The 71,360-nt window shown below is 36.3% G+C and overlaps 3 protein-coding genes across 3 annotated transcripts; 2 read left to right on the forward strand and 1 right to left on the reverse strand.

Annotated features, from left to right (window-relative positions):
• Positions 1-8,491: 8,491 nt before the first annotated feature.
• Positions 8,492-10,003, forward strand: LOC149159291 (flavonol synthase/flavanone 3-hydroxylase-like). Its single transcript, XM_089436449.1, has 3 exons — positions 8,492-9,085; positions 9,182-9,512; positions 9,602-10,003. Exons 1-3 carry the CDS (start codon positions 8,580-8,582, stop codon positions 9,875-9,877), a joined length of 1,113 nt encoding a protein of 370 aa, XP_089292575.1. The 5' UTR covers positions 8,492-8,579; the 3' UTR covers positions 9,878-10,003.
• A 6,688-nt stretch (positions 10,004-16,691) lies between these two features.
• LOC149159292 (respiratory burst oxidase homolog protein C-like) lies at positions 16,692-18,145 on the forward strand. The gene is made up of 7 exons (XM_089434254.1): positions 16,692-16,772; positions 16,971-17,044; positions 17,147-17,306; positions 17,393-17,530; positions 17,617-17,745; positions 17,845-17,923; positions 18,036-18,145. The coding sequence occupies exons 1-7, from the start codon at positions 16,692-16,694 to the stop codon at positions 18,143-18,145; spliced, it is 771 nt and encodes a 256-aa protein (XP_089290380.1).
• Positions 18,146-24,535: 6,390 nt separating this feature from the next.
• LOC149159293 (respiratory burst oxidase homolog protein C-like) lies at positions 24,536-41,643 on the reverse strand. The gene is made up of 8 exons (XM_089434255.1): positions 41,431-41,643; positions 26,016-26,089; positions 25,757-25,912; positions 25,530-25,671; positions 25,315-25,443; positions 25,138-25,216; positions 24,894-25,025; positions 24,536-24,597 (listed from the first exon to the last, which is right to left on the reverse strand). The coding sequence occupies exons 1-8, from the start codon at positions 41,641-41,643 to the stop codon at positions 24,536-24,538; spliced, it is 987 nt and encodes a 328-aa protein (XP_089290381.1).
• Positions 41,644-71,360: the final 29,717 nt, after the last annotated feature.

Genomic DNA, 71,360 nt, shown 5'->3' on the forward strand with positions numbered 1-71,360 from the left:
GGGAGATAAGTTGAAAATATGAGTTGACAAAATCGTTTTTCTTTTTTCCCTCTAAAATTTAATGATGTAATCTAATCTTATTTTATTATTTCCACTATTATTTTATAATTTCCTTAGGAGACCCATTGTAAACCTTAAAATTCCCCTAATGCTCCTCCTTGAGATATGGCACATACCTCAACAAATCCAAGAATCTCCCTGTTGGAATCTCCAATTCATATGCTACATCTCCTACCATTCGAATAAGTCAATAAGGTCCGTAGAATCACAACTTCAATTTTTCTACTCCTTTATGCTTCAATGTATAATGTGTGTATGGTTTTAGCCAAAGGTATACTACATCTACCACTTCGAAACTTCTTTTTAACCTTTGTCGACTTGCATACAAATTTGTCGATTATGAGTTGTCTATAGGTTACCCTTGAGTGCCTGAAGAATATCCTAACATCCTTTGATCTAATCCTTGGATAATGGTTCCCTGTTATCTCCAAATGTTGTATTCGTAAAAGATAATTTCTCATACCCATATAAGACTCAGAAGGGTGACATTCCTATGGACATATGATAAGTAGTTTTATAGAAATATTCTCCTAAATACAACCACTTGCCCCATGATCTTTTTTCCCTGTGACATAGTTCCACAAGTAATCTTCAACCCATTTATTCACAAGTAATCTTCCACCCATTTATTCACTACTTTTACCTTTCCATTGGTTTACGAGTGATAACTTGTACTAGGAGTGATATTCATGCCTACTAACCTGAATAACTCCTTCTGGTATGCTCCTATGAACCTGCTATCATGATTGCTGACAATGGTTTTTGGGAAACCGTTTAGTCAAAAATACTCCTTGGAAGAATATTTTTCCTATCTGAGATGTCGAGCTTTTGGAGGAAATCTCGAAGAAGTGGGAATATTTAGTTAGGTGATCTAGCACCACAAAGATATAATCTTTGCCTTAGGATGAGGGTAGCCCTGTAATGAAATCCATTGAAGCACTCTCCCATTTTTGTTCTGGGATGGGTAGTGGTTGTAAAAAACCTACCACGTGCGTGTGTTCAACCTTATTTCATTGACAGGTACTGCATTCTTGGACATATTTGATAATGTCCCTCTTGTGACCCTTCCATGTGAACCAACCCCTAATGGTCCTGTAAGTCTTTAGAAATCCTAGATGTCCTGCTAGAGGAGAGTCATGGGTTGCTTGTATGATCTTCATCTTCAGTTGGGACTCTGGTACTAGATAGATTTAGTCCTTATAATATATAATATCATTGACAACTCTATATCAGTTTTCTGGTGACTATCCATCAAGGATCTCATAAGTTGACCGGTTCTTCGAATATTCCACCAAAAGATGGGACTTCCAGTCTTCCATAATGTCTATGAGGGAGAAGGTAGTTGGTCTCCTAGATAAGGCATTTGCTACTACATTATTTTTTCCTTTGACATATTCAATCTCGAAGTCATAGGCCTAGGTCTTTCTAACCCATTTTTACGACCTCTCATTCAATCCCTTCCAATCTAGGAAGTACTGGAGACTATTATGATCAATTTTGACCTTTAACCTATTGTCCACTATATATGAATGAAACTTGGCCAATGCATGCATAATTTCCAACATTTCTTTATCATAAATGGAATAATCACGGTCATAATCCTTGAGCTTCCTACTCTCAAAATCAATCAGATGATGATTCTGTGTTAAAGTAGCCCAAATTTCTTCCCTAGAGGCATCACACTCCAACACGAATGGTTGAGAGAAATCCCCTTAATTTTGTTACAATTTTGGGAGTGGCCCAATTGAGAATCGATTCAATGTTCTCTTGGTGCACTTTGACATCTTGGCCTCCAATTATGTGATCCAGATATAACATCTTTGTCATGACAAACTCACATTTGGAGACTTTGTCATAAAATTTTTGTGCCCCTAGTGTTCCCAAAACCTCATCCAAATGTTGTAGATGCTCCTCCCATGTTCGAATGTAAATCAAGATTCCGTCGAAGAAGACAACACAAATATGCGTAGTTACTTGTTGAACACATGGTTCATACAAGACTGAAATGTGGTAGGGGCGTTGGTCAATCCAAAGGGAATCACTAGGAACTCAGAGTGTCTGTAGTGGCATCTAAAAGTTTTCTTTGGAATTTCCTCTTCCTGAACTCTGATTTGGTGATAACATGATCGGAGGTCAATCTTTGAGAAGTACTTGGACCCTTTCAGTCATTCATCAACTCGTTGATCCTAGGGATAGGGTATCGATTTTTGATGGTCTTCTTGTTTAGCTCCTGATAGTCTACGAACATCCTTAGGGATCCATCCTTCTTCTTGACCAACACTACGGGGGAAGAAAAAGGGCTTGAGCTTGGTCAAGTGTGTCCTAATGCCAACAACTCTTGGATTCGTTTCTCTATCTCATCCTTATATTCTTTGGGATGTTAGTAAGGGGTAGTGATGAAAACTTGTACCCCTTCCTCTAGTTCAATCATGTGCTCAAATCCCCTGTCTGGTGGTCATCTTGGTGGTATATCTCCAAAAACCTTCTAGTGACTTTGCAACAATGCCATGATGTCAAAGGGATACCCTTTATGGTGTTTTGTTGGTTTCTTCTCCATGATTCAACACTCCACAACTCATATGATATCCCCATGTCGAATATCTGTATCCATCCTATTGGACATCACAACTTTGGGTGGGTAAGAATGCATTCCTCTTAGCATTACCTTCTTACCATCTGGATCTGTAAATGCAAATTCCAAGTTCTGATAATGGACTGTATGAGTCCCAATTGAATATAGCAATTGGACTCTTAATACTACATGGGAGTTTGGAAAATCCACAACCAAGAAGTTATTTGTAACAATGTAGTTTCCCATTGTTAGACTCATGTTGGGAACTATTTTGGTGCATGACATGTAGTTGTGCTCCTTCTTTCCAGGAATTAAAACTATAAATCCTCCAAGTTCCTCATTTAACAATCCTCTTCTAGCCACAAATTCTGCCTTTATGAAGTTGTGCGAGGCCCCACCATCAATCAACACGGTCACATTCTATCCTTATGTGGTGACCCTAACCTAAAGAGTGTGATATCTTGGGACCCTATAAGACAAGCAATAATTCCTTCATGGGTCTCCTCCTGCACTGCTTCCATTCCTTGTGATTCTCCCTGATTTGGCTCTGGATCCTCTCCTTCATCTCTGCTTTGATAAAATACTTCAATATAGTGGGCCTTTCCCTTAGTACACCAATGCCTTGGTGCCCAAGGTTACTGACAAGAGAAGCATAACCTCTTCCTCTTGAGATCTTTCCTAGTTTCATCATCCAACTTGCTCTTCCCTTATGACTCCTTTTGTTGTTTCCTGACTTCCTTTCCCTTTTGAGGAATAGCTAATTTGGGTAAGAACCTTGCCTTTGGTACTGCATCCTACATATCCCTTGCCCTGCTAATTGTGTCTTGCAAGGTTACAAGTTTGTAGGCTTTAACCCATCCATGCATGGGTTCTGACAACCCTTCTATGAATAACATGACCATATGATCCACTGAGAGGTCGGTTACCATCACTTTCAGTATCTGAAATTGAACAATATAAGATTCGACACCTCCTATCTGTCTGAGTTTGGTTAGCTTCAAGAAGTACAGTTCAGGGTCCTTCTTGTGAAATCTCTCTATCAATCTCCATGTAAATTTTGTATAAGAGATGATATTTGCATGTCCCAGAGTGATCATCTTGTGTTGCCACCATTCATGTGCTTCTCCATCAAGATGAAGTGTGCCATATTTAATAGCATCTCTTTCACGCATGGGAATAAGTTGGAAATATGTATCTAGCTTCTGCACCCATGATCTTGCAAAAAACTTTGTTGATCCATCAAAGTAGGAAGAGTTACTTTCCCCACAGCCTTTTGCAGATCCTGGTTTGGCTGAGGGCCCCTATATGTTGTTGTCTTCCTTTACTACTTGCTCCTCATGAAATAATACTCATTTATGGTTAAAGTTTCTTTCACGTTGGGGGGAAATGTATCATATTCCTTCATCCAAGTTGCAACTGTCTTCGAATTGGTGAAGGGAAGTCTTGCTCCTTTGAGGGATCATCAAAGAATGGGGGCATACTTGGTATGTTGAATGGGTTGTTATGAATGTTGGTATGTTCATGTTATTGTCTGTCCCTGCCTAAATGAGAGCCACCTTCCCCATTATTTCCATGAAGGTTAGGTTGCCCAATCTGCAATTTGAGGAGTTGCTTAATTTTTTTTGGGTGTCGTTCTAATGCATTCTCAAGATTTTTAGTTTTATGATTACCCATAGGTTCTTCTAACTCTTCCAACTCTTCTTAATCTTTAGTAATGATCTCTTTATTTTTCCCTCTTTGACTATTGACCCTTCTTCCTTTCAAACCAATAACAATCCATTTTTGCATCCCTTTAGCCTTCCCTGGCATCCCAAAGATGGCCAAGATTGTGGCTCTGATACCACTATGAGATTCCCACATGAGATTCCCACAGAGAAATACAATTGAAATATATTTTTAATCGACAAAATTCAATTGAAATATGTTTCCAAGCTAGGATAAACACTCCATAACATTGGCTACTTCAAAAATTATAAGCCAAATGAACCTTACGATACGAACACTTCATAAATCAGGTACTCCAAAGTATTTTCATTATATGAGGCATATGTAATCAATCGCTTCAAAACCAAATGGGCCATGCAATGAGATAATGCTATACGATTATTTATTTACAGAGACCCACCATAAATTTGACCTTGGTTTGGGTACTTTCAAACATGCAACTGCGTGATATGAATTTCATTAAAGTACATATAATTGAATCGTAAAATAAGGAAATGATCCTTGCATCCACCATGGAGCTCCATGTTTCTTACCAAACACTTGAAATAACCCCAAAAAAAATCACATATTAGCATTGTAATAACTTTCCAATTATAATATTACTTTTAATTATAATATTATTAATAATTTTAGTGTGAAAATATAAAATATTATATATTATAACATTAATATTAATAAAAGTATTACGAACAATATATTGAAATTAACATTAATAGTGATATAAATCGATATATTACTAATAATATTAATGACATTAGTAATATTATATGTATAAATTGATCTTATATTAATGATATCATGTTATTATAATACAATAATGTTATTAATATTATTGTTATTAATAAGAATTAAATAATAACATTAACATTAAAAACATAAAAATAACAACAATAATGTAATTATTTATATTCTTAACAATATTTAAATAATAAAATTAATATTAAAAAAATAATATTATTAACAATAATAATATTTATTAATATAATACATTAATAATGATGTTACTAATATTAATATTAAGGTAAATAATATTAAAAACAAACAAACATCACAATTGTAACAAATACAAAGAATATAGATTTATTTTTGTTGAATGTTACACATCATTGCAACATCACACTACACAACTATCATCACAATGTGGTTGCTTAAATAAAATGATATGAGCATGCAATGAAAAAGGAAATTTTATGTCACATTTTCCTTAAAAAATATCTTTATTACTATGTGACATGTGGTTTTTTTTTAAATTGTGAAAGTAAATGAATTCTTGGATAATGCAAAGAGAAAAGTTAGCACCACACTTTGAAAAATGAACTAATGTGAAAAAAAAATCAATGTCACATATTGTAACAAACATTTTTTTAATGTTAAAATGCAGCAAAAATTTATCCCATGTTGCAATGTGACATTCATTATCACATTGTGACATTACATTGCAATTTATCCAATGATGCATTGTGAAAACCATTATCATAATGTGACATCACAAAACTAACCAATAATTTATCCAACAATGTTGCATTATTGCAATTTAACCAATCTTACAATGGGACAAACATTGTTGCAATGTGCAATACAAAACTAGAAACATGATGTGGTTGTGTAAAAAGTAATTGTACCATACAAAAATGAAAATAAATGATTGGAAATTGTGATGAAAAAGGCTAACATCACATTGTGATAAATGACCTAATGCTAAAAACAAACCAATATGACATCATAATGGTTCAAAAAATCATCTGTCATCGTAATGTGGCAAACAATCTCCAGGTTTGCAATGTCATAAACATTGTTGCAATGTGACATTACATTGGAATTTATCCAAAGTCGCAATGTTACAAAATTTGTTGCATTGCGACAAACATTGTTGCAATGTGACTTAATATCTAGAAAAGATGGGCATAAATTCCCACTATTAGTATGATCAATCATGGTCACAATGGCCAGCCATTATGACATATTTTAGCATAGTCAACACACTTAGCCATAGCCATCGCATTCAACATAGTGAACCATAATCAACCATAACCAATCTACTCAAAATTAGTTAATGATGTTCAACCATGCTTGAAACAACTCAATAATGGTCAAACATGGTCACCATAATCAACCATGGCCACCATGATCATCCATTTGGTTAGAATGATAATCCATGGTCAACCATAATGGTCAATCGTGATCAAACATAATGGTCAATGAAGATGTCTATGTTTAGAATGGTCGAATATGGTCAACCAAGATGAACCATGGTTAACCAAACATCATCACAACGTGACGAACAATATGACAAGCATCATTGCAATGTGATAAGCACCATTGCAATGTTACAAGCAGTGTGACAATCATTGTCACAATGATACATTACAAGCATCATCACAATGCGACAAGCAATATGACAATCATTGTCATATTGATTCACTACATTGCAATTTATTCAATATCACATTGCGACATTGAATAAATTAGGGTTTAATATTCTAGTTTATAATATTAGGTTTAGGGTTTAAGGTATAAGGTTTTTTCTAGTTTATAATACTAGGTTTAGGGTTTATAATTACAGGGTTCATAATATTAATCCTAGGGTTTAATATTATTCTCGTGGATTTCTTAATCCATTGAGTTTATAATATTATTAGTCTCTTGGGTTTATGAATCCCTTGAATTTATAATATTAATAATCCTTTGATTTTATTAATCACTTGGGTTTATAATATTAATCCCTAATATGTATAATAATATATTACGATTTAAAATATTAAACTTTACAATATTAATTTTATGTTTGATGTATTAATCTTAGGGTTTATAATATTAATTCTAGGATTTAAATATTAATCATAGGGCTTATAATCCCTTGGGATTATAATATTAATCATAGGATTTAATATTAATCCCGTAGGTTTACAATATTAATCCCGTATGTTTATACTATTAATAATCCCGTGAATTTATAAATCCCTTAGGTTTATAATGTTAATAATCCCTTGGGTTTGTAATATTAATCCCTTGGATTTATTGATCCCTTGAGTTTATAGTATTAATCCCTTGAGTTTATTAGTACCTTGGGTGTATAATATTAATCACTTTAGTTTATTAATCCCCTGGGTATATAATATTAATCACTTTGGTTTTAAATATTAATGCCTTGTGTTTATAATATTAATAATCCCTCGGTTTCATTAATCTCTTGGGCTTATAATATTAATTTGTTGGGTTTATAATATTAATAATCCCTTGGGCTTATAATATTAATTCTTTAGGCTTATAATCACCATAATCAACCATGACCACCATGATCATCCATTTGGTTAGAATGATTAGAATGAAAAACCATAGTCAACCATGATCAAACATAATGATCAATCAAAATCTCTATATTTAAAATGGTCTAACATGATCAACCAAAATGAAACATGGTTAACCAAACATCATCACAATACCACTACTGTATGACAAGTATCATCAAATACAAAATTACGATACAACAAGTAAATACATCAAAGTAAATGTATTTATGTATATAGTAAGTCTCATACAACTCATATTATACCATAAATAAATAATACGGAAAGTAAATCTATTCGTGTATATAATAAGTCTCATACAACTCATATTATACCATAAATAAATATTTTTCACTTCATCAATTAACCACATTAACCACATATAATCCATAAATAAAACCTTTCGGTCAATCTTGCACAATTATCTATAAAATATTGAGTAGTTGTCCTCATTCTTTAAAATACAATCCCTATTTCCATGAATTAGCGTCGGTCATAGTGTGTGGGCCTAACTCTTTAAATATTATAAAATATTTAGTAGCTGGCCTAAGCATGGGTCACAATGTCTGGGCCTGAGTCTTTAAAATATAAATCACTAATAGCGTCTTCCCTAAGTAGTCAGCGTAGTGACAAATAGGCTATAATTTAATAATGTTTCTACGGTCAAGTATGAGTTGTTTATGGACCAGGGATGGCCACAGCGACACGCAATATGCGTTGAGTATACATTTGGAATAAAAATGGATTGCTTGTCCAAGGAGCCAAGCCATCTGGAAAGTTAATCAACCGGGAATCTTTCATGTCACCTACGCATCAAGCAAGTTTAATAAGACTGTGTGGAGACTTTCAGATCGCGCACGCGCTGCACCTCGTGGGTCAGCCCCACAAATTGGCTGCCATTAAGTACATTCATGATGCTACCCAAACAGACATAGATGCTTGCAAGTAGCAAGGCAATGGCGATGCTGGATAAGCAGGCAATCGCTCGAGTGCAGACATTGGCGGAGAGTGGAATCGAGACGGTTCCGCCGCAGTTCGTGAGGCAAGTGGAGAAGGCACTCGTACAGGAGGACCTGCATGTTCCCATTATCGATTTGCAGGGTTTGAGCCTTCTGCCGCGACATCATGATCAGAATCACACAATCGCTGCCCAAATTTCAGAGGCTGCAGAGAAGTGGGGTTTCTTCCTCATTACAAATCATGGCGTCCCGGACTCTCTTATTGCTCGAGTACAAGCAGCCGGCAAGGCTTTCTTCCAACTTCCGATTGAAGAAAAGGAAGCATACGCAAACGAACCAAAAAATCCCATCGGCTATGGCAGCAAAGTCGGATACTCAGAGGGAGAGGATAAATCGGACTGGGGAGACTATTACTATAACAGTCTATGGCCTCCTGCCAAGAGAGAAATGACGAAATGGCCCATACAAGTCTCTGATTTCACGTAACGGTTATCTACTTTCTGTGTGAATCTATATATTGTATTTGTGTGGAGAAGGGTTAAGCCTAAGATGTCTGAAAACAAATTTTGTTGTTGCAGGGAAGCTATGGATGAATACAGGAGAGAGTTGTCCAAGTTATTCGAGTGGGTGATGACGGTATTGTCGCGTGATCTGGGCTTAGAGACGGAAAATTCTCTGAACGAAAGCGTGGGAGAGGAGAGGAAGGAATTGCATATCAGAATAAATTATTATCCACCGTGTCCTCAACCGGATCTGGTTGTGGGATTGGCACCCCATTCTGACATCGTCGCGCTGACCATTCTCCTCGACGACCAATGCCCAGGGCTTCAAATTCGCAAAGATGGGGAGTGGCTTGATGTCCAATGCGTTCCTGGCGCTCTGGTTGTGAATGTCGGTGATCAGTTGGAGGTAGGTTGAAATCATACTTCTAACAGACTGATACAGACATGCTGAAACGATTAATTGGGTTGATAACAGCTGGTATGTTGATGAAGCAGATATTGAGCAATGGGAAATACAAGAGCATCGAGCACAGGAGCGTGGTGCACAAAGACCGCTCGAGAATGTCATGGGCCATGTTTTGCAGCCCAGCGCCTGATGTGGTGGTGTCACCCAGGACAGAATTGACGGACGAGGAGCATCCTCCATTGTACCTGGGAGTTTCTTTTGGTGAGTATCGGATGAAATTTTTCAAAAAGGGTTTTGAAGGAAAGGACCACGTTCACGGACTGAAGGTGCAGAGCGATTGCCACAGCAAGCAAGCAAGCATTTAATGCCGAGGAACAGCGTAGCCTGTCTTGCGTCCGTTAAACGCTTTCTTGTCTTCGTTTTTTTCACGATACCTTAAGGTTGTATCGTCTTTGTTTGTTCTTTATGAGCGGTAAAGACATTGTGCCTGAGTAGTTTCGCAGAGACACAGTTTCACATCTGGGGGATTTTATATATTTTAAGAGTGCTTATGTTTTGATTAAATCATATATATATATATATTTTGTATTTTTGTGATCAAACCTCTCCATTTCATAATAGACCACATGTTGGGGATTTGATATATTTTAAAAGTGTGTATGTTTTGATTAAATCATAATTATATATATATATATATATATATATATATATATTATTATATTTTGTTTGATATCATCGGGATGCTATGTATCAATTAAACTAAATTTGATCTATGCAATTTTTAAAATTATTTTAATTACCATTAAATTAAATGAGGTCAAAAATGTTTTCCATATGAAACTTTTTCAACCAAGGTTCTTGTGAGGAGGGGACCAATATAAATTAATATATTATTAATAATATATATAAATATAATCAATTAAATAGTTACCCACCATAAACAAAAACATAATTTCTCAACCCTCTCTCATATATATATTATTTTATTAAAATAAGTAATAATATTTTATTTAGGAAAAAAAATACAAAGTTCTAATTATTATTGAACACTTAGAATTATAATACTCATGAATAGAATTATATTACTCATGAAAAACACAACTCAATACCCATGCCTTAAATTATGATACTCATAAAAAACCAACTCAATCCCCATTCCTTGAGATAAGCCACCATACACTATTTAAAAATGAAAACACTGATATTGTAATGACAAATGTAATTCGTTGTTATTGTTGATTATAAATATCATCATATATGCTGCATAGGGCAGTCACAATGGATCTGTGTATGTGCCGTAAACCCATGTCCATCTCACGATTTTTAATGTCTATCACATCATTTGAGTTTGAAGCGTCCGAGGAAAGAAAAAGGAGATGGACATGGTCGGTAAAAGGTATTCCTTAGATTTCCAATCTCATGCACTAAAAAGTATAATCTTAGAAAGAAAAAATCTATTTCATCAACTTAAAAAATCTATTTTTATAAATTATAAATCATAAAGGTTGAAAAGGAAAAATCTCGAATCAATATTTTAGATTATATTTGTTGTTTAATTATAATTTTCCATTTTTGTTTTCATAGTGAAATAATAAAGGTTTATTAATATGTTTAATTTAGAATGGGAGTTTTTAAAATTTAATTTATTTTTGTGAAAAAGATAGGTGAGGATGGAGATTTAACTTTTATATATATTTTAAGCGAAAGTTTATATCCATTTTAAAATAATTTATAATTAAAATAAAATAAATTTATTATTAAATATTGCACTTTTGATACCTAACTAATTGGTTATAAAAAATCCAATCTACCATGTTTTATGATGTATTCATAAATATGATATATTCATAAATAAAATAGTTATAGTTGTAGGTGACATAATCATTGCACCAACAACCTCCAATAAGATCTCTGATAAAGGCATCTTTGGATAACACTTTCTATTATAACCTTAATCAATGGCCATTGGTTATGAGAATGGTTCGATCCTAATTAATAGTATTCCCACCAGAGAGTTCATGCTCCTCTCCTTCCATTTTCCAACCTAAAATGCCAAACAGAGTAGTCTACCTAGGCGGTAGAATGGCCAGTTTTCCATCACCGGCCAGAAAATCGTCCGGCTTCGGCCACTGGAAATTCCTCCGCCCTCCACCACCCTCCTTCTCCGCCACCCTCCCCTCGTAATCCTGACATTCCCTAACAGAAGATCCGATCAGGGTTGGCAATCCTGACATCCCCTGACAGATTGGGTCCAAGCTGGAGAGTTATTGCCATTGGAAATTCGAAATGAGGAATTGCGTGGGCTGCTCTCTCACCTTCCTCCTCGACTCGGCGTGTCACGCCCCTACACCTGCGGTAGTCTTCCAACCGCTTATAGCAAGGTGCGGCACCACTGAACGCTTTCTTTTCACCAATACTCACCTTCATGGACTATGCCTAATTCACTTGTCCTTACTTAGTTTGTTTTTTGCAACCAAGTAAAATGCAATTATCCTTTATACTTAATGAATCCCATACTCATTCATTATCATCATGCAATTAACCAAGAACAACAACAATTGCAAACAAGTATAAAGGGGAGGGGCAAATCCCGAACAAGTCTGCCCGACAATATATTATAACCAGTATTTCTTCAATAATACAATCATCAAATATACTTGGAAAAACTCCAAGTCTATACTTAGAATATTTACAACCGAGGCGTAAACTTCCTTTACAATACTTGTGCCAACCTTACACGGTAGGAGGGTGCTCACCCGAAACACCTAGAACTCCACCTTAAGTTCTGCACAAAACCGCATGCTCATCGACCAACACACAACACACTCTTCCAACCATCAACCAAGACTTACACTTGCGCAATCTCCAAGTCAATGCGCATGAGTTATGTGCATGCCTCAACCCAACTGCGCACTTTTCTCTTGCGTAGATGCTATGAGCGAATGCCAAGTCGAATGATTGATGAACAAATGAGCTTGAAGCTCCTCTTACTTATACCATTCCATGCGTTGATTTACAAGGGGTGTGCAGCCCCTTGGCCGACCCCCAAAAGTCTTCAACGCATGCCCACAAGCTCCCTTAACAAGTCGGCTTGCACACATTCTAATCATCGCATATATATATATATATATATATATATATATATATATATATATATATATATATATATATATATATATATATGCGCACGCTCACACTTAGTTGCATAAGTGTTGTCGCATATACCGTCGCATTGTCCACGGCTTCGTCGCACTTTCGTCACATTTCCACCGCAGCTCCGTCGCAACGTGCGCCCGTGCGCTTGCCCGTGCGCCCGCGTGCCTACCCGCGCGCCCTCGTGCACGACCTCACCCGGCGCCCGTCACACCGATGTTCCGAAGGCCTTACATCCTCCTCCACCTGAAGTCGTTGTCATCCTCGACAACATACCATCTCGGTAGCCATCCACTAAGATCATCATCATCCATGATGTCGACTCCTCCACATAAGGCAAACATCCCTGCAACATGTGTAGAACTCCATCTCCATCATGTCTCACCTTAGTGACTAACTGCCACCAAGATACCCATACCAAGGTATGCACCTCTACGGTATGTTCCCCATCAGATATCATCTTGATCCATGATCATCGACTCCTCTGCCACAATCTCCACTGCAACATCTCGTGTCGACCCCATCATGTGTCATCATGTGAACCTCTGTCATGATACTCCAACAAAATGCCAACACATCTCTGCACACTTCGCGACCCCATGTCTGAACTAGTTGGGTAGCTAATCCAACCATCACGCTCAATCCATGAGAGTGAACATCCTCATGCCATCATCAGTTGTTCCTCAAACATCTGCCACATCCTCGACTCATCAAGAATCTACCACCATAATCCATGCTCAGGTCCATGGAAACTCCATCCATCTGTGACATGTCATGATGCTTGATGCCAAGTCATCCCTGCACCAACAGTGATACATGCTCAAACATGTTTTAAGGACTCACTTCCATGAGCAGCTAACAATGAGCCCCATCTTCTTCATCCATCTAAGAAGATGTAGAGGGAGTAGAGCCTGAAGGCTCTCCCTCACTAATCAACTCAATCCATCTATCAGGATCCTCAATCTCCATCCTTTGTAGATAAGCATCCCGGTCTTCCTTCTGGACATCCGGCCTCACATATACCTCATCATCATCATCATCATCCTCCACCAACTCTAGCCTTCTTGTCAAATCCAAGATGCTATCTGAAAGTGATCTAATGACCAATGACTGCTCGGTAAGCTTTGCCTCAATAGTAGACAATCGCTTATTCACCTTTTCCTTATCCTCCATTTGCATCACTCCCAATTTACAATCAGGTCTTGTCACACCAATGGTTGGAACACCAATGGGTACATCTTCCCTTCCATCATAAATGTAGAGCTTCCTCAAATGTGGAACAACCATAGCCTCAAATTGTTTCATAAACTCCATCCCCAATACAGCTTCATAGTCATCAATCCGCACTATAGTGAAGTCCACCTTCCCGGTCCATTCACCAAGTGTAGTGTCCACCCTCTCAGCTATACCAAGAATCTCAATAGGAGGAGAATTCACTGTCTTCATTTGTGCCTTTGCCGGTACAAACTTCAACCCAATTCTTCTCGCAGTATCTTCGCTCATGAAGTTGTGAGAAGCCCCACTATCCACCATAGTGAGTATATCAACACCTCCAACCTTCATCTGAACATACTCCAATCTGTTCCTCTCAGGATCCCTCCTAGAGACCACCTCCGTAGTAGCAGAAGCACCAAGTATCTGCATCATCCCCACAGAAGCACCTTCATTCTTCGCATCAGATTGTGCAATAGCAGCCACCTTTGGTTTAGAAGGACAATTCTTCACCATATGTGGTCCGGCACATATCCAACACTTCAAGGCTTTCTTCGTCTTCGAACTATCATCCGTTTTCAAAGCATCTTCCTTATTCTTATCTTTCGGTTTATCGAACTTCTTCTTCCTATCATTAGAAGTCTCATCATAATGCTCCACCAACCTGTCAACAGCAACAAAAGCTTCTTCAAGTGTCCTAATCTTTTGCCTCTTCACTTCATTGCATGCCCAAGGCTTCAACCCAATAATGAAGTTGAACACCTTGTCCCTCTCCGCCATGTCAGGAAGTTCCAGAGCTGCACTTGCAAACTCCCGCTGATATGCTTGTAGGCTCCCGATCTGCTTTATGTACTTAATATTCGTCCTTGCTTCCCATGTTTCATCCTGAGGACTGAAATGAGTCTGCAAAGCCTTCTTCATGTCATCCCACGAAGTAATGTCATCAGCACTACCATTGGCAATCTGATCCAACCTCCTTCGCCACCACATCTTAGCATCCTTTGTTAAGAACTGAGCAGCTACCTTGACCTTTGTCTCATCATCAGATAGACCCAACCATTCCAAGTATTGCTCCATGTCCCATAGAAAGTTACCAAGAGTCTTCACATTCCTTGTGCCATCATAAGATTCTGGTTCCTTGACCTTCACATGAGGCACTCCTCCACCTGAGTTATGCCTCACGGCCTTCTTCAACACCGCTATCTCATCCTTGGCTTCGTCAAGAGTTTTCTTCAAGTTCACGATCTCTGCAAGACCCTGATCCCTTGCTTCTTCAACCTCCTTGACCCTTACTTCAAGTTGTGTACACATAAGATCAGTGTACTCATAATGTGTTCGGAGTTCTTCGAGCTCTTCCCTTGTCTTCAAGTTGGCCTCTTGTTCTTTAGCAAACAAGTCCATCTTCTTATCCCAAGAAGTCTCCATGTCTTCCATCTTTTCCAACACTTTTTCAATGAACCCAATAGTAGTATCCTTCATAACGTGACTAGACCTAGCCTGAGATTCGACTGCCATCTCTAACAACTTCTTTCCCCTTTGCAATCTAGGTTCGACCATTCAACAGCTTCACCAAGTCACCTGCAATTAGAACCAACCCTTGTTCCACTTGTGTGAAACGGTTTCCTTCACCTGCAAGTACCTATCACGAGCAACCCTGCTCAACAGCTTCAAACAGAAGTCTTATTCTCACCTGTCAAGTGTATACCGAATTTAATGCTTCAACACCTGAACCTATTCACAAGCTTCAACCTGTCACGAGCAAACCTTCCTCTGATACCAACTGTCACGATAGTGCAGTGGGATCAACACTTCATCATCAACCCAAACGCGAGCAAACCCTGCTCTGATACCAACTGTCACGCCCCTACACCTGCGGTAGTCTTCCAACCGCTTATAGCGAGGTGCAGCACCACCGAATGCTTTCTTTTCACCAATACTCACCTTCGTGGACTGCGCCTAATTCACTTGTCCTTACTTAGTTTGTTTTTCGCAACCAAGTAAAATGAAATTATCCTTTATACTTAATGAAGCCCATACTCATTCATTATCATCATGCAATTAACCAAGAACAACAACAATTGCAAACAAGTATAAAGGGGAGGGGAAACTCCCGAACAAGTCTGCCCAACAATATATTATAACCAGTATTTCTTCAATAATACAATCATCAAGTATACTTGGCAAAAATCCAAGTCTATACTTAGAATATTTACAACCGAGGCGTAAAATGCCTTTACAATACTTGTGCCAACCTTACACGGTAGGAGGGTGCTCACCCGAGACACCTAGAACTCCACCTTAAGTTTTGCACAAAACCGCATGCTCATCGACCAACACACGACACACTCTTCCAACCATCAACCAAGACTTACACCTGCGCAATCTCCAAGTCAATGCGCATGCCTCAACCCAACTGCGCACTTTTCTCTTGCGTAGATGCTATGAGTGAATTCCAAGTCGAATGATTGATGAACAAATGAGCTTGAAGCTCCTCTTACTTATACCATTCCATGCGCTGATTTACAAGGGTTGTGCAACCCCTTGGCCGACCCCCAAAAGTCTTCAACGCATGCCCACAAGCTCCCTTAATAAGTCGGCTTGCACACATTCTAATCATCACATATATATGCGCATGCTCACACTTAGTCGCATAAGTGTTGTCACATATACTGTCTCATTGTCCACGGCTTCGTCGCACTTTCGTCACATTTCCACCGCAGCGCCGTCGTAACGTGCGCCCGCGCGCCCGCCCACGTGCCTGCTTGCCTACCCGTGCGCCCTCGTGCACGACCTCACCCGGCACCCGTCGCACCGATGTTCCGAAGGCCTTACACGGCGCCTCCCGCTCTGCAATTCCTCTGCTATGCAATTCCTAAACTCTGCAGCTCGTCACTGGTTGCCGGTTGCTGTTATTTTCATTGTAAAATCCTTGAGGACACCGAGTATCCTCAATAATTAAATTGACAGATAGATTTTGGGCGCTGTCGTGCAGACAAGTGGACTTGACACTGGAACAATCGCCATGGTTTACATGACAATAAACCCCCTGTTTTGAAGATCCTGCGTTTTGTTGCTGTTATTTTCATTGTACAGGTATGTGAGCCTCCAATGGGTGGGAAAAGTGGCTTGTTGAGAGCAGATTATATGCAAGGAAAAACCAGCCCAAGGCAAATGGATCATCAAGCATTATCTATTTTTGTCTAGCAATATGTCAGATAGACATTCAACCTGGTTTTCAAGCTGAACAAATATCATTGCTTGTGTAACAGATCTCTGAGGTTGCTAATCGATGGGCCTTATGGAGCACTAGCACAAGACTACAAAAAGTATGATGTCTTGCTTCTTGTTGGTCTAGGAATCGGAGACACTCCATTTATCAGCATTCTCAAAGACATTGTCAACCATATGAAAATATCTGAGGAAGAAGGCGTAAGATTCTTTAAAAGTTTTCATTTTCGTTTTGATCCCCGAGCTTAAATCTTTGATTTTCTCCTCTAAATGGTTAGCATTTGCAGAGCATTGCAAATGTAGGGAAGCGTGAGAAAAAACCTTTCAATACAGTTCATGCATTTTTCTACTGGGTTACTAAAGAGGAAGGATCATTTGATTGGTTCAAGGGAGTCATGAATGAAGTGGCAGAAATTGATCAAAATGCACACACCTTCAAGTCTTTACTTCTGTTATACACGCCCTTGCGATTCAATGATGTTGATTGAAGCAAGGAATTAATCACTGTCAGGGCATAATTGAGTTGCACAACTATTGCACAAGTGTTTATGAAGAGTGTGATGCTCGATCAGCATTGATCGCTATGTTGCAGGCACTAAATCATGCCAAACATGGTGTAGATATTGTATCGGGCACCAGGGTAAGTCAATCACATTACAACATTCAAGATTTACATGTTCATGTGAATGAAGAATTTTTGTCAATGCTTATGGGAATTTGATTCAATTAATCTACACAGGTTTGCACACACTTTGCCAAGCCTAATTGGAGAAATGTCTTCAAGAGTATTGCTCTCAAGCACAAAGACTCCAGAGTGGGTATGATTTTCTCCAACCTAACCTTGTGTCAATGATCTGATGGCTGTTCTGTGACAGATTGTCAACTAATCCTTTGAAACCTCACTTCTTTCTCTACTTGATCTGCACTTAGGGGTTTTCTACTGTGGTCCTGCTGCTCTTATTGACGATTTGAGGCAGCTTTCATTGGATTTCACATGCAAAACTTCCACCAGATTTGACTTTCACAAGGAAAACTTCTGATGCCCAAGCGGTTCAATTGTTTGTGTGTTATTAACTTATTTGTGCATTCACGTTATTAACACCCCAAGAGGCAGGGAATCGAAGAGTCTATCCCTTACTTGCCCAGAAGTTATAGCCACTGTCTGAAGAGAAAAAATGGGTCTCTTTTGACAGTTGTTTTCTTTGTATATTAGAACATGAATTTCAGAGCCATACAACAAAGAACATAGAGGATGAATCAATTTTTTGTTCCCTTCATCTACAATAAAGTATCTTTTGATTGATGTTCAGAGTATTCCTTGATTTGCGTTTAAACTATGGTACATCTAAATTTTTGCAGATTGGATTCAAATCCTTTTACTGACCTCTCTTGTTGTTTCTCAGAACTTTTCAAACTCTTGAGATCCTTTTATACTTTGTGTTGTGATCGTTATTTTTGTGATTCCTTCTTAATTGCAAGTTTATTAGGATTTTGTTTCACGTTAATAGAGTATGACTTTCTCCAATATATGTAGCCTCTCTTTTCCATTCTCCAGTGAAGATTAGAACACTTCATTATCCAGTTGGGATTACTGAACTCTGGTATTTAGTTGCTTATGTAGTAATATGACCCCGTTACTATGTGTCCACAACTTGTTTGAGATCAGAGAAAACTTTGAATATCATCTTACTTTCAATCTTAGTAGGTAATTCTCTGTTTATGTACTGTGATAATTAATCAACTTTATGTCACTACATATATGTTCATTGTGGAAAAGATTGTAATTTTCTTATTAAAGGACTTGACATACTAATGAAGGCATTATAAACCATAAGCTGCATTGTAATCCATAAGCTGCATAGTTCTTGTAACTTCCAAGAGTTCTTATTATAGAACAATTTGGAAGTTACATGAGTTTCATATGTAATGTCTGTTGTAACTTTTATCTGAGTATTGTTTGTTTCTAAGAGTTTTAGAAGACTGCACCAATCATATTTGATTATTGATTTTCAAGTTCTAAGAAGACCTTTCTTTTCGAAGTAGTAAATTTTGGAAATTACAGACATTTGATGATCCATTAAATTTCTCTTGCTAGCATGTGGAATGAGATAGATCCCAACCCATTCACTGAACACTTGTCAGCATCACCAAAATCCACCTATATTTCCTTGTTCCTCTAAATTACACAAGGCCAATATATTTTACATCATATATCAAAAGGATTCACCATCTATATACCACCCAACACTTAAAAATATGTCAATGGAAAGGCATGACATCCTAGCAAAGGTAATGTCAATCCTGGCGTTGAACACATCCACACCTGAAATTTCTGCACTTCCTACAGACAATATCTAGTGATGTTGTTTCTTACTCTTCCACTTCTTCTTCTTAGGACACTAACAAGAAAAGTGGTCATGTTTGTTACTCTTGAAGCAATTGATATAACTCAAATCCTTCTTCTAGTTAGAATACCCTAAATATTACATTTTCCTCTAACCCTTCCCAAATCTTGCTTTATTTCCCTCCTTCCTCACCTTGTCAATGATGGATAGGTCTAGTACATCCTCATAGTTTCCTAAACATATCTTCAATCTCATATCCTCCTTGACAAAGGAATCACATGGACATTCAAATGAAGGTATATTATCATAAGCACATAGACATTGTAAAAAGCATGCCAAGATGGACCAACTCCATTCAGACAAATCTAAATTAACTCATTTTCTACCATCTTGCCACCAATTGTGACAAGATGATATCTCAACTTTGTGATATTCATAGTTATTTTATCAATGTTTCTCATGTTGCTACTAGTTAGTTTGTTCTTCAACAACATTACCTTGGACATGTTCTTACTTTGGTACAAGGAGAGCATGGCACTATACATATCCTTTGTCATCTTCCTCTTTATGATATGAGTAGTTAGATCATCCTTCATCGAATCTAGAATGATTTCCTTTGCTTTGACCAATTTCCCAATGTGCTCGGTAAAATCCTAATAGGGATCTAGGGGAAGAACCACATCCTTTTCCACAAGGTACTACAACTTAATCTCTTCCAAGAGATTCATCACTCTGTAACATGCACTTCCATGAAAGACAAATGGAATCACCCTCCAAAAAATGACAACTTAAGAGACTATAATTGGTCATGACCACAACTCTTCAAAAACACATAAACAAATCAACAATTGAGATCTCACACAACCTTCCAATTATTGGAAGATCTTAGGCATCTCATTCTTCAACGCTTATCAAGCATGGATATGATTTTTCACTAAAACTATGGAATTCCACTCCTAAAAGCCTCTAACTCCTCCCTCTTGTAGATTGCAGTCATACCCATACATTGAATCCTAGAAATTTTCAATAAATGTGTTTAGATGTCATACTAAAATTACTCAAAGCATGGTATTCCAATTATGCACTCAAAGAAAAACTAACCTTGAGTAACTTTAATACTAAAACCCTATCAAAAAAACATCCTTCAAATACACTAATCTACAAATAGATGTGAGTTGAAACACTACCATAAAATACATGGAAAATAAAACTCTCAAATATGTGTCACTATTTTATTAAGTCTAGAAAATAATAAATTATAATCTTATAACTTAAATCATAAATTATTAAGCACCTTGACACATATCCCATTGGATTTTTTGGCAGTGCCTCTGCAAGTGGTGTGTGTGGGTGTGGTGCTAATATCATTCTCAACTCTTCCCATGCTTTCCATTTCTATTGGTCTAGTGGTTATGGCACCAATATGAGAGCAAAGATTTTGGCTTTATGGGGTGTTATGCATTGTGCATCTTGGCTAGTTGTTGATGAGATCCTTATTGTCGGAGATTTGAAGATAGTGATTGATTGGGCCATGGGCCATCACTCTCTTACTGTGCCTTCCTTAATCCGCTGGTTGGAGCAAATTTCATCTTTGAAGGCTTACTTCAGCTCCATTTATTTCTGCCACATCTTTAGGGAGAAGAATGCATTGACTTACCAACTCTCTAAGTGTGGTGCATTTATTCTGCCTGGGAAGATTTGTTTTGGCTACCTGGTCAATGGTCAATCATCACCTCAGGGGCATTTTTGTTCTAGCGGGGGTTCTGTTTATTTTTCTTCCTTTTGGTTCTTCTCTATTGGACCCTTATGTTCTGACATCATTGGTGTCTTCACTGTGTACTCTGTTCTTGTGGCAAGGAACTTATTTGTTATCGCTTGTCTGATTTTTTGCACATGATCACGACATTTTGTTCTATTTTCTTGCCTCTTTATGGGAGGATTCAATCTTGATTTTTGTCTTTTTGCAGCCTCTGCTCCCGCTGGTTTTTGTTCTTAATTATTGGTGCAATGTTAGCACACAAACTATAGCTAATGTAACCTCTTTCACATTATTAATGAAAGATGTTGTTTTTTATACTAGAAAAAAAAAACACATAAGGTCACCAACAAGCTTAATGGAAGATCCTCTAACTCTGTCATAGACTAAGAGTAGGTTACAATTAATTCATTCCATCTCCAAATTGTGCTTAGGTAGGATAGAAAACCCTATCTGTAAATTTGAGTAGCATAACACGCATAAGAAACTTTCTATTATTATTGAGTGCCTATCTAGAGAAGATTGACAAAATGTAAGCATGTGTTATCATTCTTTAGGAAACACCCTAACTAAATCTAGAAAACTCCCCTCTCTCATGCACTATGTCTAAATTTAGATATGCATGCATACTACAAGGGAACTAAACTAAAACCTAAACTAAAGACTAACAAAAGAAACACTATCAAAATATACTAACTCCATTTAAATTGGTACCATTGAATCTTAACTTGTCATAAACTAAAATTAATTGAAGGCATGCATGCACCCTCTACCAAACAAGAACATATATATTTGTCTAACTATGTGCTCATTTAGACTTCTCCATTACTACTGTAAGAAAACATTGAAATTTCTTTTTTTGATGACTTCTTTGCTTAAGTTGTACATGCCTTGATGTTGTGAGAAAGCTATCTAAACTAAACTAGTCAAACTCTAATGGTCATGACACTAGGCTCACATGAGTAATTAGTGAGAGTTAGTGTATATAAGAGATTAGTATAATCATTTATATACACATTGGCATATGATCATTTGATGTTGTTATCTTTATGGTTATGAGGAGTTATTCTCCTAATAACTTTGAGTCATTTTCTAACTTATCATTATTGATATCATGAGAGCCATGTGCCTCATCTTTTAGCATAATTAACGTTTATTATGTTATTTTTGGTAAATTCCATTCATAACAATGAGTATTACAAGAGAGAATCCTCAAACCTACAACTTTAAAATATATGTTTCACTCATGAAGCTATATGTTTTTATGAGAAGTTCCAAACTAAGTGTCACTTGCTTCTCTGAAAAGCAAAGATTTGTTATTGTTTCTAAACTAAAATTTCAACAAAATTAGAAAAGCTAATGTGCTTACAAGTTGGGGTTATATTCAATTCAAGCTTACAAGTTGGGGTTATATTCAATTCAAAAACTTGTTAAAAATAGCATGGTGCAATGATTTGTACATATCTTTTGATTATTAGTGCTTAGTGCTAAGGTGACTTACTATTTACCTATACAAGTGAATCCTTCTATCGGCTTGAGAGCCATATCATGTGAAGTAACAACCAATCATGCATGCTCATAGTTCAACTAATTTTGTCGAATTTTGTCAAACTTATTTTTAACAATTCAATTGTTATGTATAGGATTAGATTTGGAGTTTGCTCAAACTCCAAAATAGTTAATGTTCATTACATTATTTTTGATAATTTGGTTCATAACAAATGAGTATTAGAGGAGAAGATTTTCAAACCTACAACTTTAAAGTATATGTTTCACTTGTAAACCTAATGTTTTTATGGGAAGCTCCAAACTAAGCGTCAATTGCTTCTCTAGAAAGCAAATATCTATTATTGTTTCTAACTGAAATTCAACAAATTGGAAGAGATAGTGTCCTTACTAGTTAGAGTTTATACCCATTATCAACAATTTTTCTAAAAATAATATGGTTCAATGATTTGTACATATCTTTTGATTTCTACTGCTAAACGACTTACTATTTAATTATACAAGTGACTCCTTATATTGGGTTGAGAGCCATACCATGTGAAGCAACAACCAACCGTGAATGCTCATAGTTTCAATGAAATTTTTCAAATTTCTCCTCATCAAGAATTCAATTGGCTTGAGAGCCATACCATGTGAAGCAACAACCAACTGTGAATACTCATAGTTTCAATAAAATTTGTCAAATTTATCCTCATCAAGAATTCGAATTCAATTCAATTGTCATGTACTTAACCTCTAAACTCATCCAAGATTAGATTTTCTCAAACTCCAAAATATTTAGTGAAATTGCAATATAACTTACTATTGTGACCTTCGAGTTGTAGTTGACTTCTATAGGCCTCAACAGCATTGCAACATTATTTGACAATCCCTACTGGATCATAAATTTATAATATATGGTTCGGCACAAATCTGTGAGCATGAAATCAATGTTAAGCTATTATCAATTTTACTGTCTTTGAAGTATATTAGGTATTGGGATTTAATCTAATCTTGGACTGTTCCACCATTTGAAACTTAAGAAAAGTGATTCATAAAAATTTAACAATCTGCAATTTTGAATTCTTTCTTTAATGTGATGACTCGATAGAGATCTAAGGTTGAGATTTATCTGCAGAAGTCAATTATAGATTTGTTTTATTGTGTATAAATTAGAATTAGGCTTAATGGATCATCAAATGTCTGTAATGTCCAAAATTTACTACTTCGAAAAGAAAGGTCTTCTTAGAACTTTAAAATCAATAATAAAATATGATTGGTGCAGTCTTCTGAAACTCTTAGAAACAAACAATACTCAGATAAAAGTTACAACAGACATTACATATGAAACTCATGTAACTTCCAAATTGTTCTATAATAAGAACTCTTGGAATTTACAAGAACTATGCAGCTTATGGCTTACAATGCAACTTATGGTTTATAATGCCTTCATTAGTATGTCAAGTCCTTTAATAAGAAAATTACAATCTTTTCCACAATGCACATGTATGTAGTGACATAAAGTTGATTAATTATCACAGTACATAAACAGAGAATTACCTACTAAGATTGAAAGTAAGATGATATTCAAAGTTTTCTCTGATCTCAAACAAGCTGTGGACACATAGTAACGGGGTCATATTACTACATAAGCAACTAAATACCAGAGTTCAGTAATCCCAAGTGGATAATGAAGTGTGCTAATCTTCACTGGAGAATGGAAAACAGAGGCTACATACATTGAAGAAAGTCATACTCTATTAACATGAAACAAAATCCTAATAAACTTGCAATTAAGAAGGCATCACAAAAATAATGATCACAACACAAAGTACAAAAGGATCTCAAGAGTTTGGAAATTTCTGAGAAACAACAAGAGAGGTCAGTAAAAATATTTGAATCCAATCTGCAAAAATTTAGATGTACCATAGTTTAAACGCAAATCAAGGAATACTCTGAACATCAATCAAAAGATATTTTATTGCAAATGAAGGAAGAAAAAATTGATTCATCCTCTATGTTCTTTGTTGTATGGCTCTGAAATTCATGTTCTAATATACAAAGAAAACAACTGTCAAAAGAGACCCATTTTTTCTCTTCAGACAGTGGCTATAACTTTTGGGCAAGTAAGGGATATACTCTTTGATTCCCTGCCTCTTGGGGTGTTAATAACATGAATGCACAAATAAGTTAATAACATACAAACAATTGAACCACTTGGGCATAAGAAGTTTTCCTTGTGAAATTCAAATCTGGTGGAAGTCTTGCGTGTGAAATCCAATGAAAGCTGCCTCAAATCGTCAATAAGAGTAGCAGGACCACAGTAGAAAACCCCTGAGTGCAGATCAAGTAGAGAAAGAAGTGAGGTTTCAAAGGATTAGTTGAAAATCTGTCACAAAACAACCATCAGATCATTGACACAAGGTTAGGTTGGAGAAAATCATACCCACTCTGGAGTCTTTGTGCTTGAGAGCAATAGTCTTGAAGACGTTTCTCCAATTAGGCTTGGAAAAGTGTGTGCAAACCTGTGTAGATTAATTGAATCAAATTCCCATAAGCATTGAAAAAATTATTCATTCACATGAACATGTAAATCTTGAATGTTGTAATGTGATTGACTTACCCTGGTGCCCGATACAATATCTACACCATGTTTGGCATGATTTAGTGCCTGCAATATAGCGATCAATGCTAATCGAGCATCACCCTCTTCATAAACACTTGTGCAATAGTTCTGCAACTCAATTATGCCCTGACAGTGATTCATTCCTTGCTTCAATCAACATCATTGAATCGCAAGGGCATGTATAACAGAAGTAAAGACTTGAAGGTGTGTACCTTTTGATCAATTTCTGCCACTTCATTCATGACTCCCTTGAACCAATCAAATGATCCTTCCTCTTTAGTAACCCAGTAGAAAAATGCACGAACTGTATTGAAAGGTTTTTTCTCACGCTTCCCTACATTTGCAATGCTCTGCAAATGCTAACATTTAGAGGAGAAAATCAAAGATTTAAGCTCGGGGATCAAAACGAAAATGAAAACTTTTAAAGAAACTTATGCCTTCTTCCTCAGATACTTTCATATGGTTGACAATGTCTTTGAGAATGCTGATAAATGGAGTGGCTCCGATTCCTAGACCAACAAGAAGCAAGACATCATACTTTTTGTAGTCTTGTGCTGGTGCTCCATAAGGCCCATCGATTAGCAACCTCGGAAATCTGTTACACAAGCAATGATATTTGTTCAGCTATGAAAACCAGGTTGAATGTCTATCTGACATATTGCTGGACAAAAATAGATAATGCTTGATGATCCATTTGCCTTGGGTTGGTTTTTCCTTGCATATAATTTGCTCTCAACAGACCACTTTTCATACCCATTGGAGGCTCACATACCTGTACAATGAAAATAACAGCAACAAAACGCAGACTCTTCAAAATAGGGGGTTTATTGTCATGTAAACCATGGCGATTGTTCCAGTGTCAAGTCCACTTGTCTGCACATCAGTGCCCACAATCTATCTGTCAATTTAAATGTTGAGGATACTCGGTGTCCTCAAAGGGTTTTACAATGAAAATAACATCAACCAGCAACCAGTGACGAGTTGCAGAGTTTATGAATTGCATAGCGGAGGAATTGCAGAGCGGGAGGCGCTGAGTCGAGGAGGAAGGTGAGTGAGCAGCCCACGTAATTCCTCATTTCGAATTTCCAATGGCAATAACTCTTCAGCTTGGACCTGATCTGTCAGGGGATGTCAGGATTGCCAACCCCGATCGGATCTTCTGTTAGGGAATGTCAGGATTGCCAGGGAGGGTGGCAGAGAAGGAGGGTGGCGGAGCTAGGGGAGGGTGGCGGAGGGAAGAGGGATTGCCAGTGGCCGAAGTCGGACGATTTTCCGGCCGGTGACGGAAAATGGGCCATTCTACCGCCTAGGTAGACTACTCCTTCGCATTAGCAGGAAAACTCCTCTCGAAACTGGATGTAATGATTGTGTTTTGACCATAGAAATGGACGGTCCCTTAGAAAAATGAGCAGAGATTTATGAAATAATAATTGAAAAAAATTCGGTTAGAAACACGAGTTAGTTGAACACTGTCCATTAATTACAGGTGGAATCGATGTGTCCAAATGCGGTGGGATAGGATGAATGTATTAATGTGCAGAAGTTTTGTGAAATATAAGTTAGCATTTTTTTCATAACACTCTAAATGGTAGGTTAAGCATTTTATTAAAAGTAAGTGTAGGGGTTTTATTTTTTAATTTTAGTAGTTAATGTTTGCTTATATTGAGAAGTTTTTTAATTTTGAAAATAAGATAAGGGATATTTTAATAATTATGTTGTTTTTTTTGAAAAGGGGTTTCAAATTTTCTAGAAGTTGCGGTGGGATTATTTAAATTTAGGTTTTCATACTGTTCATTATGTCATCTACTCATATTTTTAATTATTGATTGAGGAATTATGTGTATATGGTTAATAAATAGAAGATATCTAATTACCAATATTAATTACTAGCTATAATATAAAATTTATATAATTATGTTTTTTTTTAAGTTTTCATCTTGTTATTTTTGTGAAAAGGGGTTTCAAATTTTCTAGACGTTGAGGTGGGACTATTTAAATTTAGGTTTTCATAGTGTTCATTATGTCACCTACTCATATTTTTAATTATTGATCAATGAATTATGTGTATATTGTTAATAAATAGAAGATATCTAATTACTAATATTAATTAACTATAATATAAAATTTATATTCTATATTATATTATATTATATTATATTAATAGTATTAATATTAATGTTATAATTTTAGTATAGATGTTAATTTTCTTTTTACATTATTTTATCTAAATGCATTGATTTTAGTGATCTCAAAAAATAATTATTTTTTGATATGCATTGATTTTTGTGTTATAGTAATTCACGCAACCATGTCCTCTCATAATAACGAGATGGAGGCAAAAAAATTAGAAGAAATGTGTGACGAACAAAGAGAAGATCAAAGAAAGAATAAAAGTGAAGAACAAAGAGAAAATCATAGAACATATCAAATAGAATATTTAAGAACATATCGACAAATAAAGGCACAAGAATTGATAGCTAAAGAGCATGAAGAACAGAGGATAAAGGGAAATGAAAAAGTAGGAGAAAATTGATAGATAAAGACATTAGAAATGATAGTTGAAGAACATGAAGAACAAAGGATAAATCATAATGAACAAACAAGAGCATGTCGAAAAATAAATGCACTAGAAATGACAACTGCAGAACAACAAGAAGAGAGACGAGCACATCAAAGAGAATATCGACAAACAAAGGAACAACAAAGGATAAAAGAAAATGCACATAAAGAGGAAATGAATAAGAAAATCTAGAGGAAATAACGACTGAAAATCATGAAGAACATAGGATAAAAGGAAATGAACAAATAAGATCATGTCGACAAAGAAAGGCAGTAGAAATGACAGTTGAAGAACATGAAGAACAAAGGATATAACATAATGAACAAACAAGAGCATGTCAAAAAGAAAGGCACTATAAATGACAACTGTCAAACAACAAGAAAAGAGAAAAACACGTCAAAGAGAATATCAACAAAGAAAGGCACAACAAAGGATAGAAGAAAATGCACAATAAAAAGGAAATTAACAAGAAAATCCAGAGGAAGTAACGACTAAAAATCATGAAGAACATAGGAAATGGAAAAGTGAATAATAAAGATCATATTGACAAAGAAAACAATATCTAATCAACTCATACATGGTACATGATGAAAAGGAAAATCCTATGAAAAAAGGATGTTTAAAACATATTAATGCCCAAGATCAACTTGAAACTCTTGCTGATATGAATATTGTACATCAAACATTTCATGATATGATTGATCGATTAGCTAAAGTTAAAATATGTCATGTGTGTGAAGAGTCGTATGCTGGAATTCATGTACATAGGAAAAATACATGTACAATGTTCATGACATGTAAAAGAGAAGGAAGTCATTATAGATTTTCAGTTGATAACCATATGAATATAGGAGAACAACCTAAAGTTCTTGCAGAGCTCACACAAGTTGAAGAGATGTTGATAGCATGTGCAAGTCCAATTTTGTAGGTTATGCACTCAATAGGTGGAAAATACAAATATAGAGGACACACCATTAGTTTTCCACAAGAGGTTACCAATCTTGCCATGAAGTTACCCCGACATATTAAAGACTTATATTTGATAATTGTTGTGCAGAAAAAAGGTGAAAATGGATCAAGTTATGATTTTACTATCAAGAAAGAAATTGTATTGCATGCATTATACTATAAGATTGAGAATGATCCATATTATCGTGGAGTTCAAGTTGATAATGATGCACTTCAAGAATTACTTGAAATTGCAATAGATGTATCACATATGATTAATGTTATTACTTTTCCATAGATAGATAGTGACACTGAATTTTCAATGTTGGAAGGGGTTACGAGGATTGCCGATGCATTAGATGGCTTACATACATCTTCATTTGCATCAAAGCTTCCAAATTCTCGATGAGAGATTGATATTATTCAAGATTGGGTAAATATCCCTAATGAAAAGGAACTACCTAATGCATTGGAAGTGCTTAGTTGGTCTGATATTGACTAATCTCCAATCAATCAGTATAACACTATGGGATTATTTGATATGAAATTTCCATCGTTGTTCCTAAAAGGTGAAGCAGATTGGTTGCAAGTGGGTGAGAGACATGTCCATCTTCATGAGTATGAAAAAAATCTTCTTCGATATCATAATGACAGGTTTGGAAGGCACCCACGATTTAGATACTCTTTATTCAATATAATCATGAGACATCGCGCTCAATATTTCATTGCAGTATCTGTAAAGAATAATATGACATATCTAGGAGGAGTTACGAGAACATTTGCAAAATCTTCCAAATTCACGACTTGGAGAAAGATTGATGCGATTTGGAATTATACTAAGAGGCACACGTGCATATTGGAATAAGTTTCGTGCTAAGTTATCTGACTTGGTTCAAAAAATTGGGTGTCCTACAATATTCTTTACATTAAGTGCAAAAAATATGCAATGGTCAGATTTACATCAATTGATGCTAGGTACATGTCCTAGAGATCCAAGGGAAGCAAGGAAATGGAGACGTAAAAATGCAATTGGTAATCCTCATATTGTAGCACATTATATGCACTTAAGGCATACAATGTTTCGAGATGGTTTTTTCAAACGTTTTCATTAAGCTATAGATTATTGGTGTCACTATAAGTGGAAACATCGTGGGTCTCCACATGTGCATGATTTCTGTGGTTAAAAAATGCTTCTAACATGGACACGTTGAACTGGGATGATTGAGTGCATGTTATATTTGCAAAAGAATATTTTGATGGATGTGTACATACAATGAATCCACATGATCGACTTCAAAGAAATATTTAGGTTAGACTCAATATTGATGATCATCCTTGCTTAAAGGACACACAACAAATATTTAAATCTCATCCTATGATTGATTATGTAGAATTTCTTAATTGTGTTGAATGTCACATCACTTGCAATGAGAGATCATGCCTTCGGAAGAAGGAAGGAAGATCCATATGTCGATGTAAGGCACCATGAGATTTATGTGAAGAGTCCAAAATTTATGTTGATGAGAATGGAGAAAAGAAGTATGAACCAAGACGAAATGATGATAGATTGAATACACACAATCGTGAAACACTGATGATGTGGACAGATAATATTGATTGGAAACTTGTTCTTTCCAAGCGTGTTGTCATCAATTACATAGAAAAATATGTAGCAAACTATGAAAAATGAGCGAAAACATTCTATGATATGTTGATGCAGGTTTCTTCTATTCAAAAATGAACCAGCATCATGTGCATACAGGAGTTTGTTGTGTGAAACTGTTGTTGACAGGGATATAGGTGCACAAGAGACATGTCATTTTCTTCTAAAACTCCCTTTTTCTGAATGTAGCCATCGATTTTTGGTTCTAAATGTTGGTAAGAAACTTTTCAAACAAGTAGATTGACACCTATGACGCCGATAATAATACTTTCCTTATTGATGCATATACCAAGCGGCATGCCCATTTTGAGCACCTTGCGTTGATAGATGTTATAAAATCATGGTCATATGATAAACATCGATGTGGGGAGAAATGGTTAGAACAAAAGAATGGAGTTATTCTACACGTGTTTCCTCGATTTAACTCAATTACTAATCGAGAAGATGACAATTTTGTAGAATATTGGTGGTTTGAGTTAGTATTGTACAAGGTCTTTAATGATTTCCATAGAGATATAGGTTGGGAAGATGATGAGATAGTGTGTAATTGGGAAAAATTTGGATACAATCCATGGGATGTTGATCGCAATCCATTGCCTGTAGTTGATCCATTTGAATATGATGGAGAAGAAGTTTGGAATCCACCTACGTATTCCAGGGAGAGTGAGTGGGAGATCATTTGTGCATTGCATCAGAATAAATATATAAATTACAATGAGTTTGAGATGTTAGGACCCAAAGATTGTGATCGTGCGCATAATTGGAACACACATTTTGTTGATGAAGTAACTTCCAATCATGATATTCATTTAATATTTGAAAACAAAAATTTGAATTTGATCCATGCTAACCAACATGCAAAGTATTATTCTATTGAAAGTTTGGGGGTTAAGAAAAGAATAGCATTTGATATTCTCCTTGACCATTATAGATTAGGGGTTGATCAATTACTTATGATAATCCAAGGAACTGTAGGTATAGGAAAGTCTTATTTGATCAGAGCTATTAAAAATTCCCTTGAAGCCTATTCCTTTTCGGAGAAGAGTCCATTACTTCTTTTAGCTCCTACATGGGTTGCAACTTTCAACATATTTGCAAGAACAATTCATTTTGCACTTCAAATTCCAATCAAAGACATGTCACTATTGAAAGGACCAAGTTTAATGACTCTACAACAAGAGTTAAACCATGTGAAGTATATCCTGATAGATGAAATGAGTTTCATTGGAAGAAATTTATTGAAAACATTAATAAGAGACTTCGACAGAATTTCCCATAAAATAAGAAGATTATTTTTGGTGGGAAGTCGCTTATATTGGCTAGTGATTTCGGACAATTTCCTCCTATTATAGATAAACATATATATGCATATGAAGGTATTGCAAAAGAATTATGGAAATCATTCACAATGGTTGTGACACTTGATACGGTGTTTCGATAAGATGGAAAAAACAATCAACAAATATATTTTTGTCATTTGTTAATGAATGTAAGGGATATAATACCAACTATGGAAGGCTAGGAAGAACTTATGACTCATACAAATACATGTTTGGATCCTTGCACAAAAGAGTCCTTTGATAAGGAAATACATTTGTTTGCAACAAATGACCATGTATAAAATCATAATAAGCTTTGTTTAAGAAGCCTAAATTGTCCCATTGCAGCCAACGTTTCTACAAAAGTAAAAGGAAACTGCATGGAAATAGATGAGGAAGAAATGGAACTTGAGTTACTCATTACAGTTGGAGCTCGAGTGATGTTTACATCAAACATATGTACTAATGCAAGACTCGTAAATGGTGCTCTTGAATTGTAGAAACAATTGTGTATAAATTGGAAAATCACCCCTAGAACCGCCCACGTATGTTTCAGTAAGATTTTATAATTATGTGGGAGTACCATCAGATGACTCATCCCCTCAGGCATTTCCTATTACACCTATTGAAAGAGGTAGTAGAAAATAACTTCCTTTGAAACTTTATTGGGGCTTAACAATCCATAAGTCACAAGGATTGACTTTGGAGAAAGCTACTATTAATATTGGGAACCAAAAGAGATAGGGTATAATGTTTACTACAGTATCTCGAGTTAAATATATGAACGGTCTATGATTTCAAACCCCCTTTTCATATGATCAGTATGCAAATATGGAAAAAGTAGCAGGTGTGACTGCAAGAAAAGCATAAGAAGAGAGATTGAGATCAATCACATTGTAAATTATTTTCTAATTGACTATATTCTTATTATTTGCATTTTCGATCATTCAACATTCTAACTTTGTATTCAACATTTGTATTCTCATAATATATAATCTTAGACGTATTAAATATATTTAAAATGAGCACATTAGTTATATGTTCAACATACCTTTGTGGCAACGCGCGAATGAAACTAGCCTAGATCCATCTTAACTCTGAATCTATCAAGCGCTAAGAGGGATCAAATCTCTCGAGGTGAAAACCTTTCCTCACATTTTTCACTCAAAAAAGAGGTTTGCACCTCAAGAGATTTGTTCCCTCTCGGCGCTTGATAAATTCGAAGTTAAGATGGATCTAGGTTATTTATAATAATTTTAAATTAGTAACAAATATAAAAACATATTATTTTATATTATTTCGTCATTGTAGCATTATTCCATTACAAAGTGAGAAGCAATATTTTGTGTTCTCACTTGTATCACATTCCTGGGATTATAACATTAGTTAGAAAGGATAGTTAAATGTAATGTTTTCTCCTTTTTGGGCTAGATCAAAAATAAAAAAATGATTTAATTTTTAAATAATTATTAAATAAAAATACTTACAAAATTAGTTTTTTTTTTTTTTTTTTTTTTTTTTTTTTTTACGAATTAAAAAAATACCAAAAATAAAATGTTCTCTGCAAAGGGATGTATGTCTCATCAAAGGTTGTTAATCCAAAAAAAAAAATTAGAAATTAAATTATTTTTGAATTTACTGAAAATAAAAAATACTCAACATTTTCTCGAGACTTTGGTTGAAATTACAAAAAAAATGAAAAATAATGCAAAATTAATACACTTGGACCCCGAGGTGAATACTATAGTCCTGATGAAACACAAACTACTAATTACTTAAATAAATTCATTTATGATTTTTTAATTAAGTTTTATATATATATATATATATATATATATATATAGAGAGAGAGAGAGAGAGAGAGGTCCCATGTGTAATTTTCATGGTTTAAACCCATTGAAAAAAAATTTGACGCTTGTATTGTGCAAACTCATAAATGGTATTTTGAAAAGGAAATTGTCCTTACATTAGAGTCTAGTGGTGTGCAACATCTTGAATACGACCTTTTATTTGGTCATTAAATTGTAAGAAACCCTGAACTAAATAATATTTTCATGGTCCAAGATAGAGTCTAGTAGGTAAAGAAGCCTTTTGCAGGCACAAAGTTTGAATAAGGATGGGATTGCAATGATTCTTAACTTCTACATGGTATCAATGATGGCCAAGTTTTCCATGACTATCTGAATAAGGTTCTCAATGCTAGTCGAGTTGGCAATTATCATCAATCGAGTTTAAAAAAATCACACAACACAGACATTCTTTGTCCTCCAGCCTCAAACTCGAATATGTCTGAGGGATTCTTCCTTCAAAAGTGACACATAGAATCACATTGATTCCAACCTTGCATGCACCCAGCTTGTTAAATATCTGGAAGATGTTTTCAAGAAATTTGATGTTAACATAGATGGGAAGATATCGTGGATGGATCTCAGGTTGATCCTGAGTTCCCTAGGTTGCAAGGCAATTGAAGAAAAGGTGAAGAAGATGATAATATAAGCGTACCACAATAGATAAAGTTTATTTTATTTGCAAGACTTCATCGATTTGAATACACAACGCATATATTATGCTTCCAGCCTGAAGGATCTGAGAGATGCTTTAAAAAGATTATCTGGATAGAAATGGGGCAATTCTTTCAGAGAAGCTTCACAATGTTTTGAGAAACCAAGGAAAGCACACCACAATGGAGGACTGACAACTGATGATCAGGGGCGTAGATTGCGATGGAAATAGGAAGGTTACTTTTGATAAGTCCAAAACAGTGATGTACAGTTCTACATATATGCTCAGTTATACATTAAATGCCACTATTTCTGTTTGAACATGTTTTCTAATTTTGGGCTCTTTTTTTTTTCAATTTTTTTGTAATTATGGCCAAGTGTTGAGTGTTTTCATTATGAAAGACAACACTACCAGTAGAGAAAGAGGCTTTATTTGTGGTATTTGGAGACCCTTCTATTCTAGATGAGGTTATTTAGGGGAAGTGCACTATTAATGGCACAATGGTTGAAGCTAAAAGGGGTCATGGGCTTATGGAGCACCATAAGGCAATGACTTGCTTCAAAAGAAACAATAGAATGATGGTAACTTGCAAATAATGTTTTTTGTAAGTTTCTTAGTTAAATTGTTTTGTAAAAGGGTGCATTTTCAGTAGAAGTCAGCACCCTTCTTGAGTTTTCCACGTGGATGATCATAATTTTTTTGTCTTCATCCACATGAAAATTTATAGAAACATACTCATCCTCTCACTTTGTATGGGATAAGAGAGGATTGATATTGTGACTTCTAGTTTTGAAGTCCTATGAATCAAGCATGTACAAGTGAACTTGAGAAACAATAGTATCATCTTCTCACCTTGTATCTGGAAGGAGATAATTGATGATCAACTACCAATTTTGAAGATCCTGAGAAACACCCAAAACTAAAGCCTCTATCCTGAACCAAAATCAAAGTTGTAGTTGTTAGAAAAATTATATATTACAGAGCAATGGAACACATAAAATATATTATAGAAATAGAAACACATAAAACACATAAAACAAGAGAGACAAAGATATACGTGGCTCACCCAATTTGGGCTACATCCATGGAGAAACAGCCAAACCTTCCTTTTATATTATCCAGCAAAATGAAGAGATACAACCTAGTGTAGATCCATTGTAATTCCCTCTTCACTCTCACACAATCTCCTCTCTCTTTCTCTCTCAAAATACAGATCTAAATAGACGCAATATAATTCCCTCATATATAGTGAGGGGTTTCCTTCTAGGGAAAAAAATCCTAAATTAAACATAAATTCTACCATCAGATCTTTGCTTAATGAACGACCCAACTTGACTACGAAATTACAACATTTTACAAGGCAATTTTACATCTATTTTTAGCTTCGGGGGCACTGCCCCCAATCCCCCGCCATGGGGGGGAATCCCAAGGATTGCAGTTGCCCCCCCATGGAACCCCCTTGCAGCATACATTTTACCGGCGGCGTTGCCGCCACATTACAAACTGGGGTCCATTGTGGTGATACCTCAAAATAAAGAAGATAATCAGGCTCCACACCAAATAGTAGCTAGAGTTAAAGTTATGAGCATGATTCAATTTGCGATCATATTCAAAATGACATGTGGGAGAACTTCCACTCTAAGTAGAAGAAAAAAACTTCTTGTCATATTCAGAATTGTTTTGGGAATCACTGAGCCTTGGAGCCAAGTTCCATCAGTTTCCAGTCATATTCAAACTGATATTAGGGTGTTGATGTTGACAAAATGAAGCATCAAACGTCCAAAAAATGGTTCCAGGAAATCCATATGAAATTGTTATATATAGTTTCAATAGGATGGGTCCACAGACAATATGAAAAGAATTGATAGTATGTGAGGGATATGGAAAACTTGCCCGAGGTTGGAGCATCGATGCAACTAGCGGAAATCAAAACAACAATGGTGAAGTAAATTCCCTTGGAGTCGGTAGGACATCTAAGGGGATGATTTTTCTGACAATCATGGTATGGTGTGAGAAAATAATGATCACTAAAATGGATATGAGATGGGTGAAAATATAGCTCCAACCAAGGGAAACTTGGGACTGTGGCAAGGTAATTGACACAAAAACATGGGTGATAATTTTTTTCCTTGAAACAATTCTGTACACTTGCCAAAAGAATTGTTAAAAGTGATTTGGGATGTACAAACATAGAGATGGGTGCCCCAAGAAAGTGATGGGTTGTGTGATGTTGAAGGTGGGCTTTTTCTTGTGGGTGAGGGCCCCATTGGTTGGCCTTAGTGTGGGGTTGATGAGGCAGATGGAATGACGCAAATGGTCTACTGCAATGTGGATGAATGGTATTCCAAGTGTAGAATGTGGAGGTGCATTCAATTCGATCCAAATGATAAACAAGAGAGGCGACCTAGTAGTGGGGGTGGTAAATAATGAGTAAAGAAGAGGAGTATGGGGCTGATCTTCTTAGACATGCAGGTGAAAATGGCTCCCGGGACTGAGAGAATGCACAAAACCATAGGTGGGTCTGCCCAACCTAACATAGGGTCCAAAACCAAAATTTTCTAGGGCGCTTCCCCAGACCCAATAAAGTGGGGTTACGGGTACACCTCAAACCCCCTGTGACCCCCCCCACTACACAATCAGCGCAACGAAGGGGGGCTCCACCCCCCCTCTAACCCCCGGTTAACTATGTGGGCTAGTCGTGGAAAGAATATAACACAACCCAACATTCTCCCACTTGTTTTTTTCTTTCCACAAGGGGCCACAAGAGAGCTTAGTCATTTTTCCAGCCCTGAAATGCCCATTGTCTCTCTACACCAAGAGAACTTCCTAGAGCTCATAGATTTTTTCAATGCATCTGCAATATTCTTCAAAGTGTCCATCTTTACCAGCAACACCTTTTTGTCTTCTATCATATCCCTCACAAAGTGATACTGAACATCAATATGCTTTGTCTTTGAATGATATGCGGGGTTCTTTGCCAAGAAAATTGCACTTTGGCTGTCACAATCTATCCTTATAGCTCGCTATACTAACCCCATACTTGAACACAATCTCTGCAACCAAACTGCCCTTACTTACATGAGTGGCTGCCATGTATTCTGCCTCTGTAGTTGATAGTGCCTCTACACATTGTTTCTTACCCATCCAATTGACTACACCTCCAAATAGGTTAAACACATACCCACTTGTAGATCTTCTATGATCCAGATCTCCAGCACCGTCTACATCATCAAAGCCACGATATCCAATATTCTGTCCATTCCTGATCTTCCTCGGTAGCACAAACCATAATCACTAGTGCCACACAAATACTTGAAAACTCGCTTCGCTGTTGTCGAGTGCTCCTTCCCTGGTTTTGACATAAACCTGCTCAATACTCCCACTACATGTGCAATGTCTGGTCTAGTATATACCATTGCATACATCAAGCTACCGACTACCCTTGCATATGGAACATGGGACATGTCCTCTTCCTTTTCTTATGTCTTGGGACACTGTTCAGCAGATAGCCTCACACCTACAGGAATAGGAACCTTCACCAGTTTACTATCATGCATATTAAACCTCTGCAGTATTGTCTCGACATACTTCCTCTGGTTTAACCAGAGCTTCCTCTTTGCCCAATCTCTTTTAATTTCCATGCCCAATATATAGTTTGTAGCACCAAGATCTTTCATGTCGAATTTGAAGGACAATTGGGTCTTCAAATCCTAGATAATTTCTTTGTCATTTCCAACCAGAAACATATCATCCACATACAATACCAGATAGATAACACGATCACCAATTAATTTAAAATACACACAGTGATCTGCTTTGCTTCTAGTGAAGCCAAGTCCCCGTATAAATGTATAAAATTTCTGATACCACATCCTTGGTGACTGTTTTAACCCATACAAAGACTTCTTTAACTTGCATACCAGCTCTTTCTTACCCTTCACTGCAAAGCCTTTAGGTTGCTTCATGTATATTTCCTCTTCCAGATCCCCGTGACGAAATGTTGTCTTCAGAGCCATCTGTTCTACCTCAAAAGAAACAACAATAGATAAAAGTAATCTAATAGAAGTTACCTTGGCAACAGGAGAAAAAATATCACCAAAATCAATTCCTGGCACCTGGGAATAACCTTTTTCTACCAACCGAGCTTTGTATTTCTCCACCTTTCCTTTTGCATTTGTCTTCTTCTTGAACACCCATTTCCTGCCAATGGGTTTCCTTCCAGATGGCAACTCCACCAGATCCCAAGCCTCATTTTTGTGCAAAGATGCCATTTCATCAACCATGGCCTCTTTCTAGAGTTTGTCATCCTCTGAATCTACTGCTTCGTTCAAAGTTCTAGGATCATCATCAGTAATAGATAAAGCAAAATTTGAACAGAAAGCAGATGAAATATACCTTTTAGGCTGCCATTTTTCTCGAACTGATCTTCTCACACCTGGAGTTTGTGGCTCTTCATCTTCAAATTCCTCCTTTGTTGTAGAGTCTGATTCTTCCTCCTTTAGCTCAAACTCTATCTTGTTAGGTTCCTTTGGTTGGACTTCATGTTTAATAACATGTTTTACCTCTCTGAGCACCACATCTCAGTTGTACACAACCTTCCGTGTGACTGGGTTCCAAAGCTTATAACCCTTTAAACCATCCTTATACCCAATAAAGATGCACTTTTCAGATTTACTATCCAACTTGGTTCGTTTCTCCTTTAGAACATGTACATATGCATCACATCCAAATACCCTCAGAGGTGAAAGAGAGGGTTTCTTACCAGTCCATACCTCTTGTGGAGTCTTATCCTCTAATGCTGGTGAAGGTGAACTGTTGACCAGGTAACATGCAGTATCCACCGCCTCTGCTTAGAATTCCTGTCCTAACCTGACACCACTGAGCATGCTTCTTTCCCTTTCCATCAACGTCTTATTCATTCTTTCTGCAACTCCATTTTGCTGAGGTGTATATGGAGTAGTCTTCTGTCGTGCTATACCACACTTACAAAATTCTTCAAATTTCTTACTACAAAACTCTCCACCATTATCTGTCCTCAGTACCTTTATCTTCTTCTCTGTCTGATTTTCCATGAGAACCTTAAATTCTTTAAACCTGTCAAAGGCTTCAAATTTCTTCTTAAGGAAATATATCCATGTATTACTTGAGAAGTCATCTATAAATGATACATAGTAAACAGACTTACCTAGTGATGGAACCTTCACAGGTCCAAACACATCACTGTGCACAAGTTCTAATATATGTTTCACCCTCTTACTACCAGAGGGGAAACTCACCCGATTCTGCTTCCCATATACACAATTTTCACAGAAATGAAAATCCAGAGAGCTATTACTCATACCTTTACCATGAAGTATTCGAAGGCCCTTCTCTCTAATATGTCCAAGCCTTTGATGCCATAACATGGTCTTCTCTCCTGAGACCACTAGATTTTCTGCTCCACTTTCAGGAACCACAGAACTATTGCATCCATCGATAACAATGCTACCTTGCAACTTGTACAGAGTTCCAATTTGAACTCCCCGCATCAATACCAGTGCTCCTCGAACCATTTTGTAGGTATCATTCTCAAACACTGTTTTTACACCTACATCATCTAGCTTGCTTACAGAAATCAGATTTCTAGCCAATGCAGGAATATGCAGAACAACTAGAAGTGTTCTAACCCTTCCACCTTGCAACTTCAACTTTACTTTTCCACGATCAATGATTCTAGCCTTCCTATCATCCCCTAAGAAGACATCACCACCATCATATTTCTCATACTCGCAGAACCACTCTCTATGGGGAGTGAAGTGAAAGGATGCACCTGAGTCAATCAACCATGCCTCATGATCTACATGTGTACTTGAAGAAGCCAAGTACACATCCCCACCTTCATCAGAGGTGGTTTTCGCCTCTGCAAAAGGAGCATCTTCAGATCCCTTTCCTTTATCAGGAGCTTTAGATTTACAGTCCCTTTTGTAGTGCCTTTCCTTTCCGCATTTCCAGCACACCACCTTTACAGGTTTTTCCAGAGATTTAGATCTCCCTCTACATTTAGATCTCCCACTCGATGACTTATTTTTGTTTCTGTTCTTGGACCTTCCTCGTACAGACAAGGCATCACCATTCTGGCTCTCCATATTTTTCCGTCTCATCTCCTCTGTCAGCAAGGACGAGACTATTTCATCAAACTGCAAGGCAGTTGCATTGCTACCTATTGCAATAACCAGACTATCCCAAAAATCTGGTAGAGAACACAACAAACTGATGCACTTGTCTTCATCTGAAATTTTAATATCAACAGATGCTAACTAACTTACCACAGTATTAAATGCGTTCAGATGCTCTGTCACTGAGTCCATATTTTTTTTTTTCTAAATAAATTTAATCTATTAATATGAAACAAATAAGTTTATAATGAGGCATAGGCCTCAGCAGTATTGAACATCATCTATCAAAAAATAACTTGATTGCCCCATCGATGGGGAAACCTGTCCATGAAGGCAAAAAATACCCTCATGTGGGATATCAGTCTTAAAAATAGGACATATCAAAACATGGTAATAAACCCAGAGAAGTTTCAACATAACAACCATAACAGAAAAGAGCCAGTGAGTAGAGGAGACCCCAGCTGGCATAAGGGTGACACCTGTCTACCACATGTCATCACTTGAGGTCGTCCGGGGCGGGCTCCTCTTCGATGAGGCACACATACTGATACCATTCATCCTCCTCTTCCGATACGCCGGTTTGTGGCCCACGAGCAGATTGAACGCCACCAGAGCTGCCAGCAGCTGCATGCAATCTTGACGCATCAACCATTCTGCCACCAGGTGGTTGCGTGTCTCTAGATTTTCCTTCCGTAGCATGCTAACTACCACCCAGAGCCTTGCCATGCAGGGTAACCATCTCCTTGTCCATCGGTTGCTTGCCTGAATCACGATCACTCCTGAGCCTGTGAGCTTCCCGTTACTACGCTCCAGTGCTCCCCGACGAGGCATCCTACGGATTGTTTAATTCAGAGAAAACGATGGTGATAGTGGCTATAATGACAGGTCTGTTTAGGGTGCTGTGGAAGCGAAATTGGGTTGAGTGGGGAGCCTGGTGAGGGGGAGAGGAAAATTGGTTGTTTGGACCGCAACATCTCTTCGACTAACACCTTGAAGCTGTGCACGTCCACGGCCACTGCGGGTATCAGGATACCTGCCAGAGAAGGAGCCGTATGGGTGGGGAATGTCAGGGGCAGGGGAGGGGGAGGCAGAGTCAGGGCTTGGAATCACAGGAGGGCAGACACTACCACCACGGCTTCCCCCTCTTTGACTTTTCATTCGGTGATGAATTCGTGCCATAGCAGAATGCCAAGCCGAGCTATTAGTGGGGGGTTGGCTGATGAATTGAGCAAGGGAAGGCCGAGCTGATGTCAAATTGCAGAGCCTGGTTTGGGAGAAGTGATGCCCATTGCCAAGGTCTACACAACTTACTAACCAGCAACGACTCCCAGTGACAGTGCGAGAATAGGGTTCAGCAGCCTGAGGCAGACAAATGCAATGGAGCAGGGGGGAAGAACAACATTATGGCGAGTGGAGTCCATTTCTATGCACATAATGGGTAATTCTCGGCCAAAGTACCTATTAAATGAAGCTTGCAGGGCGTCATGAATTCGGCTCAGGTTGGCATGGGGGAGAACACAGATGACCAAGTGGCTCATCCTCTCGCTGCCCATCAGTCTAATCATTATTAATGGCTGGATTTTCACCCGCAGCCGGGTGTGATTCTTCTCCCTGTGCCATTTCAATCTTCACTAAACCATTGCATTCTTTTAACTCGAGCGTAATGGCTAAAGTGGTTAGTGAGCTTGCATATAGAGCCATTCCACTCTCCACTCCTATGTTAGCTAAAAGATCAGCCACTTTGTTGCCATCCCAACGAATGTGCTTGAGATTGACTGCTCTGTGGGTAGAGAGCCACATTTCAATGGGTTCAAGTCTTTTTGCCAATCTCCAGTTGTTGACCACTTTGTTTGATGGTGTCCCTTGCAGAATCTTATTCACCATGTTTATTAGAATCAAGAATCACCTTCAATCATGAGTGGGAAGAAACCATGAATTTGAGCTAGGAGGAGCCCCTGCCATAACCCTTCTAATTCTGCCGAGTTATTTGTATCCCATCCATTTGAGCCTATGAAGGTTAGAAGGGGTGCACCTTTATGATCTCTGAATACTCCTCCAAATCCCGCTTTGCCTGGATTGCCTTTCGAGGCTCCATCAAAGTTCAGTTGTATCATGTGTTGGGGTGGAGGGAGCCATTTGTCTGGTATCTTGCTCTTTGATGAAGGTTTACCATGGATTATCAACTCTTGGTTCCACTGTAGATTCCAGTTGGCCCATATATTATGTTCTTGTGGAAGGGAAGGAAAGTCTTCTTCGTGCCAAGTTTGAAGCAGTAAGGTTTCTCTGAGGTTTTGGAAAACAATGTTCCAGAGGATTTCCAAAGGTGAGGATTGGTCCTTGAAGATGCATCGGTTTCCTTCTTTCCATATTGTCCACATGAGAAGGCCTAGGATAAGTCTCCATAAAGAGTTTAACAATTTGCTCTTATATGGATTCATTGCCCAATTGTGTATAATAGTGGTGATATCCTCTTTAATTCGTCCATCCTTTTGGCATCAGAAGCTTACTTTTTCCTAGAGTCTGTGTGCTAATGGGTATGAATTCATGAGGTGCAATGTGGTTTCTTCCTCTTGATTGCAGTTGGGACATATGGAGGGTCCGTGGAAGCTTCTCTTCCGAAGATTGTCCCAAGTGAGGATTTTGTTTTGACATACAACCAAAGGAAAGTGGACACTTTTGGCCAAATATTGGGGGCCCAGACTTTGTTCCAAAGAGGATATTTGATTGTGTGATCCCTTATGATTATGTTGTAAGCCTCATGTGTGGTAAAAGTTCCTTTTTCCTTGTAACCCCATCTAAGTACATCCTTCTTATCTGAAAAATGAATTTTCCTATTAGAGAGTTCTGTCTCTAGAATCTGCTAAAAGGACTCCATGCCTTTCCTGATGATGTGATCTGTGCTTATCCACTGCCTGTATCCCTGTGATATAGTGGGTCTCCAGTGTTGATTGACCTTGTCCAGCATCTTCGCTTCCCAATCTGGAATTTGGTGAGGTTTGATCAGTTCCGTTAGCCTAGGTCTCTGCTGTAAAGAGTCTTCCCAGAACCTTGTAGTATTACCATCCCTAACTTCCCAGAAGCTATGCTGCTGGATTAAGTTCTTGTGTTGCTTAGCTGCATTCCAGATTAAGGATCCTGGGCCAACTTTTGTGAGTCAGATTAGATCATCTGCAGGTCGGTTGTTGGCATATTTTGCTGTCCAGAGGGTAGCCCAGGGAGTGTGTGGCGCCGTGAGCCATTTCCACCAGATGCGTGCTCCCATGACAACATTACTGTGATGGGGATCACGAAGCCTTGTGCCTCCTGAGATTTTTGGAAGACAATCCGTGTCCCATTTCACCATAGCCCATTTGCGATTTTGTCCCGAGTTGCCCCACAGAAAGGATCTTTGTAGATGTTTGATTTCCTTGAGGACCCATTTTGGCACTGCCAGGACAGAAAAAAGATACAGAGGCATAGATTGCAGAACAACTTTGATTAAGACTAAACGACTGGCCATATTGAGGGATCTGTGAGTCCAGGAGGTGAGGCGAGCTTCTAGGTTTTCCAATAGAAGGTGCCAAGATGAGTGTTTCAGAGCTGTATCAGTCATGGGAGTTCCAAGGTATTTGGATGGGAGAGTAGCTATCGGGAATCCAAGGATACAAGCTATGGAAGACTGGGTAATAACAGGGGTGTGAAAGAAGAAAATTTGGGATTTAGCCTTATTTATGCTCGCTCCAGAGGCATCCAAGAAATCAGTCAGTAGGGATTTTAATTTGAGAGCTTCCTAGACCGAAGGATGGCCAAATAGCATGTTATCGTCCACAAATTGTTGGTGGGTAAAAGCAGGGGAGTTAGGAAAGGAGAGGCCTCTTAATTGCTGGGAATGAAGAGCTTCTTTGATGCTTCTGCCAAGTCCTTCCGCCATCATGATGAACAGAAAAGGGGATAGGGGATCTCCTTTTCGGATTCCTCTGGAGGGATGAAAAGGGGTGGAGGGGATACCATTGACCAGAATGGAAAAGAAGGTGGAAGTTATAAGACTCATGACCCATCTAACCCAGGGAGGGGAGAAACCAAAGGCAATCAACATCTTTTGAATATACTTCCAGCTTAAACTATCAAAAGCTTTAGAGAGATCTATTTTAAGAAGCATACCTGCTTTTTTGGACTGCTTCAAGGAATGAATAATCTCGTGAGTGAGAATGATGCCATCTATGATTTGCTGGCCTTCCACATAGCCTAATTGCTCTGGCGATATGAGTAATGGTAGCAGTTGTTTTATTCTCGAGGCAATAACTTTGGAAACTATTTTGTAAATGACGTTACAAAGAGAAATAGGCCTGAATTTGTCAGGAATATGAGATTGCACTTCCTTGGGGATGAGGGCAATGAAGGTTGCATTCATGGAGGGAAGCATCCATCGATTAGTCCTGGATTCCTCAACTACCTGCCAAACCTCCACTTTAATCAAATCCCAATAGTTGTGGAAGAAGTTGGAAGTGAATCCAGCGGGGCCAGGCGCTTTTCCTTCTTTTAATTGGTGCATTGCATGTTCCACCTCCTGTAAAGAAATTTGCCTGAGGAGGAGCCGATTGTGTTCCTCAGTTATGATTTTTGGGATATTCTTGGTTATCTTCTCTATGCCCAGCTTCCTATCTATCTGAGGTTCTTGGTGAACCTGCTTGAAGTAGGTGAGAAGTTCTTGTTCTATATCCTCATGTTTTTCTACTCGTTCCCCTTGCCTATTCTGGATGTGAGTGATGTTGTTGTTCATTCTCCTTTGAATAGTATAGGGATGAAAAAACTTTGTGTTTCTTTCGCCCTCCTTAAGCCATCTAACCCTTGATTTTTGCTTCCATAGTATTTCTTCTTGCTTTTCTCATTTTGATATTTGTGATTGTAGGTGTTTTTCCTGCTCTGAGAGTTCCTCTGATCTTTCTTTCGTGATTATCCTCTGCTGTAATATTTTCATTTCTTGATCTAGAGCATTTTGTGCTTGGAAGATATTGCCAAAGGTAAGGTGGTTCCATTGTTTGATGTTGTTTTTGAGATGTTTGAGTTTTTGCTGGAATTGATACATTTTTGAGCCTTCCGGAGGTTTGAAGCTATTCCAAACCGTATTTATCAGGTTGTTGAAGTCTGGATGCATCAGCCAGAAATCTTCAAACCGGAAAGGTCGACGTGTAGTGTTTCCTGGTCTTTTCCATTGAAACGATATTGGCTAGTGATCTGAGCCTGTGAGAGGAAAAATTGAAGCTGCGAAGTCTCCTCCAAGATGGATTGCATTATCGGAGAGAAGGAATCTATCCAATCGAGAGGCTATCTGTTGTGAGCCTACTCTTTTGTTATTCCAAGTATAGATTCCATTGTTAAATGGAATATCAATGAGCCAGTTGTTTTGGATGAATTTTTTTAAGTGAATGCTTTCATTATCCAGTTTATTCATGCCTTCTCTCTTTTCTTCCAGTTTTGTTATCATATTGAAATCTTCTCCTGTGATCCAGAGTGGATGAATTCTGTCAAAGTTGATCAAAGATAGAGTATTCAGTATGTTTATCTTATGCATTGCCTCCTGGGGGAAGTAGACATTAGTTAAGTGACCATGTACATTTGTCCCTATTATATGGAAGGTAGCTTGAATGAAGTGCTTACTTGCATGAATGTTAGTAAACATGATGGCTTGTTCATCCCAGATTATTGCAAGGCCTCCTAAAGCTCCCGAGGCATCCACTGCAACTGATTTACTACCTTGCCATGCTTTTGCAAGGGTGTGGTCTAGTGTTGTAGAGTTGCATTTGGTTTCTTGCATGAAGAAGATTTGGGGTTTTCCCTACTGAATCATGCCTTTTATCAATCTGTATTTCCCGAGGCTATTGAGCCCTCTAATATTCCATGAAGTTAGCTTCATGATGTACTATTGGGTAGGGGGTTGTAATACTTTGTAAGCTTGGAATATCTTCCCGATTCCACCAGCATTTCCCCAATGCGGATGGTTCATTGGAGATCCGTTTTCCTTCCTCTCTTTTTATTGTCTTTAGTAATGTTTTTGCCATCCCATTGACTTCCAGGCTGAATGCCAAGGGTTCTTTGCTGTTGTGCTCTAGAAAGGATCACTTCCAGGTTTTCCAGCTGTCTTTCTGGGATCTTATCATAATTTTTTGTCTTGCAAGCTTGTTCTAAGCCAAGTATATCCAGATCTCCAATATCTATGCTTTCGGGATCCTCTTCCATGTGCTGGGCTTCACTCCTTTCCTCTGTTGTTTCTGTTGCAGTTGTGGTTGTTGGCTGCATGTTGTTGACATCCATGCCCTAAGTGTTCCATTTTGGGTCGATACTAGGAGGGGATGAGGTGAGGTCTATGGTTTGCTTATAATTATGGGTCTTCTTTGAGCCAGTGGGAATGGATTGTGCTGTCATCTTAGGCATTTCCTCTGAGTGAACATGAATTTCTGAGTTATTTAGCTTTGGCTGGGCCAGGGTTTCAAAACTATTACTTGTGGAAGGCATTGAAGAGTTGGCCTCAAGTTTCTTAGGGTTTGGAATAGGTTTGTTGTGGTTCTTCTTGCGGTTTGTGACCTTGGTGAATCCATTCGAGTCAGGTATATCTGAAGAGGTCGGGGAAAAGGTTTTCAGATTTGAAGGATAGTCACGAAACAAATGGCCAAGGGCATGGCATTTCCTGCATCGAAATGGGACATATTCATAATCTATTGACTGAATCCATTCAAAATCATCATGGTATAGACTTACTGCATCTGGAAGAGCCTTACTTAGATGCATATAAACACAAATTTGGGCATAGGAGGTATATCTTTGGAGTTTTGTCTCCTCCACAATTTTGATGAATTCCCCTTTACCATTTCCAATATCTTGTTGCGAGTCTTCATCCCAGTACTCCAATGGAAGAGAATAGAGGCGGATCCAAATCGGTGCCTAGCTAAGATCTTCTTTATCCGGATTGAATCTTTCAATCCAGTCTCTCAGATACAGTCCAGCTGCATTAAAAAAGTACGGTCCTCCATCAAGGACTCTGTTTCGATCTTCTATACAGTTGAAAATTGTCGTGAAGAAACCCTTAGGCCCCAACTGCAGGGTAATGTGTCCTTTCGGCTTCCACTTGGCTGTGATCCATCCATGCAGAGCTTTCTCTATAGGCCAAAAGCCTATAAATTTCCCAATCAAGGCATGATCCTTCATGTACTAGATTTGAGTGTTGATCCGGTGACTTGGGAGCTCAATCTTAGGTCTTTCAGTTGCATCTTGCAGGTAGCCGATGTCGCTTTCAGAATCTCATTTTCATCATTATTGGCTATCTGTGTATTAGGTCCTGCTCTCGTTTCATCCTGGATGTTTTGCCTGATATCTTCCTCATGAATTTGAGTGTTTTCGCTTTCATTGGGGGGAGGCGCCATGTCCTCCCCCTGAGGGATGTTCATGATTTGCGTGTTGTTCCTTGTTGCTTATGGTTTGTCGTATTACTGGAGAATTTTGGCATAGTTGCCATGGTCTATGCAGGTCTGCTGTTGTAGGCCTGTCCCCAACCCTAAACCTCCATGTTCGCAAAAGCCCACATCCTCCCTGAGTCTCCGCAGGAGCAGTTTATTCACCAGAGATTTAGATTGGTACAAAGTCCCTAACTTGTCCCACAAAGCCTTTGCCGTAGCTTCCCCTGATACATTCAGTAATACTGAATTTGTAGCTTATCTTCCGGATACATTGCATTCAGTTTGTTTATAGTCGATGTTTCGAACCAGCAACGATGGTTCATCATCAGGATGTGAAAATTTTTTCACATCCTGATGATGAACCATCGTTGCTGGTTCAAAACGTCGACAATAAACAAACTGAATGCGATGTATCTGGAAGATAAGCTACAGAATCAAGAAACTCGCAGAAACTTCAAAGACAAAATATTGAATCTGAGACACACAATTGTATTGTGCCCGTTGCCTTCCGATCCAGCTTCTTCCATTCTTCATCTGACACTCCCGTTGGTTTAGTAGCCGGATCTACCATGATCCATTGATATTTATCCACCAATAGATCCTCCATCTTGAGTTTTCACAACTCAAAACTATGACCATTAAATTTCTCGATCTCTATCTTTCCACTGCTCGCCATCTTCTTTCACCACCAGAATCAATCTCATAGATCTCCCACTGAATAGGGTCTACCACAGGCCCGAGAAAAACCCCTCAGCAACAAAGGCGTCCCCTTGAAGCCAAAACAGCTCTGATACCAAATGTAGGTTTTAACCCCGTACAAAAATCACCTGCATACAAATTCTAAAACAGAGAAAATAAACAATGCGAGAGCATAACACATAAAACACATATACACAAAGATTTCCCCTGGATCCGAAAACTAGGACTACCAGCTTGATTTTTCATTATGTTCCTTTCAATTTTATAATACATATTTAGACATGTCGAAGCATCCAATACCATGGACCGAAAACCACCGCGTCCAAAAAAAACATGTGCGAAAATCATGCACAAAACCGTAGGTGGGTCCGCCCAACCTAACATAGGGTCCAAAACCAAAATTTTCCGTGGTGCTGCCCCGAACCCCATAAAGTGGGGTTATGGGTACACCTCAAACCCCCTGTGACCCCCCCACTACACAATCGGTGCAACAAAGGGGGGCTCCGCCCCCCCTCTAACCCCCCGATTAACTACGTGGGCTAGTCGCGGAAAGAATATAACACAACCCAACAGAAGGGTACTATGAACTGTAGTAATCCATATGAATGAAGCTTTATTGGTTGACATGGATGCTTAACATGTGTGGATGGAAGGTGATGGTAGAAGTGTTCAAGATGGTGGACCCTATAGCTTATTTCAGAGAAATGATGTTAAGATTGTTGGAAACTAGGACAATATTAAGTGGGGGGTGAATCAGTATTATGGGAATTTTACCACTTTAAAACTCTATTTTACTTGTGTTAGAACACTAGGACACCACAAATTATTTTTTTAGTTAATTTAAGTAACCATGAACATATATAATCTCAACAATCATAATGGCACACAAAGAACAAATCAATTCTTCAAGACTGCGCTTTTATCGCTTCACATGGCAAGTTGCAGCTTGTTGTTACAATTTTTTGGCTACAACTACCTAATTTATCAAATACAACTAAATGGAGCTACAACCCCAAATATTTACTAGCAAACACAAGAAAAAGCACCAACAGTAGATTTTCCAAGCTAAAACTTGCTTGACACCCACTAGTTCATTTCATCCATTTTCACACTAGAAATAATGACTGTCAATTCTTCCTTCAAAACTAAATAATTTCTTCAATCACCAACACCTTCAACAATCTATTATCACTAAGAAAACACCAACAACTCACTCACAAAACTCACATCGCTTCTATGTTCATCTCATCCAACTAGTTTTCTCAAGCCTACTTTTATATGATTTTGGCTTGATATGTTTTGCGTTCTTTTATGTTCTTGTATTGTTGCATGCGTTCTTATTTTTTCCTTTGTCCTATTAATTTCAGTGCTCTTACTGTTTTCACCATGTTCTCTGATCTTGATCATGCTTTTGTACTAGTTAAACTGTGTTATTTCATTGATTTTAGTTAAATTTATGGCATTTTAGAGGTTTTAACAGAAGTTTTTCTATTTTTATCTGCAGTTAAATTTGGCTTTTACTACTAAATCCACTGCCAAATTGATAATTCCACCGAATTTTCTCTTAATCCTCTTTTTCTCAGCCCTTTACCTGATTTTCTCCCATAGGATCAAGTCTTTGTGACCATTGGCTAGGCCTTTAAGCGCTAAGCCACTTTTTACCCGCTAGGGGAAAATTTCTTTGTTTTAAGGTTCTGCACCCTTGGTTTATTTCTAGGCAAAATGACCAAAGGTCATGCACTAAGCTTGAAGCCCTTTCTATCCCAACACATTCCTTTTAACTGCACAAAATAATTTTTGATGGGTGATTTCCTTTGGCCTATTTTGTCATGTGGGGCCTCCTTCCTTCTCTGAGATTGGTTGCAATTGTCCTCCATGTCTCGATGCCTCTTATCCTAGCGCATTCCTTTGGGGCCCTCCCGACCCGAATCTGATTGGTTATCACTCTGTGCTATTGATCCAATGTGTTAATGCTAACATGTCTAGATGCTCTATCTGCTTGTTGCTTCCTCTCTACACTTTTGTTAAGACTTCTCGGTTGTGACCAATAGGATGATGTCATGTTGATGTCACCTGGGACACATGTTGATCACTGGTGGTCCATGTGTCACTTAAAAATATGCCCTTTGGGTGACCAAAAATGCTAAATCTTCCTCCCACATGTCATTCTCTGATTTAACCATGTCATGATATCATCATTATCCACAACCATCTCTGAAAGCTAATCAAAATGCTACCATGTGTCCTCCTGTCAAAGGAGAGAGAAAGGGTCCCGAGCCTTTGGATTTTCGCCAAACTTCTTTGTTAATTTTTTTCTAAGGTTCCTACTTTTTTAACTGTGCTACCTCTCCTATGCTTTCCACATTGCTTGACTCTTTAAAACTAATGCTGCCTTGTTTCATGGTTTGCGCGACCTCCCTTTAGTTGTTTGTGGCTTTAGAGGGGGCCAGTGTGAAATGAATCTTTGCCATTGATCTCTGATCAGTGGTCTAGGGAAAACTGCCCATTGCGCAACCCCCTACCACCTAATGGTTAACCAATGGACCCCCACGAAATACTTTCAATGCACCAGTGGGGGACGCATGGCACCCAATTAGTCTCCAAACTTATACTCCTTTTAACTTTGAACTTACAACATCCTTATTATCCTTTAAGCGCCCTCTAAAGGTATCTCTGAGGTATAACCGTCAGGGTACCATCACCACTTGGCATCATCTTTCTCTTCAGGTTTGAGCGTTTTTTAAAATCTTCTGAGTTATATCCATTGGGTGGGCTCCATCTTCAGCTAATGAACAAGCTCCCAATTCTGGGCTATCAATCCATGTCAGCCCGATCATCTATTTGTCCACTCCATTATGCTTTTCCACCAGGTTTGTCACTTGTGCCAACTTTGGTTGCATGTCAAAAGCTCATCCAACCACCTTCTAATTTTTCTAACTTTGACTTAAGGTCACCAAACTTTGATTGGCTCTATCTTATGATCCAGGAGGCCATTTTTGAGCTTCCACACATCATTGGAAATACTTTTCGAACACTTTCCATATAAGTGGGTTTCACCTATATTTGAGGTGGTCTTCTACATAAAAATTGGCTCCAAATTATCGACACATTCCTCATCCATGTTTCTCCTTAGTTCTACTTCTTGTGCTTGGAAGAAATTCTGCTGAGGCATCTTCCTGAAACATGTGCCACATGTTTCCATCTTTTAACATCAATTAAAACAAATTTATAACATCCTCCCCCTTTGGCATTGACGACAACACCAATATTAAACAAAATATTCTTATCAAAATATGCTTCACTCTTTTGAGTACTACTCCCCCTGAGATGTACTTCTCTTATGCTTTGATGCTACTACTATTGTGATGTTGTTGTTGTTCACTAAAACTTTTGCTTCACCAAGTACCTCTCCTTTGACTTCTTTGGTTTGATCACCATGTAACTCTTATCTATTTTATTTGTTTTGTTTGAGTACATTTACCCTTCTCCCCCTTTGACATCAACGGAAAAGACACCAATACCCTCCCATCTCCATGCTCCTTTATCAACAATCATTCTGGTCATGTTGATCTTATGGAACATGAAACTTAAAGCTTGATATGTTGAAGGTACATTGGAAACCTTGAGCACTAATGTGGGGGGTGGGGGTGTGAATCAATAGTGTGTCTTATTAGAAATTTTCAACAATTTAAACTTCTCTTACTGAATCATGCATAAAACCAACAACATATCAGATAAACCGTAACATAAGCATAAACCATGTGAGCATCTAAAGATAATAAAAATGAGATCATAATGCACAACTAAACCATCATCACACGTAAGAAACAAGATATCTGGTGGAAACCATTCCAGGAGAAAAAACATCCTTGTTGTTTTTGCGTTGCTCTGAATCTTTATTATGTTAAGAAATTGATATTTTACATAGATAGATAACAACCATCAGCCAGGAGACTCGACCTCATATACAATCAGTTGACTCCCATCAACCAGGAGACTCGATTCTACTGAGAATATCGGAAGACTATGTTCCCACATGGATCTACAGACTACCATCCACTGAAAGCTATAAAAATCAATGATCCTCGCCTAACTTTGATTAAACTTTCCAACACCGATTGGATGGAGAAATTGTTCCTTTCGCTAAAGCTTTGAAATCACTGCTCCACTCTCATGAAGTCACTATTCCTCTACTCTATTAAAACCTCATTTCACGTATTTTCATACTAGATCCAAGACGTTATGCTCAACTTTGTTTCATCTCTGTAATAAAAAACTCAACAACAAGACTCTTTGCAAACCATATAAAAATACCACAACAACATGCTCTCTACTCAAGAAAAAAGTGGCCACCATAAATCCAATAAAAACTAAACAATATAATCACCAACAACAAAACTCTTAGCCATCAACAATGCTCTCAACACAATCTTTGCTCCAACGGCTACACATCTAATCTATTATGTAACATGATTTAGAACTAATCACTATACTATCATCTGCACTCATACATTGAAGTAATCTCTGTTCACCACTAGGTCTGAAGGATATTTCCTCTATACAACCTTCTCTATCTCACGCTCACACTAAACCAACCAACTCTTAGCTCCAAAGTGAAGAATATTAAATATGTATGGTGAAATTCACTTTTGGACTGGATCAAGAATGCTCAAAATTGAGTAAATTAAGCCATTATCACCACTACTTGTGCACTTAAGATGTTCACATCATTTGGAGGACCTTTTCAAACCATTCCTAGCCTTAGTCAATTCATTTAGAAGCTTATGGAATTTCCATTCTGAAATAAATCCGATGTGCACGAGGAATCCAGAGATTTTTTGTGAATAATCCCAACCGCATGCACAAAAATTCCTAATTAGGACTACAACCTCATGTAAAGGCTTATCTCCATGTCGTTGGATCCCTTCAATCACATGCATCATCCTACATGGGTGTGGTTGGGGCAGAGGTTGGGAGAACACCAATTAAACACCTAAGATCTTGCTCAAACTTCTTCCAGAGCTTGGAAAGCCTCTTTATGACCTCTCAAATCCATTGTCACATTTGCAACACTTTCCCAAATCAATGCCACATCACCATCGTCATCACAACTCAAACTAGGTTGAATTGGATGCCAAACAACAACCATTCTAACACCTAGGCCATCAACGTACTCCAAAACAACTTTGTCATAAATATGCAGCTTTAGAACATGTCAGACATCCTATAGCACCTATGCAACCGATCCAAGCATCCTCCAACACTCTTAGATCCTCTCGAAACCCTATATATCATATCATCAACATGGGGACCTAATCTAGGACATGGATACCTAATCAACAAGGCTCCTTGACTCTAATTCTTGTAGCAACAACATCTATCTATAACAACATCAAAAAACCATCATAACATATCCTACAATCATGTCTACTCAACCTTTAGTTCACGCACTAGGTCAATCATGCAGTAGATCATGAACATGAACATAAGCACCACTAGCACATGAGAAAACATTAGAGCAAATCATTGCCATGATTTGTCATCAAGGTTGACATCATGAGGTTGTCATAAATGGCAACATGATCAGCTCAATGCCAACAGAACCAACTGCAACCATGATACAAGGAAGGCATCCAAACATTAGCTAGACTACATAGGGCTAACATCAATGCCAAAAGAGCTAGCTGTCATCATGAAACCAATGGCAACATCAGCTAGTTGGAACCATGCATTCCATAATTCCAACAATTAGAACAATTATCTTATTGAAGGAAGAGCTAGTGTAGGGAGGCGAGAGGAAAAACTCCAAATATTTTCTTCAAATACTCAAAATATTCTCTAGGAGAAAATATAAGCAATTTTCTCTTTGGTGTGAACATACTCTAGCTTCACAATCTGATTTTCAACCTGCACTCTCAAGAAATGATACTTGATTGGAATATGCAATGTCTTGGAGTGAACAACTAGATTCTTGGACATGCTTATTGCACTTGTGTTGTCACAAACGATGGGAATAGGTTGATGATAGAACACTTGTAAATCCTACAAGTTCTTCTTCGTCCACAATATTTGAGTACAACAAGAAGTTGTTGCAATATAATCTGCTTCATTTGTAGATAAGGAAATGGAGGCTTCCTTCTTGCTCAACCATGAGACTAGACATTCTCCAAGAAAGAAAGCACTGCCAATTGTGCTCTTTCAATCATCTACATCACCTACCCAATCATCATCAGTATAAGCAGTAAGTGAAAAATATTTACCTTTGGGGTACCACAGTCCATAGTTCATTGTTAATCTAAGATATTTAAGAATCCTCTTTGCTACTAGTAGATGGATTTTTTTGGGAGTTGCTTGAAATATTCCAACTATAGCTACAACTTGCATGATGTTTGGTCTTGAATCTGTCAAATATAAGAGGCTTCTAATGATGGATCTATATAAATTTTGGTCCACTGCTAGAGATTCATGCATCTTGCTAAGCTTGCAACCTGTCACCATTGAAGTACTTACTAAAGAGCATTCTTCCATGCCAAATTTATTCAACACTTTTTTAGATACTTTCTTTGAGAGATAAAAAAAAATTTGGGAGTCTGCGCAATCTGCAATCCGAGGAAGTAAGAAATATCTCCAAGCATTGACATCTCGAACTTGGCTTTCATATCAACTACAAATTCATTGCACAACATATATGAATTACTAGCAAAGATAATTTCATCAACATATACAACCGCTATTATAAGTTTTCCATCCTTTGCTTTGACATATAAGTTGATGTCATTTGCACCTATTTTGAATCAACACTTGAGTAAGTAGGTGTCTAGCCTGGAATACCAAGCCTGAGGGGCTTGTTGGAGACATAAAAGGGCTTCTTGAGTCTACAAACATAATTTTGTTTTTATGTCAGCTGAAATATTGTTAGCTACTCTATGTATACTTCCTTCTATAATTCGCCATTGAGAAAGGTGGATTCGACATCCATTTGATAGATTTTGAATTTCTTAAAACAAGCAAATGCCAAAAACTTTCTTTATGCTTCTAATCTAGCAACAAGAGAAAATTTTTCATCAAAGTATAGTCCTTTTATTTGAGCATAGCCTTTGCATACCAATCTAGCTTTGTTTCTTACCACTTCTCCATGATCATTTAATTTATTTATGAAAAAACACTTTGTTCCAATGACATTCTTATTAGCAGGCCTTAGAACAAGTTCCCAAGTCTGATTTCTCTATTTGTTCCAATTCTTCATTCATTGCTTTTAGCCAATGTTGATCTTGACTGGCTTGTACAACATCCTTTAATTCCTCCATGGACAATAGGGAAACATGTGCTTGCATAAGGGGATTAATGAACTTCCTTCTTGTCTACACACCGGTATTTAATTCACCAACAATCTGATCATCTGGGTGGTGTTTTTGTACATACGTTTGGGGATATTTGGCTTGAGGACTGGAGGGTTCTTCATCATATTCTTCTGCAAATGGCTCAACTTATTCTTCACCAATGCTGACAGGTTCATCAACGTTGGTTTTTACTGGTTTTTTCTCTTCTTGCTCAATGTTTTCATCCACTTTGACATCAATACAGTCAATGAAACTCTTGGTATTTTTGTTATAGCATCTATATCCTTTACTGTTGAGTGAATATCCCAAAAAAATGCATTCATCTACTCTTGCATCAAATTTGCCAAGTTTTTCATCATTTATCTTTATGTAGCATATGTTACCGAAAAATCTGAAGTGTTTGACTATTGCAGGTCTGCCATACAACAACTCCTAGGGAGTTTTGTCAATATTCAGTCTAAAATGATTTTTTTTAGGTTAACCACTACTATATGAATATATTATGCCCAAGAACCTTTGTTGTACATTCCTTTCATTCATCATGGCTCTGGCTAATTTTCAAACCCATCTCTTTTCTCTTTCTGCTACACCATTTTGTTAGGGAGTCTCTGTTATTATAAAATGCCTTTTGATGCATTCTTTTTACAAAATTCATCAAATATTTTTAAGTGAACTAACCTCCATTGTTTGACCTTATGCTTTAATTTTACAACCAATTTCATTCTCAACCATAGCTTTAGACTCTTTAAATTTCTTAGAAGTTTATGATTTATCTCTAAGGAAGCAAACCCACATCATGCTACTGAAATCATCAATTATTAACATAAAATATAATTTACCTATGGTTTAATGAGTTCTGGATGGTCCACATAGATCCATGTGTACAAAGATGTCCTTGTACTCCTCCAAAACCTTGTCCATCTGATGCTTCCATGCAAAGGAGCCCTGTCTAAAGGCAGTGGCCATAATTTTCTTATTTCCCTGAGGGAGGATCATAATGAAAAAAAATTCCCGGTGTGGGAAATGATCATACTACATTGCTTCGTAGTGATCAAAGAAATGGCGGTAGGCGGTCCTACCTTCGGTATCCTGTACAAATTATTGCCCAAAGTAATAATGATAGTGTGAGGCTTAGACTCATACACAACATGTCGCTTCCAAAAGTATGGTTGGCCTAATAATACATCACAAGCTTCAAGAATATCAACGTCACACATTACCTCATCTGTGAAGGGCTTGATTTTGTAGGGAAGGCGACACTGTTGGCTGACATGGAGATCTCGCCCTTGGTGAAGCCACCCAATGGTGTACGACTACGGGTGTGGTGTGGTTGGCAGGCCCAACCGCTTCATGATCTTTGCTGAAATGAGACTCTTTTGGCTCCTACTGTCAATAATAAACTGCAGCGGAGAACCCTTCACCCACATCTGTGAGTGGAAGAGTCGCTCCCCCTCCTTTGGATATTCAAGCTCATCCTTTTAGATCTTGGTGGTGGAAATGGTGGCACTAGGCTCTGCATCGATAATTTTCTTCCCCTTGTCATTCTTCTTGTCGGCTTCTGACTTAGAGACATATCATGCATCTCATTCAGAATCCTTCAACTCGGCCACTAGTGACTGCTTGGCTCGGAACTCACTTGTATTGTAGGTGGGGTTCTTATGGAACTCACACCATTTACCCGTGTCTTTCTTTGTCTTCTGGTGTTGTTATTTTCTTGTGGCTTTGGTGGGTTTTTCTGAGTTAGCCTACCTTGGCTTTGTCCCTTTTTCTATGGTTTGGGGGCACCTTTCCCTTGCTTCAGATTTGTAGGCACAAAGTCTTGATTCTTCTATTTAAATTTCTTCTCGATCTTGACAGTGCATCAATAGGCAATGCCAAGCGAGGAAATGTCCCGGAACTTCATCTTGTCTTGGATGTACTTATGTAGACAGTCGTGGTACTTGAGTACCAAATGCCGCTCATGTTCCTTGATACCCAGCTTCATGCAAAGGGTATGGAAAAAATTTGTGAACTTCCACACATCTTGGTCCCTTCCCTGCCACATCGTGGTCCACTTTATGTATTTATCTTCATAGCTTCCGATAAGGTAATATTGTTCTTTATGGTGTCTCAGAAAAAATTCCAAGTGTTTGCGACTAAAAATAGTGAGGATTACCTCTCGTCCTTTTGTTCACAGTAGTTTTCCTACCATTCCCTGACATGTGGGGCGACTTTGAGGAGTGAAAAAGTAATATTTTCCCGATTGGAAAAGTCATGAACTGAAAAATATCCTTCCAACAAATTTAACCATATATCTACGATGTCTGCATCTATCTGGATTTCAAATATGAGAATGTCAAAATTAACTTGTACCTTAAAAGGAGTGGCGCTTCCATAGTGGTTGTTGGATGAAGATGTGTCTCTTGCAGGTAGCCGTTGAAGGATCTGGAAAACGTTATCCATCATCTTGTTCCTTTGTCAATCGACGACTTCCTCAAACAATATTTTGAAAGGATCTCCTGCCCCCTCGTCTTTCTTTTCTTCTACCAAGGGAGGCCATCGGGGTTTGCGAGTTTGGTCTTGCAAAGGTTCAACCAATTTGAGCCCTAACTCATTATACATTGACCTCATTGGGGACATGAAAAGAAAAACAACCGCTCTGATATCATTGATCCAGACTTATGTAAGAACACAACAAAATATAGATATACGCATAAACACAAAGATGCATCAAAAATAAAACTTCATTTCATTAATATCAAAGAACTGAAATATTCTTCCATACATAAATGGAAATAAACTTAGCTCGGGGGATGGTAGCTTATCTCTGAGAAGAGATGTGGTGGCTACATGCCTTTAAACTGTGTTACAACGAGGCTCAAGGGCCTTTTTATTATTTAAAAACAAGGGAAAACCATAAAAAACAAAAACCCTAACCCAAGATGAAACACCAAGATTTTGTGGGCCCCGTTGGGGTTAGTTGGGTAGCTAACTTCTTGGAGTCATAACTTGGTCATATTATCTTCGTTTGGCATGTACGATACCTTGTTGGAAATATATCTTTGAGTACTACATGATGTTTTGTAGGCCCTTGCCTATGGCTATGTAGGCCCTTGCCTATGGCTAAGGGATTGTTGCAAACCTAAAAAAAATGCCATTTAGGGGGTCAAAACTGCTTCGGAAGTTCAAGGCCCAAAAAACTGCTAAAAATAGTAAATTATCCTATAAACAAGGAAACTGATGAAAATGATTGGAGTTCTAGGTGGAATAGGCGAGTGGTCACCAATATCCACCTGTATCACTATTAGGGAAAAGGGATCCAAGAGGGTGATAGGGAAAAATCTTGAGGAAACCTTCTCATCTTGGACCCTGGTTGGAGGGGGCTCAAGAGAGGAGAATAAAGTTGTAAGCTTGATACCCTTAGACAAGACACTATTTAGGGAGGGAGGACGATTCCATTTAAGGAATTATTGCATTGGTTGGCGAGTGGAATTCAAAACTAAAGCATCTGTGCTAAGCTAAAACCCTAGACTGGACATTGTTGAGTCAGAAAATGTTCTGGTTGGACTTGGTATGGTCTCTGTTGTGAAAATTGTTCTGGATGTGAAGCTGGTTTGGGGATGGGGGAGGGAGGGTTCTGGTAGAGAATATTAGTTATCATTGGTTGGTGGAGAATTCTTTCCCCTATGATTTGCATGACAGGCATAAACATTAGAAAATAGATAAGTGAAATATGTGTTGGAATATTTTTTTTTGTATATACTTGTTTTCCAGTTATATTGTGAAAATGTTGGAATCTAATATTGATACTTGATAAAGTTAAGAAAATAAGATGTTGTGACTAAATTTAGGTTAGTACCAAACTTGTTGAACAGAACAAGGTTTATCCATTGCTCAGAACAATCCTAAATTTGTGAATATTTATAACTAGAAGATAGATGGTAGGCCCCGAAGACAAGTCCCACTGGCCTTCCAGTCTACAAAAAATATATATAACAATGTTATATTTGTGCTTGTGATATATAAGTATATATAGGGTGTTTAATTAAATATAATTTCCTACTATGTTAAAATTCTTTTTAATGTTACTATGGAAAAGAAAGATGAGGGTTTTACTACCAATCGAATTTGAGACTTGTTTTCTTAAGAATCTGTAACATATTCAATAAAGTAAAGAACGAAATAGACAGGTCAATAACCCTTTCTTTACCAACATCAACAGAAGGAAGAATGTGCTAGTCTAGAGATAAATGTATGCACAGACCTATAAACAACTTAACAAAAGTGTATTTTATGGTAATAGAAATTTAACAAGTGGAACAAATACTCGCAACACAACATGGTTGAATATCCTAAAGTTAAACGAAAATAAATCTTATGAATGGAAAACCCAAGATATTTTCATATAAATTATGTCTATTTATCATATATTCTTTGCATAAATGGCTAATGGACACAGAGAACTGACCAATTCTTCTTATACAAGGAAACAAAGAAAACCTGATTCATAATAAAAAAGAAACTCAATGTATTCCTTTATAAATAATCCACAGTTAAAATGAATAAATTGGACATTCAAATTTGTCAAATGTAATAGTTAGCCCTCATTGAAAAGTCAAGGTTGAGCAACCATAACCAAACTAGCAACCTGAATTCCCCTTAAAAATGTATATGAAAAGTACATAATCATAATATATGGTCATATAAAAATGGCTACACATAGGCGGGTGAGGCAGAATAGGGTTTTATTTGCAGATCCGGGTTCGATCTCCATGGCAGCGACTATGCATATGGCTGGTTCGATTTAGGGGTTTTGCATGAAACCCATTGCTGATCTGTAAGATGGGGTAGGATTTTCGATCACGACCATGCCCCCTGCCATATTTGGGGACAGAGTATCACCTTCTCGAAAGAAGGGTTTTCTTGCAGATAAAATGGTCGGGATTCATGGCAGTAGGAGATCGGAAACAGGAAAAAGAAGGGGAGTAGCGCTCCCCGTACTCACAGATGTTCCCAAGGAATCCCTAGAGAAGAAGATGGGTGAGAGATGAAGAAAGCCCTCTTTCAACCAAGGACGAAATCGCCCAGGAAGTAGTAGCCCGTGAATAGAGAAAGGCCGAGGGATGGACTGTGGACGGCCACTCGATTGACCATGGGAAGGCCATGGGGTCACTTGCGGCGTGATCTCAGTGGATCTTGAGCCTTCTCGATTTCCTTGGCTGGAATGATGAATTTTACACCAATGACCTTGAAGACTGCGACATGGCATCGGTGGATCCAGAATTGTTACAAACGCAGGATGCATCCATGCTGTCTTTGAAGCCTAATCCCTACTGGGCGCATATTGACGAGTTCTTCTCCCGATGGCTTTCGCTTCCAGAGACAACAAAAATGCAACGGAGGGGAGACCACGTTTCCTGGGTTATAAGAGCAGTAGGGTACGAGGTAGAGATGGCGATGACGCCGTTTCTATGAAATGAAGGGGAATCCGAGAACGCAGGGGATGGACCCGAGACCAGCAAGGAGGATCACTCTAAGGGAAGCAGCGGCCACACCGTAGGGAATGTAGATCCCTGGACAAGATATCATCAGATGGCAACAAAATCTGGATCTCCAGTAAGTACCCACAGTTTCCAAGTATTTGTAAAAACCCTATCAAAAAACATTCTTCAGGGGAAAAATACAGTCGAAGCAACACCAAATCAAACAAGTATGGATCAAAGGCCATATATCGTGGAACAACTGAATTATACCCCATAATTCAACATAGATGTACCAGAAATAAATGAGCACTGTACTATATATGAAAGGCGAGCACTAATATGTAGATTCAACTTTTTTTGGCCCAAACCTGTTGATCTATTTCATTGGATTTTCACAAATTGGACTACACAATGTGAAATACATCTCTTCTCCAAGGGGTTCTTCATAGTAAACTTTTCTATAGTAGCAGCTAGAGATTTAGTAATACAGGAAGGACCTTGGTTTTGGGGGTCTATAGGACTCTTCATCACACCATGGTTCCCAGATTTTGATGCAAACACAATGGTTGTCTCTAGGATGCCTGTTTGGGTTTGACTGCATAACCTCCCAATACATCTTTGGAATCAACAAGTACTTGTAGGAATTGGTAACAGTATTGGGCTTTACATCAAAATGGACACCCAAAGACTAAAGGAAAGAATCTACACTTTTGCACGAGTATGTGTGGAAGTAGACCTCAACAAAGGTCTGCTAGATCAAATTCAACTGAAGCATATATAGAGGTGTTGGACACAGGTTTTAGATTATGAAAATACAGCATTCAGATGTAGACCCTGCTGACAAATAGGACACCTACAAAACACGTGTCCAACAACAAAAAAGGACACTTGTAGGAAGAAGAAAACAGGGAAACTAGCCAAGGGATGGCAATATCCTCCACCACTCTCGGATGACGAGGAGAAAGAAGATGTGCAACATGTCATTCCCAACGAGACCAATCAGATGAACAAAGAACTAGAAGTGGAAGACATAAATCCACAAGAACCTATAGACTCTCAGATAGTAAAGATACTAGAATCAATGGATATTAGTGCATCCAAACGGCAACACATATCAGACACATAAGATTTTGATAAAGAAAACTCCCAACCTGTGGCTCACACAATGCTAGCACTTATATCTCCAATAGAGGCTCAGGGGAAGTGGAGAAAGGTTGAGAAGAAAAAAGGGCGAAAAGCTTGACTTTTCCCCCATCTACACATTTATTTCTTGTTTATTTTTATGATCTTTGATCAACAACTATACTGTTGATGCAATGCACCATAGCATCTGCAACATGTAATTTTATTTTAATTAATAAAATTATGATTTTTCCTTGGAAAAAAAAATGGCTACACACCCACATCGTGAACACCAACCTAAGCTTAAAAAGAGATGGATGAATTCACTAATTTCTCTTGCACCCCCTTTCTCTTTATTTTTACACAAACTTCCAAATCTCTTTTTTTCATACTCTCCCGGAAGAATGATTTCTTTGCCCCATTCCTCGTGGTTTGTTTGGAGTCAAATGCTCTGGCTTACCTGTTCTATGTTCTATGGAACTAAAGGTAAACTTCTTCTCCCGCTACGGGGTAAAAGGTTGGTCCTTTCTTGGATACTGAGTGATAACATAAGAACTCAACCAAGTGGCATATTAATATGAAATCCAAAAAACGCTAACTCGTATATTGATTTACAGCTCTAAAAGTACATGGAGAAAGATGTAAAATGGAGAGGGTTTCATTATAACTTGGAGGGTTGTAGACATGTAACTAAAAAGGACCTTTCGAAGACAAACCCAACTCGTTAGGATGAGAGTCTCACTCATGAAAATTTGAAACCAAAGATCATGTTAGAAGATTTGGGCATATACCAAAACTAATTCAAGGATGACAAGGGAAGAGATTTAGGCTTTATCTATAAATTTTATCACAAAAGGTAGTTGTAACTATCATGACCTTGTTCAGCATAAAGAATTCATAACTCTCTGGAGAATACATCCATAATACCAGAAAAAAGGTTAACCGATGATTAGAATAATTGATACATCTTTAGTACCTGTTAAGTCTAGTTTGTTGCTAATGTAGATAAATTGGCGTCACTATAGGGTCTTCTCCTTCGAATATTAGGATCTCCAAGAGGAAGACACCGAATGAAGACATCACAATTGCAATTGGAGAATGTCGTCTACATATTACACATTAAAATGAGGAGACAAGAATGAGGCAAGATGTTTGTGAATTATACATATAAAACCCTAACTTGAAACAAGAATGATGCATAAAAACTTTTGAGTATGTGAGTTAGCTAGTAAGATGACACAAAACCATCTATGAAGGGAAGTGTCTAGAACCAAAGTAACACCGTGAACAAAAAAGGTTTGTTGAAGAGCTCATTCTTATGAGTAGAAAGATGCAAATGAGTGAGGAGTGAAAGTGGAGAAGGTAGTTACTCTCTAACTACCTAGCTCCTTCCCTAACATGGATTCAAAACTTAGCCACTATGATCGTTTATTGGGTTTGTATTACCATTCCTAAGGTAAGATCTATCCCATTGCATTAATCCGAACAACTAGCAAATCTAGAATGTTCATACGGAGCAACACAAACTATGTAAACGTGAGGTTGAATCCTTATGTGCGTTAATTGAGACCCAATATTAATGTTACATCAAACAAAATATTAACCAACATAATATATGAATTGAGGAAAGGACCCCTAATGTCTTCGTGCAAGAGTAAAGTTACAAACATTACGGGTTTTGTAAATATGAATTATCTCAATTATAATTTACAATAAGTATGTGAGTTCAAGAGTATTCTAAACAATATATACCCCATAAGAATGTATAGTAATATGATTAATATAATTTTTCTTTTACATATAATGTGATTATATGAATACAATACAACCATGATAAAAGTAATTAACCTTTATTAACTGGTTAAAAAAATATAGAGGTGGTATATTACATATATAGAGATTTTTATTGATATATATTTTCTATTTCTAAATATTATTGTCACATGTATCAATATTTTCTATTTCTAAATATTATTGTCACATGTATTTACGTTTTTGTGTCACTAAGTGTTTTACAATTTAATAAAATAACAAATTTAAAAAATAGTAATAACAAAAAAAATCAATACTTCTTATAAATAAATTACCTCAATTTCTATAATTTTACATCCATTTTATATAAAAATAAAGTAAATAAAAATAAAAGAAAATAATTAATTTATTTTTAATATTAAAATGATATGTAATTCCTTCAATACATAATGTGGAGTTGACATATGCTATATAAAAATAATATAATTGAAATTCATGATATGTAATTCATTCTATGTTTAGTAGAATAGTTAAAATAAAAATATATTCATAACAAAAAGAAATAGTTATTATTATTCATAAATAAAATATTCAATATAAATTATATATATACAAAATCCATATATATATATATATAGATATAGATATAATTTTATTAAAAATTTATTTATAAAAATTGACATGTGACATTTTATATATTAATAACATAGATAATATTATATATAAAGAGAGTTTTATTGATTTATAGTTTCTACTTCTAAATATGATTGAGATATATATTAACATTTTAATATCTAAAATATGAATAATAAATCAAATATTTCAAAAAATAAATAAATAAATATATAATTTATTAGTTAAAAAAGTTTAATATGGATTTTATATATATAAAGAATGAAAATTTTTATATTAATTTTTTTTCCATTAATAGGTGTTTTTTTTGAGAGGTTTGTAATTGAAATTGACATGTAACATTTTAAATATTAATAATAAAATTTATTTATAACAAAAGTAATTACATATAAAGCTATAAAGATTTCTATAGATATATGTTTTCTATTTCCAAATATGATTGGGACATGTATTAACATTTTAATGTGTATAATACAAATCATAATAAATTATTTCAATGTCATTCTATATTTTATATATTTAAAGAAAAAAATATTATTTCATTAATTGGTTTTCTAGCGAGATTTATAGACCTTTCATTCTTTAAATATAGAGTTGACATTTACCATTATATATATATATATATATATATATAAATAAATATTTTATATAGACAGAGTCCTATTGATATATGTTTTCTACTTCCAAATATGTTTGGGGCATCTATTAACATTTTAATGTGTTGAACATGAATTATAAATAAAATATTTCAATGTTATATATATATATATATATATATATATATATATATATATATATATATAGTCTTATTGATATGTTTTCTACTTCCAAATATGTTTGGGGCAAGTCTTAACATTTTAATGTGTTGAATCTGAAATATAAATAAAATATTTCAATGTGTAAATATTTCCTTAAGTTTTTCAGTGAAAAAAAAGTTTGCAACTTAGAGATTTGATTCATCCACACCCTTGATAAATTTGGAGTTAAATAAAATACTTCAATTTCCACCTAATTTTAGATAAATTAATTGAAAAGAAGAAAAAAAAATAATATTTTTATATATTAAAGAGATGTGTAATTCCTTCACTCCTTAATATGGGTTTGACATATGCCATGTAAAAATAATATAATTGAAATTTCATGATTGAGTGGAGAGGATCATTCTACAACCTAGTAAGAGGAGATGTGTAAGTTTTTATGTCCGTGCATCCTCCCTTAAAATAAAATAAAAATTAAAAGTTATCTTTTAAATAGAAAAATAATGTTGCTATAATAAAAAAAAATGAATAAGTTGTAAAGTGATTAAAAGTAAAAAAAATGTTTGAGTAAAATGCTTTAAATGTTATACTTTTCAAAAATATTTCAACAAGAGATTTAAATAAACTATTTGAAGATCTATGCTCACTAATTGATGTTGATATCAACTTCATGTATATCTATATATAGAAAAAAATTGTCAAAATAAAACATTTTAATGTTGTATATAAAAAAATATTCAATGTGAGTTATCAATAAAATATTTTAATATCAATTAATATTGACATATATTTGAAAATATATTAATAATAAAAAACCATTTGCTTTATAATTTCAATTATACACACATATATAAATATAATTTGAGATTTTTTTTTTTAATGACTAAAAGTTTATTTGGTCCTATATATACTCTATTTAGCATTCAAAAATATAATTTAAACAATGAAAAATAATAAGTTGTATTTTTCACTCTAAAGAAGTTTGCATGTGAAGAAATTTTATCCCTTTAGGCTCATTGAGGAAAAAGGCTCATTACAATCCAGTATGAGAGACATATGTAAGTAAGTCATGTCCTCAAAAATAATAAGAGACTCATTGAGCCGAGAAGCTCATTCTACAATCCAGTATGAGGGACATGTGTAAGTATGTCATGTCCTCAAAAAATTATGGGTACATATGTAAGTATGTCATGTCCTCAAAAAATAATTGAGCCAAGAGGCTCATTACAATCCAGTATGAGGGACATATGTAAGTATGTCACTTCCTCAAAAATAATAAAAGACTCATTGAGCCGAGAGGCTCATTCTACAATCCAGTACAAGGGACATGTGTAAGTATGTCATGTCCTAAAAAATAATAAGTATGTCATGTCCTAAAAAATAATAAAAATACTTTTGGCTAATGTGAACGAAAACAAAAAAAAACAAATTTAGATAACCATATAAATAAATAATTAAAAATGGTGGATGGGCTCATTGAGCCGAGATGTTAATTCTACAATCTAGTACGAGGGACATGTATAAGTATGTCACATCCTCAAAAAATAATAAAAATAATTTTGGCTCATGTCAACCAAAACAAAAAAAAAAACAAAAATTAGATAATCATATAAATAAATAATTAAAAATGGTGGAGAAGTTCATTGAGCCGAGAGGCTCATTCTACAATCCAGTATGAGGTCCATGTGTAAGTATGTCACGTCGTTAAAAAAAAAAAAAAAAAGTAGATAACCATAAATAAATAATTAAAAATGGTGAAGAGACTCATTCTACAATACAGTGTAAGGGACATGTTACTTACCTCCTTAAAAAATAATAAAATTAGTTTTTACTATGTCAACCAAAAAAAATAAAAAAAATTAATAACCACATAAATAAACAATCAAAAATAGACGAGAGACTCATTTTACAATATTCTACTTTTATTCTACTTGGTTCTTTGATATTTCATTTTCACTCTTCAAGTAATAAATAAAGTATTTCCATGTCTATCTTAAATAATATAATTTTATATAACTTTATAGAGATAAAGTTATATATATATATATATATATATATATATATATATATATATATATATATATATATATATAACCTGAATAAATTGTTTTAATATCTATATTAACTAATATATTTCAGTATGAACTCTCTCTCTCTATGTTAATGTTAGTAAAATATCTCAACCCTCGAAAATAAAAAGTAATTAAAGATAAAATAATGTATTTTTTGTATTTAAGCTTCTGTGATCCATAATGAATTAAACAAAGTTTTTCTAGTGTGGTTCATCATCATAACCAAATGAAGAGGCAAACCATGGCAAAGACTTAAATAGAGAGCAATGTAGAGACATAATTTCAACTAATGGCTATATTTGAACAATAATGTTTAAATTATAATATTAATTTATTAATATATTAAAAAAAATATTATTAAGTAACGACTATATTAAACAGTTAGTTTTTGAAAAAAAAGTTTAAATAATGATATTATTTCATTAATTTATTAAAAATATTAATAGGTAATGGCTATATTAAATGGCTAGTTTTTGAAAAATAATATTTAAATAATGATATTAGTTTATTAATTTATTAAAATATTAATATGTAACGGCTATATTAAACAGCTAGTTTTTGAAAAATAGTATTTAAATTAATTTATTAAAACCAAATATTACTAGTTTTTGAAAAATAATATTTAAACTGTGATATTAGTTTATTAATTTATTAAAAACAAATATTAATAAGTAACCGCTATATTAAACAACTAGTTTTTTAAAATAAATAAATAAATAATCAAAGTCAAACTTTAAAGGAGGGGAGTAAAAAATTATAAAAACGTGTGAAGACCCGAGACAAAATCATTTGATAAATAACTAATGGAAATAAAATAAAATAAAACAAAATATACACAAGTCAATATATATATATATATATATATATATATATATATATATATATAAGTAAATAAATAGAAATAAATATATATATCCAAAGAAAAATAATCAATAAATAAAACGGGGTCAACAATAAAATATGGGGCTCAAGCCCATTAAACAAATAACAAAAATACTAAAAGGTGTTAAGAATGAATAGGATGATAAAATAAACAAAAAAAACACGAACTATATATATAACTAACTATGTATATTTAATAACTTTTTAACTAACTAATATTTTAAATTAATTTATTTATTTTATGATATATTCATTACGCTATTTAATAACTTTTTAACTAACTATTAATTTAAATTAATTAATTTATTTTATGATATATTCATTTATAGTCCCTTTAACCTCGATTTTAATAAGAATATAACTAACTAACAATTTGATATTTATTTGAATTAACTTAATTATTAAAATATAGGTCATGCCCTTAATCCTGTCCAACTAATTGTCTCCTGGTCAAATTTAGCCGTTGCTTGGTCAAGAAATATAGCCGTTGGATGTTCTGCTCTGACTATTTAATATGAAAAGCTAGATCTGATTCTTCAACTTGTCATGAACCACACTGGTTGGTTCAAAACGCGTCGACAAATGAAATTTCATGTGATTTACGATGAAGAATTTCTCATAAATTTGATATGGATCATAGAAGCCTCAATTCAACAAGAAAATAAACTCTAATGAAGAATAAATCAACAAAAAATACTATCAAAATGATGTCAATACCTACATAGATGAAAAAAGAAAAAAAGAAAAGAAAGAAAATTAAATCAAAAAAAAAAAACAAACAAACTAGGAGGACAGGGAGCCAACTTCTACTAATATTCCAACCATCATCTCTATTCAAATTATTGGGTCTTTTTTCAATTTCTAGGGTCTCCCTCAATTTACAATAATGAAAATGACTAACCTTAGCAATGAATTGGGCCTCCTCAATGCAGATGTGATGCTTAGATTTATCTGCATGCTCCGCCAAAGTAGAGGAGCGGGTCCTGCCATGCTTGATGTCAGCAACATGCTCATGAATCCTTTGATTAATCGAGCGACCAGTCTCACCAATGTAGGGAGTCCCACAAGAGCATGGGATGACGTAAACACCCTTCATATCCTTGAGGTCCAATGGGTCTTTTATAGATCTAAGGGAGCTCCGTATGGTATTTAAAGGCCGAAAGGTTGAAGCCACCTTATGCTTCCTTAGGATCCTTGCAATCTTGTCAATGGTCCCTTGGATAAAAGGAAGATGAACACCAGAAAATCGATCCTTGGTATCTTTCTTAGCACTAGGACCTTTTTCAGCTCTGAGGAAAGCCTTAGTACATTGGTTTCTACTATACCCATTATTAAATAAAACACTTAGGAGATGTGCTTTCTCTTCCTTGAGATGGTTCTCATCAGAAACTCTTAAAGCTCTAGTTGCTAAGGTGTTGAGAACACCAAGCTTTTGAGCTGGGAAATGATGAGAATTAGCATGAAAATATTGTTTTGTATGATGTAGTTATTTGTTAATAAGAGGAAAATGTGTAACTCATTCAATTTTTAATATAAAATATTGATAATGATAAAATATTCAAAAATACAATATAAACAATGAAAATTACCACTATAAATCTATCTTGATCATATATTTACCAAGCACGAGAAGGGATTAAATCTTTTGATGTGTAATGTTTTTTTTCAAGTTTGAAATTTGATCCCTCTCGACTATTAGTAGATCTGTGGTTAAAATGGATCTACATTGTTTTTTTCAAGTTTGAAATTTGATCCCCTCTAGACTATTGGTAGATCTGTGGTTAAAATGGATCTAGATTGTTGTTAGCACCATACTATGGATCTATGCTAGTATGAAATTCATTCTATGCTTAGTTAACATGTAATAGTTAAAATAAAAATATACTAATAACAAAAAAATATATATAGTATTAGCCATAAATTAAATATTTCAATTTCAACTATTCATATACAAAATCCATATTAAACGTTTTTAACCAAAAATTATTTCATTAATAAGTTATTCGCGGAGATTTGTAAATTTTTCCTTTTTTAATATGGAGTTCACACGTAACATCTTATATATTAATAACAAAAATAATATGATATATATAGAGAGTCATATTGATATATATTTTCTACTTCTAAACATGATTAAGACATGCATTAATATTTTTTAGTTCAGAAGTTATTTACAACCCAAGATAAAGAAAATGTTCTAACCTAACCTTAAGTTTAAAAATAATAAAATAATACTTATAATAACAAGTTTAAAAAATAGTAATAACAAAAAAATGTTAATCATAAATAAAATACTTCAACTTCCATTTTAAATTTACATCCATTTTATATAAAGATAAAATAACTGGAAAAATAAATAAATAAATAAAAAGTTAATTCACTTCTTAATATTAAGGAAATATGTAATTCCTTTAATACTTAATATATATATATATATATATGTAAAACTAATATAATTGATATTATATTGATGAGTAATTCTTCACATATAATAGTTAAAATAATGCTCATATATTTATAAACCAATAAAATGTTAATTATATATATATATATATATATATATATATATATATATATAACCAAAAAAAATATGGGCCGCCATAAGTAAAATACTTAAATTTCTATCTTATTTTTATATTCGTTTTATATAGATGAAATAATTGAAAATACATATTTATTTTTCTTAATATTAAAGAGAAATCTCTGGTGCTTATTATGGAGTTGATATATGCCATGTAAAAATAAT

This window comes from Pinus tabuliformis, chromosome 5_2 (assembly GCF_031772625.1).
Source record: "Pinus tabuliformis cultivar Carrire ecotype Pingquan chromosome 5_2, CPIR1, whole genome shotgun sequence".
NCBI classification, from domain to species: domain Eukaryota; kingdom Viridiplantae; phylum Streptophyta; class Pinopsida; order Pinales; family Pinaceae; genus Pinus; species Pinus tabuliformis.

Excerpts from the sequence above, each read along its gene's own strand:
- LOC149159291 (XM_089436449.1), top strand. The coding sequence starts at position 8,580 with ATGCTTGCAAGTAGCAAGGCAATGGCGATGCTGGATAAGCAGGCAATC. Across the intron at positions 9,086-9,181 it reads ATACAAGTCTCTGATTTCAC|GGAAGCTATGGATGAATACA; the intron begins GTAACGGTTATC and ends TTGTTGTTGCAG. Across the intron at positions 9,513-9,601 it reads ATGTCGGTGATCAGTTGGAG|ATATTGAGCAATGGGAAATA; the intron begins GTAGGTTGAAAT and ends TTGATGAAGCAG.
- LOC149159293 (XM_089434255.1), bottom strand. The coding sequence starts at position 41,643 with ATGGCACGAATTCATCACCGAATGAAAAGTCAAAGAGGGGGAAGCCGT. Across the intron at positions 25,913-26,015 it reads CAAGGAAAAACCAACCCAAG|ATTTCCGAGGTTGCTAATCG; the intron begins GCAAATGGATCA and ends CTTGTGTAACAG. Across the intron at positions 25,444-25,529 it reads TGGCAGAAATTGATCAAAAG|GGCATAATTGAGTTGCAGAA; the intron begins GTACACACCTTC and ends AATCACTGTCAG.
- LOC149159292 (XM_089434254.1), top strand. The coding sequence starts at position 16,692 with ATGTTCCGAAGGCCTTACACGGCGCCTCCCGCTCTGCAATTCCTCTGC. Across the intron at positions 16,773-16,970 it reads AACTCTGCAGCTCGTCACTG|GTATGTGAGCCTCCAATGGG; the intron begins GTTGCCGGTTGC and ends TTCATTGTACAG. Across the intron at positions 17,746-17,844 it reads ATATTGTATCGGGCACCAGG|GTTTGCACACACTTTGCCAA; the intron begins GTAAGTCAATCA and ends TAATCTACACAG.